Genomic DNA, 72089 nt, shown 5'->3' with positions numbered 1-72089 from the left:
ACCAAACAAACAAACAAACACGCCTCATTTAGTCAGAGTATGAAGGTTATGAAACCCAAAAATGTAAAGTACTTCTCACTATGTTACTTGCATTTGTGAATATGTCATTGGCATTACTGACACTGATGATTGATATGACATTATATTCAACATTAAATACTTATGTTCCATTGTATGACCAGGTCTTCTTGTAAATAAAAGACTCTGAGAAGGAATATAATTAATATTTAGTTATTTGGGGGTTCTACAGCCTTAGTTGAAATTGTTTAACCTGACACTCAGAGGCAGAGGGGTCTGATGTTGGTATTTTTTTTTTCTATTCAGGTAAAAATTATTCAATCAGAAGTGACTGATAATTATTGAATCAGAGCAACAACCAAAAAATGGATGGTAGGCTTCAAAATCTGGGGGACAATTCATGTCTGTTTCAGGCAAATCTCTTGATCCATCTCCAGGTCCTGTGATTCCTGGGGGGCTCTGTCACAGGCCTTTTCCCTCTGAATCTCAGGATCTAGAGTATTTTTATTAAAAAAAAATATTTATTTATGTATGTATCTTTAGTTTTAGGTTGATACATTAGTTTGTTTTTATGTTGTGCTGAGGATTGAACCCAGTTCCTCATGCATGCTAGGTGAGCAGTCTACCACTGAGCCACCCCCAGGCCCTAGATTATTTTTAAAAATGATAAGTCTGCAGGGCTGGGCATTATGAAACAGAAAAAAGGGGCTGAGTAAAAGTAGTAAGAACTGATGGTGAGAAACTAGGCTTTCCTGAGGTCACTTTTATAATCTTTTAGTACTCTAAATATGATAAAGCTCAATATACTGCCAACTCTGGCCCTAAGAATGGGGTTGACAGTCAGGATTCTACTTTTTGTCCTGTTCCAGATTGGTGACCTCTGCCTGGCCTGAAAGTAACTCTGTATTTTCTTGCCTACACCTCTTCAGGGTGGATGTTAAAGACAGGATTAGAACATGAGAATTTTGACTCATGTAAATAATTCGTATTTGGGAGGAGCTGTGGTCCAAGGATTTTTCAGATTCTCTTTCTTTACCAGGTGGCACCCACTTTTTAAAGTGCATTTTCCAAATGTGTGGTAAGCATGATTTTCCTAAATGTGATTTTTTCTCAGCTAATTTGCTATATTATGGAGTATGATTTCCTGGAACATTTCAAATAGCACATAGTTTTAATTCATGTTTTCCTCTTAGTTTTGGATGAAATTTTAAAAAGCAAGTGAGTGTGTGTGTATGCATGTGTCTGTTTCTACTTTCACATGAGAGGAACATGTGGTTATAATATGAAACTGTTTAAAAAGTGTTTGTATCTAATGCTAGGTGTGAAGATGCATTTTCATAATCTCAGCATTTTAGTAAACTGAAGTAAGAGGATCAATATATTGAGAATAAAATATAATAAGGGGAGAGGGATGTTGCTCAGTGTGTAGGCACTGCTGAGTTTAATCCTTAGTATTAGAATTAAAACATATTTGAACCTTTTATTGATTTGTCTTCCATAAGCATAGATAGCAAGTTTAGGACCCCCTTAAGAAACTTTAGAGTGTGATGTCTCTTCAGATCTGCTATGTCTTTGAGTGGCCATGGTGTAAAAATTACATGAAGCTAACCTAAGGTGCCCACAGCTCCCATGTTTGTTGAATTACTTAGATAATACCAACCTATGTGAAATCCTCTCTTCCTATAAAGCAGCTGGTGGTCAGGGAATGGACCTGACCAATAGTACCTTGTTGGACTAGCCAGAGACTCTAGAGTCTCTAGAGATTACAGAAATATCCTTCATATGTTTCATGTAAACAGATCAAATTTTGGAATATTAATATTATTTTCCCCAAATGTCAGGTTCAGCTCCCCAGAAACACATTGCTGCTCAGATCCATTGATTTTGTTACTGAAAAGAAAGGCACATATGATGTTTGCCCTCCCTTTTCTTACTCATCTAGGGAAGATTGATTGTAAGGTGCCAGAATTTGAAAGGAGAACAAACTGTAGCAAGGATTTAGAAAAAAAAAAAAAAATCCTAGTGTGTTTGTGCAGACGTCTTCAAGGAAAAACTCACTATATGCTAATTGGAAGACAGAATGTAGTGCCTCATGTTTGGGGTGGTAACTAAATATTTAAGTTAATAGGACTGTGGATTGAGCAAGTCTCACCTAGTCTTAACATTTTTATTACCTATAAATTGTAATTTATCATTATTAATATCTTTCTGGCCATATTAGGAAATGCCAGTAATCACAAAATCCTGGAGGTTGAGAAAAAAAGATCAAAGTTGAAGTTTAGTGTAGCAATTTAGTGAGACACTGTCTCAAAAAATAAGTAAAATAAAAGGCCTAGAATATATCTTAGTTGTAGAATGCCCTTGTACCAAAAATACATAAATAAATCAAAATTCCAGATGAAGAATCCTTTACCCTGAAACCAATGAATACTTAGTAGTTTTAAGAAAATTGTGTGTATGTTGGTTTGGGCTGACATGAGATGGCTCAATATTCTAAGGATTTCACATAAGGAGAGACTTAAGCTTCACTTTTTTTTAACAAATATTTTGTTCTTACCATTGAATGTAAAAGTATTCAATTAAATATTATTATTGAAAATGATGGGAATATGCAGAATGAGTATCTGAACCAGCATAGATCTTCTAAATCATATTGGGAAGGGAGCACTTCTGTGGCAGAACAGAAAAATTGGAGGTAATATCTTAAACCAGTTATTTCCTAAAATGGCCTATATAGTGTCCTATTTTCCTCTGACATTTTTTTTATGTTCTATTCAATTGTCAACTTCATGATTTATATAATTTATAAGAAGCTGGTATACATAAGTGTGTTCTTTTTATCAGAATAAGTAACTTGAGTGTGTAGATGTAGAGACTCCTAATTTATAGGAAATGAGTCATAAATATAAATATTATTCTATTGTGAGGCTTAACACTGGCACCTCAGTTAGTAAAATTTGATAGGTGTGAACATCAAACTTGTGGAATCTGTACTAGATAGTATCATAATTAAATTACTCTACTACTAGTTGTTGAAATTTTGGTTGTTGTACAAGTTTGCACATTTGGTATCAAAAGTGGTTACAGAGTCAGAAGTGGTGGCACACACCTGTAGTCACAGTGATGTGAAAAAGTGAGGTAGGAAGAAAGTAAATTTGAGTCCATTCTCAGTAATTTAGAGACCCTAAGCAACTTTAACCCTAAGTCCATTTATCACAATTTAAAAAATCAAAACTTCTTGAAATGCATTTCAAGGGTAGTGTGCCCCTGGGTTGAATCTCTAATTGAAAAAAAATGCTGTTGCAGATGAAAGACATCACAGATCAGAATGTTAAACTAACTTCATGTATGTGTTGGTTTGTGGTGAGCCGCTTCTGCCGTTTCTGCAGACTATGGTCGCCATTACGAGATGGCGCTGGCTCCGCTGTGGTATGTGACAAACAACTCCTTATCTGAGAGAGTTGGCACATGATTTTTCACCACCCTGTGAGAAAGTTCCACGCGGCAGCTTTGCATTGGGGCTTGGGATGCTTTATTAAGGCTGGGAGGGCATCCGGGAAGAGGAGAAGAAGAAAGAATAATAAATATCAAGGGACCTGAATAAACTGCTGAGAGAAGATTCCTGAGTGTTGCGTCTTCCTTGCGGGCAAGGGGTCGCGACAAGTGGTGCCGAGACCCGGGAACCAGAACTTTCAGCAGTCAGGGGTGGTGCACCGGTTAGTCCCAGGTAAGTGGGATCCGCGACCAAAGCGGGGTTAATCCCAGGTAAGTGGGATCCGCGACCAAAGCGGGGTTAGTCCCTAGTAAATGGGATCCGCGACCAAAGCGGGGCAGCTCCTCTGTAAACACAGAGAGAGCCTTACATTTTATTGCAGCTGCACTGTGTACTTTTGCTTCTACTTTCGCTTTTGTTTTTTGTGCTTCTTTTGTTGTTGTGTCATGGGTGCCGCATCTTCAAGTCCGCTTCTCCTGGCCCTAGATGGCCTGTTACGTTCCAAGGGCCTGGAAGTGAAACATAGTACTTTACAGAGATTTTTACAGAAGATAGATATCGCTGCACCGTGGTTTGCATTTTCGGGCAGCCTTACTGTACCTAGTTGGGATAAATTAGGCAAAGATCTTGACTTTGCTTCTGAGCAGGGCATATTAGAGGGTGGGGTGATACCCCTTTGGAAAATGGTCCGTAGTTGCCTTACAGATGGTAAATGCCAAGAAGCTGTGAGTGAGGGTCAGGCCGTTCTTGAACAACTACATGAGGAAAAATCTGAAGGATCACATAGTGAAGTGGCAGAGAGTATCAAAAGTAACAGTAGTGAGAAGGCAAAAGAGCCTGAAGATAAAAATAGGAGAAGGCTCTATCCAGACTTGACCGAATTCAAAACATCTGAGGACACAAGCGGCTCAGAGTGTTCTGAGGACCTTGATATATTGTTGCAACAACTAGGCAAGATAAAAGTAAAAAAGAAGAAAAGGGAGACACAAGGCATGCAAGCCTACTGCAAGAAGGGGGAGGGATCTAATATTGGTCAACAGAATTCTGAGGAGGAGGAGGTTGAATATTTAGAAGAAGATATGATGCCTGTTGCCCCACCCCCGTATGTGGGGGGGAGCCAAGGTTCCGGGAGGTCTTTTCATGCGCAAGTTTGGAGGACAGTTAATACAGATATGGGACTTGCGTACCCGGTGTTTCAGGACAATAATAGGGGAAGATATCATGAGCCTTTAGACTTTAAGATAATTAAAACCTTAGCAGAATCCGTCCGCACTTATGGCATAGATGCCGCTTTCACTCTCACTCAGGTGGAGGGACTTACTAGATTTTGCATGACTCCCTCAGATTGGGCTAGTCTGGTGCGCGCTTGTGTCTCCCCAGGCAAATACTTGGACTGGAGAGCATTTATGCTAGAGGGCGCGGTAGAGCAGGCTGCACAAAATCATGCAGCAGGACACCCTGCCTGGGATAAGGATATGCTTTTTATCTAATGCTACTTTGCCCTCCGCAGCAGTCTGTCTCCAATCTCCGTTCCTGTTTCTTTTGGCTAATGATACACCACAGGGGATGCTTAATTGTTCTAATGTTACTTGCTACTTGTCTGAGTGTTGGAATGGCTCCTGGACTATGGCAGTGATTATGAAAATTCCAACCTTTGTCCCGATCCCGGTTACTGCAGATCCAGAATCCTTTCCTATTGTTGAATTGATTAGAACCCGTAGAGATTTTGGAATTACGGCAGCTATAGTGACAGCTGTGGCAGTGTCTGCTGCTGCAGCAGTTACAGCTGGAGTAGCCATGGCCAGCCAGGTACAAACTGCTGCCACTACTAATCAAGTTGTTCAACAAACTTCCACTATACTTGAATCCCAAAATTCAATTAATCAACATATTTTGTCAGGGATTTTAGCTGCCAACCAAAGGATAGATCTGCTTCAAGCTCAAGTTGAGGAATTGTCTGACCTAGTACATTTGGGTTGTATTGATCAACGTGCACATTTATGTATAACCTCTGTCAGATTTTATGATTCCAGAAATGCCTCCCGCATCATCGGAGAGTATCTATCCGGAACCTGGTCCATGGAAGCAGAAAACTTGATCCAGTCTCAACTAACTCAGATTGCTGTTTTGAATAGTACCCGTGTCGAACCAGTGACTTTGGGTCAATTCACCGATTGGATATCTTCTGCCTTTTCCTTCTTCAAAGAGTGGGTGGGAGTAGGCATTTTTGGTGCAATGTGTAGCTTCAGTGTTATACTTTGTTTGTGGTTTCTCTGTCGCCTTAAAACTCGCCATGCACAAGAAAAGGCTATGATCATACAAGCTCTTGCAGCTTTAGAAAATGGCAACTCACTGGCTTGCGCATCTTAAACAGTAAACCTTTGTCATGGTCGTTGCACCCCAAGTTATTATAACATTGCACTGGGATCGACATGACTTTCCTTGTTATTCTCTTAGTGTTGGAAAGCCCTTGCACTCTGCTGGTCTTGCTGCCATTGCACGCAGATGGGTTTCCACACTAGTGCTTTACTATCGCTTTAAAGTCCGTGCCTTTCTTTCAGGGTGCTGTCAACTTGTTTGTCATTAATACAGCCACAGTTCAGCCTCAGCTATCCCCCTTCGTCCACCATCGTCACGATACAGGATGCGAGGCACGGCACTGCACTTGAGTGATCCTTGACGTGGACCTCAAGGAGAGCATGTCCTATTGCATGCGGGTTAGACGCGTCCACGCCCCGCCCCACGAAAAAAGGCGTCGGCTGATATGGCCTCAGATCTGGGGAAGGGCCCTCCTTAGGACTGAGCCATACTATGCAGCCACTTCTGCACAGTGGGATAGGACCTCTACTCTCGCCTGTATTGTTTTAATAAAACAGAAAGGGGGAACTGTGGTGAGCCGCTTCTGCCGTTTCTGCAGACTATGGTCGCCATTACGAGATGGCGCTGGCTCCGCTGTGGTATGTGACAAACAACTCCTTATCTGAGAGAGTTGGCACATGATTTTTCACCACCCTGTGAGAAAGTTCCACGCGGCAGCTTTGCATTGGGGCTTGGGATGCTTTATTAAGGCTGGGAGGGCATCCGGGAAGAGGAGAAGAAGAAAGAATAATAAATATCAAGGGACCTGAATAAACTGCTGAGAGAAGATTCCTGAGTGTTGCGTCTTCCTTGCGGGCAAGGGGTCGCGACATTGGTTCACTAGTGTTAATTGTGACCGTGGAAAAAGGAGTATTTTCTGCGATCAGGGAGGCATTTAGGGTGCCAGAACCTTTCAGATTTTTTTTCTTTACTGCTTAGTATTCTCTCATTTTCTACTTTGAAATGAGCCAGGTGAGGATACAGTTCCACAATGAGAGCGGTATTACAAATCTGGGAATGTTAAACCTGATGTGTCTTCTTCCTTATGACCTGAAATATTAATAATCTATTCACTTAATTTGCTTTTTTATTTTTTTTGTTATAACTTTGTGCCATGTAATTCAAGCTGACCTAAGTACTTAAGTGTTTTTTGATAGTTTGATAGTTAAAAATTTGATTCTATTGCTTTAGAAATTAGTTGTGAGGTTGTGGCCTGCAGAAGTAAAGTAATTTTTTAAATACAGTATATATTTATGGTATGTTTAATTAATGAAAAGATAGACAATTTTGAAGATAACCATGAAATAAATATGTGAGCTGTTGAAAATTTTGGTGTGTCTTTAGTGATCTTTTATGTCTTCTATGCACTGAGGTGACCACTGTCATATGAGTATAGTTATTACTTCTAATTTTGCTCTGCATGTCTCAAGTATCATTGTTTTATTTGGTTGTGCTTCTTTCAAATATTCAATAACTAATTGCAACTATTATTTATTCTTCAAAATTATGCTGGATTTTTTCCACTTTTTTGCTTCAGTGTTTTGCTTCACATGTGCTGATCCCTAGGTTTCATTATACCAAATTTATCCACCAATTTTACTGCTTATAATGAATTATTGGGGCTTGGGATATAGCTCAGTTCGTAGAGTGCTTGTCTTTCATGCACAAGACCCTGGGTTCAATCCCCAGCACCACAAAAAAAAGTATCTTATTAAATGGTTGACCTCCCTATCATATGTGAAAGCCACCTCTTTTTAACTCTCATTACAATATGTATGAAAATAAATACATGTCACTAATCATATGGTTTATGTGATATGCATTTATTCATTTTTACTTCAGGAACAATTGACATTAAGTGATGTGGTCACTGATTTTTCTGAAGAGGAATGGGAATGCCTGGACCCTTCTCAGCAGACTTTATATGGAGATGTGATGTTAGAGATCTGTAGAAACCTACTCTTTATTGGTTAACCTAAATTTCATTCAGAACTTCTAATTCAAAACCAAGTTTAATATTTTAACTTTATAGTGTATCTTATGGCAGCTTCTATTCTGCATGAAAAGGTTTATTTATTTATTTATTTTTTGTTTTTAGGGCAAAGATTTGGCATTTGTTTATGTAGAAAAAAAGTTAAAGATTTTTCTTTATATTTAACTTATCTTTTCTAAGTAGTGCTCACCATGTAGAGAATAAAAATGGTTTCAAATTATTTTATTGTTTATATCTGAAAAAAAAATGATTGGGAAAATAATTGTGTAGAATCTTATTGAGTGTTTTCTCTTTATTTTTTTTTCTACTGAAGACAACATTAAAAAGACTTCTGTCATTATCAAGAAAATAACAAAATGTGACATATTCCATTTTCCATGAAAAACATCTTGCTCTCTATAAGTTATCATTGATCATCTTTCTATCCCCAAAGAAATAACTTTGGGATTTGAAGAGAAAACTGACATATATCAAAGTGGGTAGAAATCAATGAAGCATAGAATACAAATAAGTGGTTCAAATGTCAAAAAGGAATTCACATTTTAAAATGTTAATTGATAAGCTAAAATCTGACAAAATTATTTTTTTCAAATCTAGGTTTGTTTCTCTTGCAATAATTAAAGAGCTTTTCATGCTTTATGTCTACCATGCATATCAATTATTTAAGCTCCTTCTTGTTCTCCAGTGATTTCCCTACATTCAAATTAACAAAGCATTGTAGGAAAAATTAAAAAAAAAAAAGACAAAGAGACAAGAGGCAGGACAGGTGGCATAATGGCAAAGAGGCCAATCTGCCAAGCTTTATTCATATCAATAGGTTAATTTAGGTTATTGTCATCACTACTACATATTGTTCATTACTAGGCAGGTTAGAAACTTAGAAACATTATGCACCTTATTCCTCAGTTATATTCTAAGTTGCAATGTGCAATGTTAGAAGTTTTGTGTAGCTCTCAAGAAAGTCAATTGTATAAACTTACTGTTATGTGGACAGGTTTAGGCTCAGTGAAACACTGTGCTTATCTATAAAGAGAGTTCCTTTATTCCCAGGAGCTGTGTGCAAGAGATCATGTTTGAGACTGATAACACTCCAGTGAAGAGTCTTTTCAAGCAGAGAATTGCCATAGCAGCTTGACATTGCATGTGTATTTTATTATTTTACTAGTTCATGGGGAAATTGCAGGGCATTCTAAGGGTGGCAAACAGAGTGCCTGTTACCCCTGGGAGTTTGCTCACCAGAAGAATGCTTCTCTGTATATTTCCACAGTCAGAATCCCTACAAAGTATTCCACAATGCCTGTGAGGATATTCATAACCTGACATTTATTGGTATTTGGGGGATACCTAGAAAATTGGCTCATTTCCAATATTTCTAGGTAAAATGAGAGTAATATATTAATATTATAGGAGATTTCCTTTAATATAATTTAAATATTTATTCATTAAATTTTTTCTCATAAGAGCTTTATATGAAAGCTTATACTAGATATTCTGTGAAATTTCTCTGCCACATAATGAATAGCAGTATTTCACAATACCTGCTCCTAGTGGTTACATAAGTATAGCTGATCAATGTGGTTTAAAGAAGAATTTTCAGGGCTGGGGCTGTAGTTTAGTGGAAGAGGGCTTTCCTCACATATGTGAGGTACTATATTTGACCTTAGCACTACATAAAAATAAACAGATATAATAAATGAATTTTGTCCACCTATCACTACAAAAAATGTTAAAAGAAATATTTCTATTATAATACAAGTATCCAGAATTTTTTCAGTTACATTTCTCTAATTCTTGTGGGTTTTTTTCCAGTTTCATTCTTTAGAGAGCTTCAGTGTTGTTCATTAGATTTTATCACATCAATGATATTGTTTTATTTTTATATCTTTATATTATAATTGAATTAAATTATCATGATTTGTCACTTTAGAAAAACATTAGTTGAAATTAAACTGTACATGAACCATGTGCCAATTTTCATTCAAGTTTTCTATGATTTTACTTATGTGTATAAATATTACCCTTTTTATATATGATCTTTATATAGTACCTTGATTGTTTATACTCAGTTCTTGTGCTTAGTCATGTAATGTATCTAAGTTTTGCTATATATATAATATATACTGCAGATTAAACTCGGAAGTTCTTACAATATTGAGCTACATTATCATCCTCTTTTTTACTTTTAGTTTAAACTAGACTCTTGCTAAGTGGCTGAAGCTGAAATTCTACTTCCATGCCTCAGCCTTTCTTCCAAGTAGCTAGAATTAAAGGGATATTCATTATCTCTCAACATATGAATCTGTTCTTTTGTCTAGGAGTAAAACTTTAGCATTTTAAAGGTACCAGAAAGATGTTTACAATTCTGTTTATCTTTTATGTATTTGTCAAATTTTTAATTGTGATCAAAACTGTATAACTTTCCTGAACTTATTGTCTTATATATTTTGAATTTACTGGTCAGTAGAGTTCATTTAAACTGTTTGTAAGATTTTTTTCTAGAAAGTATGTATCACATAAAAAGTAAGTTCATTTTTCCTCCTAACAAGTTCACATTTGTCTCACCTTTTCATCCCTGATGCCATTCATTTTGGTCTCTATATTTGGCTCAGTAGATATCTCTCATAAACAGAATTATCTGGTATTTTTATTTTTTGTGAATTACTGTTTTACTTAATACACTATCTTAAAAGTTAATCATTGTAGATATTGTTATCTTTGTAAAGTTTTAAAACTTTTCATAGTTCATTTTAGATTGCCTTCATGTAGTCATATGAAATGTGATTTGATTGGCTTGCCACATTGGTCTCTATTGAATGTTGTTTTAATGAGAATGGATCTGTAAATATATTTTGATTTGACCATCAAGTTTTGGGCTAATTGATGTACTTTCAGTTTTATTACTCATGACTTCCTCATTTAACCTCCAGTTAATATAAATCTATCGAATATGTAACTTTTATTATTTTTATATAAGGAAGCATTTTTTAAAAATTTTAACATGTATAGTTATGTGTGCACCCAGAATATTCCATAGAATTGTTAAAATAACTTACTTTGTACATGCAAAAATAATATTAATTTTTTGATTGGTATTACATGAACTTCATAGATTAGTTTGGGTGCTATAGGCTTTTTTTTTTTTTTTTTTTTTTTTCTGTAGCAGAGGTGTTTAACCACTGAGCCCCATATACACCCTGTTTTGTGGAAGGGTACTGGGGATTGACCTCAGGGGCACTTGCCCACTGAGCTACATCCCAAGCCCCATTTTGTATTTTATTTAGAAACATGGTCTCTTTCAGTTGCTTAGCACTTTGCTTTTGATGAGGTTTGTTTGAACTCACAATCCTGCTGTCTCAGACTACCCATCTGCTTGAATTACAAGTGTGTGTTATCATGCCTGACTGGCAACTGTTTTTATATTTCATTTTGTTACAATGCCTAGATATGTGTCTTATGGCCTTGATTAATTGCTGAATTTGGCTTTAAACTCGTATTCATAAATTTTAAATAACACTTTTGCTTTTGATTTCCCACTTATTATATTATGTTAGAATGCAACTTCAATATTGTAATATCAGTTAATATTTGTTTTCTGCTTTTAATCTGATCTCTTTGGAATAATTTTCTATAGACTATAGAAAATATTGCCTCTGTATACCAAAATGGTTTTTAATGTTTTTTGAAGGTTTTTTTCCCCCCCTAGGTAATAATGCAATGCTATTTTTTATTCTTTGCATTAATTGGCGAGTGATATCTCCTATTATTACTTTGTTACTTTCTATGATGTTGAATTTTGTTTGTGCTTTCTTTCTGTATATGAAAAACATTATTTGAGTTACAAATATATTCATTTTGATTGTATTCCAGGGATTTTCCATAATTATTTTTATGTAATATTTTACTTTGTCTCTTATTTATATAAATATTATCATCAATTTCAAATGTAATATTTGTTTTATAATTTTGTTTTTAGGCTTTTTGTGACCTTATATCTACAGAGAATCTTTTGAAATAATTAACATATTTTTAGTTTTAGTCTTGTTAGTCATATTTTGTTTTGATTAGTTTTTTTTCAAAATATTTTATTGATATTTAAATTACTGATGAGGAAGAACTTATTTCTATAGTTATCAAGTTTTGTTGATTTCTTATAATTTTTTTCTACTATTAAAATCTGTGATTCATTGACTGTGGTGTGGGTGACTCAGAACCTTTAGATGGAGACCTGAATCCAAGACACAAGCATGCACAGAAGGAGGCAAAAAATGACATTTAGGATCATGATATGGATGTTTTAAAGGGCAGTACACAACAAATGGTCAGATAATTGGTGGGACAGAAAGGGTTGGGATGTGGACAGAGAATCAGCAGATCATTACAGTATTCAGAAAACCCCAGAGATTCAGCTACAAGTGTCAGATTTATAATTGTGTGCAGAAGCCCACAGGTATGCCGGGGATCAGTCCATCAATAAAATAGCCATATAAACAGGAGAACAGTAAAGGTACCCTAGGAGTTTAACGAAAGGCAGGACTTTTAGGGAGAGCTTGCTTCATCAGATTTGGTGTTAATTGTCGAATAAAGACAAAGATGACAGGAGCACCCAGACACATAAATCAGTGTTACTTGTGTATTAAGAATAAAATGCTTGAGCCTGGTGTCATATCACATGGAGGTTGTGGCAGAGGATTACAAGTTCAAAACCAGCCTCACCCACAGAGATTTTGAAGATAAAGCTGGGGTCAGGTGGAGTACTGCTGTCTGATGGAGAAGCAGATCTAAAGAGTTATGCCAGTAATCTTTATTTATATATGTCTCATTATCAGGCTAAAGACTATGCAAGCATTATTCCTTATATTTGGAAAGTTTCAGAACTAAAAACCTCTATGCAGATTTTCCACAGTTGCAATTTGAATGTTAGGAGTTTTGCTTAACAACCAGGAAGGTCCAATGTATAAAGTTACTGTTAAGCAGGCAGGCTCAGGATTAGAACTGGTGAAACACTGTGGTTATTTGCATGAGAATTCCTCTATCTCAGGAGATATTTGCCTGAGATCAAGGTCAAAACTGATAAGCACAGAGCCTCCACAGGCAGGGCTTTAGCATAGCAGCTAAGCATCCTATGCCTTTGCACAGAAACATTCCCAGGCACCAGGCAAGCCCCAGCAATGATGTCATCAGAGACCCCAATCTCAGTCACTACTTTCAAATTTTTTTGTCACCACTCTCCACAGAGGTGAAGTCCTGTGTGCATGGGGAAATAAACAGGCTATGGGGCTCCAGATACCCAGCCCCCTTTCTGTCTGATTCAAGGCTGCATCTTTTATACACTGAATGATTATAGACACAGGTGGCATAGTGACAGAAGAATCAAGAGCAGAGGCTGATGTAGGATACAGGGAGGGAGTGGGGGTCCTGCAGGCAGATTCTTGAAGAGGGGCAGAAAGGGTGGGCTCTGGGGGCTGAGACCCACAGAGGCAGTGTCAGGGGATAGCTCCGCAGCGGACAGCCTCTTCCCTCAACACAGCACAAGATCCTCCTTGAGAGGATGGGAGAGGGCAGTGGCTCTAAAAGCAACAGGGCAGCTGCCATCACTGCTCCACAGGTGCTGGTGGGTTTTCCTGGGCTCACCACCAGCCAGGTGCTGTGCCATACCCCTCTGGAATGTTGAGACATTCAATCACAACAGCTCTCAAGCAGACATTCTTAAAGAGTGGAAGGGACATTGAGATGGAGTGAGGCTGATGACTTCCTTAAGCCACACAGCTATTCAAGAGACAGCACAGGGGCTTGATCCAGGAGTCCTGGCTCCAGATACACAACACAGCCATTCCTCCCTGAGGACAAGGGGCCTTTTTTGTTGAGTTGGGTCAGCTGTTAAAATCCTCTCTACATTGAGAGTGGGAAGGTGGAGTGATGAAATGACAGAGGCCAGCTCCTGCCAGAGCAGATAGAATTTGCCCCATGTGGGGAAACTTGTCTGTCTTCAAGTTTCTGCCCCTCTAACACACCCTATGTGTATATCATAGCCCATCCCCTGCATGGGGATCAGACTTCCAAACCTCTTCATGTGAAGCTTAATTCCTGGGTGTCCTGGGTTTTCATTGCCCTGGATTTCAGTTCATAGAGTAGAAAACAAGTCCTATACTGGAACTGAGGCTAGAGAGCCAACTCAGGAGGAGGCCAGTCTGGGAAAGTGAGGGCCCCAAGCTTTATTTCTCCCTAACCCAAGGAACAGACCAGAGAGTCTTTCTGTGGAAGCTTCACCCTGTTTTTGAGGAGTAGGATAGAGGCAAACTTGTGGTTGTGGACAAAGTGACCCAGAGTTACTTGGGCATAGAGTGGGTCTTATCGATAGCTGGAGTGAGATTTGTGATCCCATTAGGTTGGCTAGGGGTCTACTATATGTGTTGGTGGAACCTTACTTTTCTGTATTTTATTGAATTTGTGCAATAGAACACACATCTAGAAAGAGCACAGTATCCCTTTATGATCATTAATAGGCAATTGCAGTGAACACTCAGGTGCCACATTAGGATGCAAGCACTCCCAGAAAGCTTCTGTCCCCTTGATCAACAAACAACAGCCTCCCACATCATCACTTCCTGACTCAGGCAGTGGCTTTCTGTGTTCATCTGTTTTCATACTGCCCAATGCTGCTCACTAACATCATGTCTGAGTTCTACCTGATTTAGACTCCATGTGTATTCTTCCAGTCTGATTTTGTGGATGTGGCTTCATCCTGTCAGCAATGGTGAATAGTGTAACTTTGGGTCGGCATGTCAAGGTACCTATCTGTCTGCTGCTTGGGTCATCTCCAGGCCCAGGGACTCTTTCCCCATGCCATGGTACTGTGGTGGAGACCATGAACATGTGTTACATTGCATTTCTGCTGAGAATACACCAAGAGTGCATTGCTGGGACCCAGAATCTCCATAACATCAAGTCCATTAGACAAACTGCTTTTAACAGGGATGGCAGTTCACACAGGCTCCATGGACATGATGGGTCTCATCACTTCATGTTCTCTCCAATGCTTGTCAGGAGCTTCTGTACTCACTCAGGTTATTGCACTTAGTCGCAGGCTTCCCTATATCTATAGAGGCCAGAACCTGGGATCAGCCTCTCCAGGCAGAAGTGGGGACAGTGCGTCCTGTGTCTACTCAGGCCAGTCCTCAGAATCACATAGAAAAGGAGTCCTGGGACTCCCATCTTGTCTGCCCCCCTTGCTAACTGCATAATCAAGGATGATTTAATTAATCTTCCTGTGCCTCCATGTCCTTGGGGGTGGAGCATGGGTGAGAACTTGTGTCTCCCTGGGCCATCTTGATGAATAATGAGTGAAGTCTGCAGAACAGTTGGAACAAGGCAGGTATGCTGTAGGGGTTCCACATCTGTGAGCCAGAACTGGAGCCTTCCCAGGGCACAGTGATGACTGTATTCTACAGATGGCTTGAGAGACAAAAGTGGAGCTGGTTTCTCATCACTGATATCTGAGTGTGTCACCTCTCAAGGATGGACAGACATGAGCCTTTCCAAGATGAGTCCAGATGAAGGGTTTGGCTCTTTCCAAAGACCTGTGTTCATCTGCTGTTTATCACAGGGACAAAAATGCCCAACAATAACCATTTACAGAAGAAGAAGAAGTTTATTTTGACTCATGTGTTCACAGGTCTTAGTCCATAGTTGGCCCAACTCTATTGCTCTGGGCTTAAGGGTGAGGCAGATTGGCATGCATCATGCAGCAGGGTATAGGAGAAGACAGCTGTTCAGCTCATGGCAACTGGGAAGCAGAGAAAGATGGAAGAGCTTTGGGGGGACAAAATATAATCCCCAAAATCATGTCCCCAATCACCTCCCACCTGCCTTCTTCAGCCATGCCCAATATGCCTATGGTTACCACCCAGTACAGTAGTCTTCAAATCCATCAAATGGATTAATCCAAAGATTAGGGTCATGGTTCTTGTATTGTAATCATTTCAGCTCTGATCACTGCTACCTTGCCTAATATAAGCTTTTGGGGAGACACATCACATCCAAACCATAGCAAGGCTGGTTATGTTGTAGGAAAATAGTTTCTCTTTCAAGAGCAAGAGTGCTTCCTCTCCATGAGATATTCAGGGGGAAGCAGCATGGTGGACAGCAACAAGCTGGGAAAAGAGCACATCTGTTTCTGGTCCACACTTACCTGGCTTTCTGATGAGTGGATGGCCATGGTGGTCAGTGCTGGTCCTTACCTTTGGCAGAAAATGCAGATGAAATGTCTTCAGGATTTCAGGCAGCTGAAGGCCTCAGCCCTTCCAGCACTGATTATTTTCATATTCACTTTAAATCTTCTGATCGCATGGGAAGTAAGTTCCAGAGTAGCTATTAACATCTGTAAATCTTCCTTTGGGTAAAAAGAGAAAGCTGCCCCTGCCCAGAGCCACCATAGCCCCTGTCTGACAGAATGTACCATCAGTGATTGTCTTCCTTGGCTAAGACACCCTTCTTCCTGGCCAGCATCTGAAGGCTGTGTCTGGATATTATCCACGGGGCAGGAGACTGTGCAACTACTCTTAGATGAAATCCAGTAGAGTCACATCAGCCATGAAAACCCATCATAAGCCTGACAAGTGAGGGCCTGCGTACCTAACCCTGTGCATCCATCATTTATGCACCTGCACCAGACACAGTGATGCTCAGCATATGACAAAGGACACACATGCAAACTCAACTACAGTATCTGTTTAAGTCATTGCTTTCTTTCAATTTAACCCACACATCATTAAATCTGCCCTTGTAAAGCAATCCTCTCTCTCTCACCTCAGGATATACATCCTGTGCACAGCCTCAGAGGTCTTAGTAAAAGCACAGAGCTGTGCAGCCCTCTCTACGATCTAGTTTCAGAGCATCTCCATCCCCAGAGCATGCCCTACACCTGTTAGCATCTCTCTCAAGTCCTCCACTCTCCAACCACCATACTGTTCTGTCTTCATGGATGTGCTTAAAGTGGACATTTCATCCAGGTGGGATTGAAGAAAAATGCTGCTTGTGTGTCTTAGAATATATTTTAGAATATTTCTAAGGTTTATCTACACTGAAGTATGGATGACTTAATTCTTTTTTATGATTAATATTGCTCTGGATGGAGAGAGTACATTTTGTTCATTCATTCAGCATATGATGGTATATTTGAAGGAGACAGAGGCAAAGAGATATAGCAGCAGAGAAATAGCAAAGATACTCAGAGAGAGAGACAGAGTTTCCGTACTACCCTGTCACTCTGGACTCCTTCCCTTTTTCCCATTTTCCAGAATCTTTTCTTATATCCTGGGCATGTGTCCAAACTGAGCCCATGTCTGGATGTCTGGAGAGGATCACCCACAGGTCTTTTTCCAATCCCACCAGCCCTATGGTAATGGGATGGGAAGCAGGTACTGATAACCCAAAGGTAGCAGGGAGGGGTAGAGTCACATTCAGGGAGAAGAGTCACTTCCACTACCCATGTTGCTGTTGCATGTTGGGCCATATGCCACTGAAATGAAACTCAAATATTTTGTACCAGAAACCATCAGGAAAGTTTAATAGCAAGGATATTGGAATGATTTGTAATACAAGGTGTTTACTGAATATGTGTTAATTATGCTTGTTTTAAAACAAATATTGCTCTTCAAAAAATGAATCTAAAGTGGAGTGGGGATATAATCACTTCCCCCCTTGTCTACATTTTCTGTAGTTTCAGTTATGCACAGTCAATTTCTGTCAGAATGAATTAAATAAAAAATTTCAGAAATAAACTATTCATAATTTTTAGTTGCATGCAGCTCTGAGCAGTGTGATGATATGTCCTGAAGTTTCACTCCATCCTGCCTGTGATGTGAATCACCCCTTTTCCAGTGTATCCATACTGTATGTACCACATACCATTAGTTGCTTAGTAACTATCTTTGTGATCAGATTCACTGTCAGATTATTGTAGTCTTTGTGTTTAAATAGCCCTATTTTTCTTAATAAGGTTCCCAAAGATGCAAGAATAGTAATGTTGATAATTTTATTATTATGTGTTATTATACTTGGTCTATTTTAATGTTAGTTATTGGTGTTTATCTCTTATAATGCCTAATGTATAAATAACACCTTCAGAATATAGAGCCCTCCCATTTCTGGTGACTGTGAATATTGTAAGCCTTCAGACCCCAACCTCAAGTATTTCTCACGCTTACCTGGTTGGGTTTCACTGTGTGTGCATTTGGTGTGTATGTGTACGGTGAGTTTTTCTTCCCTGATGGAGAGGGTAGGTGGTGAAACTTGGAACTGAGTCTTTGACACTGATAAGGATGCTGCCTGCTATTGGTGCAGATCTTTGTTTGGGTAGAAAAATATTTTTCCCCATGGGAATTTTAGGCCTAGCATTGGAAAACAGCTTGTAATGTTGTAATTCCATCTTCTGGAAAAATTTCCTGCCTTGACTTTCATTATATTTATGCCCTTCCTTTCACTCCTCAGAATGTCTGTGAGCTCTTCTGGGGTACCAGGTATCTTGCATTACAGATACTGCCCAATGTTTGGACTAGCATCCTGAGAACGGTCCCAAAGAATTTACTCAAAGTTTCCTAATATTTTTTGAGCAGACAGAACAAAACCCATAGAAAAATCCATAGATTTATAGCATCTATCTACCCTGTCACTTTCTCATTTTTTCTTCTTCTTTTCTCCCTGTATTTAGAAATTGGAGTATTTGGAATTTCTTGCCATAATGAATAGATTGTGTGTACTTAGTTCTGTATGGTTTCTGTAATTTGCTTGTTAAATGCACTGAATATTGTTATCGTTGAACTTTCTTTTTGAGACAACTATACTTTTATTGAAATCCTGAGGATAATTCTTTGGGTCTCTTTTCATTGCATCTTCTACGTGTTAAATTTTAACTTGCCCTTGGCACAGTTTAGTTGTAAGTATGTGAGTTTGGGCATTATACTGAAAATGAATTGGAAGTTAAATTTTGGTCCATAAAACATGCAGAAAAAATTGTTTTGTGATGCTTATTTCACATCAGAGAAGAAAGTTTGTGCAGAAAACAGGGAAAAAAAGAGTGTGCAGATACTGCTCAATTTATTTGGTAGAACAGTAGGTTTACATTTACTGTCAGTATTTTACTTCCTGACATCTGTAAATACCTGGTTGCAAGTTAAAACATGATTAGGTATAATACTAGGTCCTCTTATCACGGTAAACGTTAAATGGCCCCTTTTGGAAGGTCTGTCTACATCCTTGTGTTTGTTTAATGTGTACTGTATTTACATAATAAGATGTACTCAAATTCTAAAGCCCTATTTGTCATTATTTTCTGAATACTTTAATTAACATTCCATTTATTTTATATTTGCAAGGACTAATATCTATTTATTTATTTATTTTTATTTTATTTGTGTGTGTGTGTGTGTGATTTAAGAGATGCCTCAAACCAAGAATTCAGACACAGAGTAGTTAGTTGCAAACTTGGCTTTTCTTAACAGTGACAGTTGTGTACTTTTCTAAGAGCTGTGAAATTTGTTTTCATTTTGCCCTTACTTCTGGCTTGGCTCTATTGTTTCTAATATGAGAAAGAAGAAAGAGTAGAAACAGTACTTTAATTTGATATTAAGCTGTAATATTATTTGGATTTTTAAAGACTAGGTAGATATTTTGCTGAGATTCTTGTGGAAACAGAAAATAAACCTCTGGGAACTTGAAAAAACCCTTCAAGTCTCCCCCAGCAGGGGTGTGGCACCTTTCTGGGTCTGAAGAAGTCAGGCTCACTAAAGTGTCTGTAGACAGCCATAGCTAAGGTGATTTTTAATGGGCACATTTCTTTCCAATGCCTATGAACATGCATAATCTGAGGAAGGGGAGGCAATGAGAGCTTTAGAGCTGCTATTGCCAAGTCTTATGATAAATCTGCCATAGATGATGATGATGGCATGAAGACATGTAAGTTTATAATGGCTAAAGAATAACAGTTACAACTGGCTCTCAAGAGCTCTGGATCTTAAAGTGTGCTTCAGGTAACTCTTAGAGGTTCCTAACATTCTTCAAGGTGAGCTCTGAGATCTGAGCAATTTTCATAATAAAATGTTATCATTTGCCCCTTTATTCTTTCACAAGTATAGAGTTGGGTTTTCTAGGGATGCATGTCATTTGATATTGAATTAGACTGAATGTAGTGTCAGATAATAGAATTTCTGTTCAGTTGGAGTTAAAATAATATTATTGAAGATAAAATATAGAACAGCAATTGTTCTTAGACTCCTTTTAGATAATGTAGTTATTTTTGTGAAATTTGATGGTTTTTTTTTATATTTTTATTTACTATTTTTAAGGATTGAACCAGAGGCACTTTATTATTAAGTTACAGTCCCTGTTTGTTTTATGTATTAATGTTGAGGAGGATCTCACTAAGTTGCCAAGGCTGGCCTAAACCTTTATGATCCTCCTGCCTCAGCTTCCCAAGAAGCTGGGATTACAGGTTTGCCCCAGTGTGCACAAATTTATAAAAATTTGTATTCCGAAGCTGACTCAGTTTTAAATCAATACACATTGATCGGTATAATTCACATCCAGAAAAAAAGTATTTGTCATTCTGAATCATTTTTAAGGGTGTGAAGTTATCCTGAGACCAAAATGTTTAACAATCACTGCTGTATAATATCTATATGCTTATAGTATAAGTGAATATGTATAATAATTTATGATATTGGAGGCACATTTTTGTTACTCTTGCTTCACTTGAACTACACTAGTAAAATTTATTTGTGTATGTATTTCCAAATTACAAGATAGTTTTTAAGCCAAGTTGATTTAAATGGTTTTATATTGAGGAAAAAAAAAAATGCTTATATTTAAAAAAAATGCTTTATGCAAATTATCCTTATCATTTAACATTTATTTTACAAAAATAACCATTCCATTTAAAGTAGTGGAATAACTCTACTAATGTATGTACTTAGAAGAGAAAGATCTTAACGATTTTTAATGGTAAAAGCTATTGATTAATTGATTTCATTCATTAATAATAATTTACATCTTGCTTTTTTAAAAATTAAACATGATTTTATCTATCTAACTTTTTCTTATAGAGAAGTTGGAGGCCCTGAAACCTAAAATTATTATATAAACTGAGATAATTTTATGGATTGTGAATCACTTCATTTTTAACATTTGAGTAAATCATTTTTTATCACACATGCCTAAGTAAGATTGTAGTGGGAAAAATATTTAAAAAAAAAAAAAATTCTGAGATTTAAAGTGAAATCATATACTTTTGCCTGTTAACATATAATGTGTTTTGGAAGATTAATATTTCAAATAAAAATGAGGGAATGAATTGCTGCATTTCCCCCTACCCCTACCTAATTCTTCATCTGAATCTGGACATTTTTTTTCACTATAATCAACCAATGGTTTCACATATATACTGCCTATTCTTGCCAGATGAAGAAGATATTTCCTATTTTAGCTGCCAAATCTGGTCTGAAAGATCCTGAGTCATAGGACTTTTTGAACCTGTTGAGTTTTCTCCTTTTGTGATGATTTCTTGCCATACTAACCTGTGTTACCTTATTACTTGTGATAATTTGTATTACACTGAAACTTTTACTTGTCTTTCCTGGGTTGACACTTAATAAAAAATACAGTACTATGCCTCCTTCACACACACACACACACACACACACACGTGTGTGTGTGTGTGTGTGTGTGTGTGTGTGTTTGTATGTGTGTATTTGGCATCTATAGTCTATGGGGTTTTGAACTTTTTTTTGTTCTGACTAAAATGTTATTTAAGTTCTTTTATAAAGTTCAGTTTTCTTATAAGTCACTCATTTCAAATAGAATGGGAGATGAAATACATAGTACATTTTTGTGTTAGCCAGCTTTGTGTTACTATGATGATACACCTGATATATTTAACTTATACAAAGAAAAGGGTCATTTAGCTCTCGGTTTTGGAGGTTTCAATGTGAGAGTAGGTAGCCCTAGTGCTTTGAGCCTCTGGTGAGGATACTGCTTGGCAGTGGTGGGGAGTGTGTAGTGGAGCAAACTGCTCACATCATGATTGTAGAATCAGAAAGATATCAACACATTCATTCACAATTGCACTTGAGGGCACACCCTCAGAAAGTCCTATATCACAAAGGTTCTACTACCTCCCAGTAGCACCACTTTGGGGACCATGCCACTAATACCTGAATTTTGGGGAGATGTAATCACAGCTGATCTTAATTCTATAGGTACAGTTACCACAATTTTCCTCTAAACTGGACATCTGCTTTTTTCAGCATATACAGTTTCTTTTAAAATGCTAAATAGGGATTTTTTAAATGCTGAGGATTGAATCCAGGGTTACCTAACTACCCAGCCACATGTACAGCCCCTTTTAAAATTTTGTTCTGAGACAGGGCCTCAGTAGTTGTGTAGGGCCCTATGAGGTTGCTGAGGTTGGCCTTAAACTTGTGATTCTCCTGCCTCAGGCTTCTGAGTTGCCAAAATTACAGATGTGCTCCACCACACCTGGATTAAATAACAGATTCTAATGGAAATAACAGTATACAAAATTATTTATTTAGGTATCTCCAAATGAAAAACAAAAGAGGAAATAGACAAACATGCCCTTCTGGATAAGAACTTGAAAAAAACCTTTGGCAGGTGCTTTGGCATGCCACAGAATGTTATATTTTTCACAAGCCTTATCAATATTAATTCTTAGATCAGTCTGCTGATCTTTAGATTTGGCAAGCAAAAAGCAACTATTATAAATTTTGAATGTTTACAGCTAGAAATTCTGAGATAATAATAGATACAATGAGGAATTTGAAGGAGGAATCCTATGCTAGTCTACAGTCTCCTAACAATGTTGGGATTTGGGTCAAGCCACTTAAACCCTTGAGCTTTTTCTTCCTCACTTGTAAAACTGAAGATTTGGACAACAAAATCACTGATTTACAATCTGTGTGCTGTGACCTCTGTGCAGGAAAGGTACTTCCTAGTTTGGGGGCCTGGAGGAGCCTGTGAGTTTTATCCCACTACCTGCTGTTACTCTTCTCTTCCTTAAGAGTTACTTGTGATTTGCTTGTATGCAACAGAGTTTTTTTTTTTATAAATTTTAGATTTTTAAAATCCATGATTAGCATTTTTTTGGGAAAAGTTGGACAAGTTCTGGCTTAAGAATGCTTGTGATGTTCCTCTTGTACAAGGCTGCACATCAAGGGTGCCTGAGGGTAGGAACTGTGCAGTGTACCTGTCAATGAACATTGTTTTAAAGCAGAGGTAATCTCATTGGAGAAATCCCTAACTTGGAGATGGCCAAATTTGTTTCATCATTTTATAAGGCTGAGGTATGGAATCTGTAATAATTATAGGAAAATTATATGTTTGTGTACTCAATGGTAATATGTCTGACCATGTCTCAGCTTTTGGAAATGAGCAATTATCTATCTTAAAATCTAATGTTACATTTACACAGTCAAATTTAGCACAGTATGGGAGGTTAAGAAAATCTATGACACAAAATACTGTGGTGTTTTTCTTATAATTCCATGGAATGAAGTTTCATACATCCTCAGGATATGTGAACATAAATGCTGAATGATGGTAAATGATGGAATTTTACCTCAAAATAAAATGGTTTGATTATGTCACCGGTTTTTGTAGGAAGTTCTTAGGTATTTTCCTCATTGAAGTATGTGTATGTTAAAATTCATTGATTATTAGTGATGTCTATGCATGAAGTTTCTGGGAACATGGGTGAAAAAAAATGATAGGAATTTTAATTCTGTAACATCCTTGTATTTTAATTCTGTAAGTTTTTCCCCCCAGGTTCCAGGGTGCCAGGCCTAAGCTCTCCTAGGAGAAAAGCTGGTTCTGTCTCAGGGTCTGCTCCGTCAATTTCTTAGCTGCCTCTTTGCTGCCCCTGTCCATATGTCTTCAAAAAAAAGAGTCATACGACTGCCAACAGGACTTCTTGGGTGGCTATACTGTGCTATGTGTGGCAGAAATTGGTGGTGGCACAACCCTAGTGGCCCTTGTCCCCTTGGCAATGGAGAATAAACCACCTCCATACTTCAGCAAGAGATTGGGAATGGCAGGGGGCACAAGGATGGTTGTGTTCTGGGCCAGACTGAACTCAGCTGGGTGCCAATGTGTGTTTTCACTTCCTTGGAGTGAACCAGACCTCTGTGTAATGCTGAAAGTGGTGGGAGGTGGGCAGCAGGAGGTGAGCCCCAGGCCTGAATGGACCCAGGGATCCTGGGAGCTCAGGACAGGGGTCTTCAAGGCTGGGTTGCTTGCCATTGTATGGCAGCAGAGGGGCTGTGGGATACCTGAGAAGGCCAGGGCCATGGCCAATTCCTAGGCCACAGGATGAGGTGGGGGTGGGGTGTGGGGCAGGAGAGTAGATATTATGGTGCCCAGAAGAATTATGTCTGGTAGGAGGGCTTAACATAGTCTTCAATTATGTAAATGCACATCAAAATTTTATTAGGATTTTATCTCACCCACATAAAAATTTTGTTATGCAAACTAGTGAAAATTTGGAAAAAAAATGAAATGCTTATATATTGTTGGTGGATATATAAATTATTTTAGTCACTATGGAATACATATATTCCACTATTCCACTCTTGGGTATAGATCTTTTGGAAAAAATGTTAGAATAAAAATGAGATACCTTCATAACCATGTTTATTTTGGTACTACACACAATAAGATATGGGATAAACATAGGTGCCTTTCAAAAGATGAATGTAGAAAAAATTGTGGCATATACACAGGATGAACCTATATCTTTTCATAAATAAGAATGAAACATCTCATTAGCAGGACAATGGATGAAACTGGATATTACCATTTCACATAAAATTAGTTATGGAAACATTTGTACCATACAAATTCTCTCACTTGTGGAAACCAAAGGAAAAGCAATGAGGAGAAGAAAGATAAGACATATTATTTGTAAAACATAAAGGGATCTGAGAGAGAGAGAGAGAGAGAGAGAGAGAGAGAGAGAGAGAGAGAGATCAGAATAAGTGTATTTAATCAAAGCCTGATATATGCAAGTATATAAATAAATTAGTCAAACACTAATCTAGAATTGATGCAATTGAAACAATAATGTAGAAATGTAAATAAAATGAAAATTCAGTAACTTTTAAGGAAAAAACTGATGTGCAATAATTGAAACTAAAACTGGTACAAAAAATACTTGAATATTTTAATAGCAATTATATTGGCAATGATTTCTGGGAAGTGACACACATTAGTCAGTTGCACATTCTACCACAAAATACCTGAAGAAACCAAATTATAAAGAAAAAGGACTCATGTACCACAGTTTTTGTTGTTGAATTGCATATTGCCTTCTTTGCTCAATTCTGGAGAGGGCCCTGAATTATGTCACACCATGGCAGGATCTTTTGTGCAAGAAAATGGTTACACCTCAAACCAGGATGCAAATAGAGAGCACATTTGGGCTACACTATCTAATGGGCATTCCCACTGACCTATGGACCTATACCTGCACCCTTACAAAGGGTCTCACCACCATCAAGTTGCACCACTAGGAGACTGGACATTTAATATATAGGCTTTTATGGGACATTCAATATTTGGCATTTAACACGATACCAAAAGCATGAGCCACAATACAGAAAGAGACAAGCAGGACTATTTCATAATTCAAAGGTCCTGCTTAGCAAAGAATACAAGAATGAAAAGGCAACAGAGTGGGAGGATAGATTCCCAATCCAGATATACGACAAGGAGTTAATATCCAAAGTATATGATAGGCAATTCCAACTCAAGAACAGGTAATAAAAACACAATTGAAAATGGTCAAATAATCTTAATAGATATTCCCCAAAAATGGAAAAATTGTATAAAATGATGTTCAGTGTTAAGCATCATCATGATAATGACTATCAAAAAGATAATGATAGTAAGTAAAACCTGGTAAAAAGGCTATCATTGTAAAACATGTGGTCCAGGCTTTAGGGAAGTTTGGAAACTTCTTTACAGGACTTTCAGTTTTGACCAGGCAGGTATTTACATATTTATTTCATATATATTTGTTAAAAGGACAGATATCATTAAAATAGTTTTACCATGATAAAAAATTATCAATAATGTAAAATTTAAGTGTATATCTTCATGTGATAGATCAGATTGGATCAGATTGTGATTGTTGCACAATTTTGAATACTTACAAAAAATAAATAATTTTTTAGATTGTCTAAATATTTGTGTGAATTTCAACTCAAAAAAATTTAAAATATTTAAAATAACTTATTCAATATTTCTAATTCCAGTGGAAATAAAAACATGTTTGTGAAAGAATATATATATATATATATATATATATATATATATATATATATATATATATATATATACAACTACTCATAGCCTTTTATATAATTTAATTAACACACATGCATTTTTTTAAGTTTACTTTTTTAGTTGTAGATAAATGCAATACCTTTATTTTATTTGATGCTGAGTATCATACACAGTATATCACAAATGCAAGGCAGGTGCTCCACCACTGAGCCACCACCCCAGGTGGACACATGTACATCTTTTTGATACAATATAATAACTTGATACATATAGTGATAAAATGGTGTAATTAGTATCTTGCCTTATAATTTCTAATTTTTTACCACATTTTCTTTCTTTTAGTAAATATGAATCATAGCATAAATTGTTGTAGGTATACAATAGAACATCAGAACTAGTCACACCTACCTGTGTTTGTGCACATTTTAAAATTTACCTACAACTGTAGTTTCCAAATGTTCAGCACATTTTTTTACATATTCAAAAAAATGTCAAATTATTCCAGACATAAAGAAAGTGTTGCCTGTAATCTCAGCAGCTTGGGAGGCTAAGGCAGGAGAATCTCAATTCAAATCCAGCCTCAGCAACTTAGCAAGGTCCTAAGCAAATTAGAGAGACCCTGTCTCAAAGTAAAAATGAATGAATAAATAAAAGGGCTAGGGTGGTTTTGATTTGCATTTCTCTGACTGCTAGAGATGGTGAGCATTTTTTCATGTACTTGTTGATTGATTGTATGTCCTCCTCTGAGAAGTGTCTGTTCAGGTCTTTGGCCCATTTGTTGATTGGGTTATTTGTTTTCTTATTGTTTAATTTTTTGAGTTTTTTGTATACTCTGGATATTAGGGCTCTATCTGAAGTGTGAGGAGTAAAAATTTGTTCCCATGATGTAGGCTCCCTATTTACCTCTTTTATTGTTTCTCTTGCTGAGAGAAAACTTTTCAGTTTAAGTAAGTCCCATTTGTTGATTTTTGTTATCAACTTTTGTGCTATGGGTGTCCTATTAAGGAATTTGGAGCCCGACCCTACAATATGTAGATCGGAGCCAACTTTTTCTTCTATCAGACGCAGAGTCTCTGATTTGATATCTAGCTCCTTGATCCACTTTGAGTTAACTTTTGTGCATGGCGAGAGGAGGGGATTCAGTTTCATTTTGTTGCATATGGATTTCCAGTTTTCCCAGCACCATTTGTTGAAGATGCTATCCTCCCTCCATTGCATGCTTTTAGCTCCTTTATCAAATATAAGATAGTTGTAGCTTTGTGGATTAGTCTCTGTGTCCTCTATTCTGTACCATTGGTCCACCCTCCTGTTTTGGTACCAGTACCATGCTGTTTTTGTTACTATTGCTCTGTAATATAGTTTTAAGTCTGGTATCGCTATACCGCCTGATTCGCACTTCCTACTTAGAATTGCTTTTGCTATTCTGGGTCTTTTATTCTTCCATATGAATTTCATGATTGCTTTATCCATTTCTACAAGAAATGTCGTTGGGATTTTGATTGGCATTGCATTAAACCTATAGAGAACTTTTGGTAATATCTCCATTTTGATGATGTTAGTTCTGCCTATCCATGAACAGGGTATATTTTTCCATCTTCTAAGATCTTCTTCTACTTCTCTTTTTAGGGTTTTGTAATTTTCATTATATAAATCTTTCACCTCTTTTGTTAGGTTGATTCCCAAGTATTTTATTTTTTTTGAGGATATTGTGAATGGAGTGTTTTTCCTCATTTCCGTTTCAGAAGTTTTGTCGCTGATATACAGAAATGCTTTTGATTTATGCGTGTTGATTTTATATCCTGCCACTTTGCTGAATTCATTTATTAGTTCTAGTAGTTTTTTTTGTAGACCCTTTTGGGTCTTCTAGGTATAGAATCATGTCATCTGCAAATAGTGATAATTTAAGTTCTTCCTTTCCTATTTTTATGCCTTTAATTTCTTTCGTCTGTCTAATTGCTCTGGCCAGTGTTTCGAGAACTATATTGAATAGAAGTGGTGATAGAGGGCATCCCTGTCTTGTTCAAGATACCATCTCACTCCAGTAAGATTGGCAGCCATTATGAAGTCAAACAACAACAAGTGCTGGAGAGGATGTGGGGAAAAGGGTACTCTTGTACATTGCTGGTGGGACTGCAAACTGGTGCGGCCAATCTGGAAAGCAGTATGGAGATTCCTGGGAAAGCTGGGAATGGAACCACCATTTGACCCAGCTATTGCCCTTCTTGGACTTTTCCCTGAAGACCTTAAAAGAGCGTACTACAGGGATACTGCTACATCAATGTTCATAGCAGCACAATTCACAATTGCTAGACTGTGGAACCAACCCAGATGCCCTTCAATAGATGAATGGATAAAAAAAATGTGGCATTTATACACCATGGAGTATTACACAGCACTAAAAAAATGACAAAATCATAGAATTTGCAGGGAAATGGATGGCACTAGAGCAGATTATGCTTAGTGAAGCTAGCCAATCCCTAAAAAACAAATACCAAATGTCTTCATTGATATAATGAGAGCAACTAAGAACAGAGCAGGGAGGAAGAGCAGGAAGAAAAGATTAACATTAAACAGATAGATGAGGTGGGATGGAAAGGGAGAGAAAAGGGAAATTGCATGGTAATGGAGGGAGACCCTCATTGTTATACAAAATTACATATAAGAGGTTGTGAGGGGAATGGGAAAATAAACAAGGAGAGGTATGAATTACAGTGGATGGGGTAGAGAGAGAAGATGGGAGGGGAGGGAGGGGGGATGGTAGAGGATAGGAAAGGTAGCAGAATACAACAGTTACTAATAGGGCATTATGTAAAAATGTGGATGTGTAACCGATGTGATTCTGCAATCTGTATTTGGGGTAAAATTGGGAGTTCATAACCAACTTGAATCTAATGTATGAAATATGATGTCAAGAGCTTTATAATGTTTTTAACAACCAATAAAAAAAAATAAAAAAAAAAGGGCTAGGGATGTGTCTTAGTTATCAAGCACCCCTTGCTTCCATCCCTGGTGCAAAGATAATGGATAAATTAATTAAATAAATGAAATATGTAAACTGTTTATCTACAGAAAAATATGGATCAATATCAAAACACTTTGTTTAACAAAAAAAGTAGACATCATGGTGTATACCATGAGGGGCTGGGATTGTGCCTCAGTGGAAGGGTGTTCACCCAGCACATGCGAGGCACTGGGTTAAAACCTCACTGCCACATGTAAATGAAATAAATATAATGTGTCCACCTGCAACTAGAAAATTAATATTTTAAAAAGTGTTCATCATGTGTTTTTAGTCCAAAATGTTTGATAAGTGATTAAATTAATATGTTGATCAAAATCAAACAAACCTCCAGATGGTCAAGGCAGTTGAGAATTATACAAGATTTTTTTTTTTCATTAGTGAATATGACTCTCATGCTGAGAGTGTTGAATCCTTCAGAAGAGGAAAAGTTGCTGGTTGGGTTTGGTTCCAGGTAAAATGTTGGAATGCTCACCTGGTTTGATACTGTTGCTAGTGGATCCATGGTTACTTTGCAGAGTACTGTGGTGAATAGATTTCGGCCTTGGAGGAGCTGACATTCCCTGTGGATATTGAATTTAGACTAAAAAATGACATGCTTAGTGAGGTGGGGCTGTGGAGTTATTTTTTACCAAAAACCACAACTCAGTTTTTATAACATCCATAGAAGATGTAGATAGGCCTACCCATCATTACTTTATTTTTGAGTTTCTTATTTTCACTCAGAATTGCTCCAACAGTTAGAAGTTGACTTGTAGGTAAGATGTGAAAAGCAATGTGAATAAAAGTAAAAACCCCTGTATAGATAAAGAAAAATGCAAACTCATCAACAAGCTGAATGCTGCTTAAAAGAGTGTGAAGGGACTGTCATTCCTAGAGAATGGCAGGATGGAGAAAGTGCTTTTCATTATTCCCAACCTTATAAGTTCTTACAGAAAAAACGAAGATCACCAAGTCAATGCTAATGGAGGAATAACACTCCCTGCTACATGGACTAAGTGAGCAAATATCCAAATATCAAAGATGTGGTGATGGATATGTTAAACATACTGACACTTATTAGGGGTCAGAAAAGTTACATTACAAAGAGGTTGTTTCAAACCTTCAAAAAAGACAAGTTCTATGCACTGGTGGTTGTTTGGGCTCTCTCTCATCCAGTGAGAAGGTCCACAGTACAGTGTAGAAGAGACTGTGGCTGTGAAGTCACTAATCAAGACCTCCAGAGACCATGCAGAAAGCAGGTCTCATTTTATTGTGCATATACCATGTATATATACTCAGGCATTAGCTAAGCAGATTGCAGGCAACCACCAATACGATTTCTGGCCAACTCTTCATGCAGTGACCAATCAAGAAGTGGGCCATTTAGCAAGAGCAAGGAATGCAAAACACCGCCTCATGTCCAGGGCTGTGCCTATGGGTAAGCGGTTTGCCACTCACACACCTAGCATGGGGGAGTTGTTCACCAATCAAACACCTTTAACATATGCCATGTATGCAGCACTCCATGCACTTGTCTTCACAGATGGACATCACTGTGGCCTTGCCTCTTCTATGTTTATTGAGGTGCAAAGTTATGCCCATACCTGTGGTCTCTTTCAGAAGAAATAATTGTGGTCAGGTGATGCAGGGGTGTATCAATCTCATGAACAGAAGTTTTGCTACTTTCACATGGGGACACAGCATCAAGTAGGTTTATAAATAATTGATGCTTGAATTATCCTTTGACTTGTATTCTTTATCAGAGAGCATTGAGTTATCATGCTCTGGTAGTAAAATCTCATCTATCTGGCAGTAAGATAAATAGTATGGAGTTAAAATTTTTCATTGAAAATTAAATTTAATCACACTATGTTCAAGACAGCATTTTGCAATTATTAGTTGTATTAGATTTATAAATTAGTAATTTATGGTATATGTTCTCCTGTGACAGAACAGCTGGTCCAACGATCTCATGGGCCTTCTTTGCCTCAGGAGGATCCAAGTTGGGTACAACTCTGACTTGAGAACATGTTTGGCAGGAGGAAATCTCCTGTCTGTTCTTGAAATCTGTGGAGGGTCTTTGCTACAGCTTCATTAGAAGTTTATCTTAATATTCTAGCAAAAAAATGTGCTCACATTCTGGACTGTTCCCAAGTGTGTTGCTCTTTACTTCCTCACAAAATATTTCAGAAAAACTTCTTTTGTAAAGGTATTTATCCTTGAGGGGTTTATTGAGTAAAAGCCATATGGTGATGTGATAATTTTTACAAATTCAAGGTCATTTTTAGGGAGAAATCCCCACATAGATGCATAGAGTAAAACACATAAAATATGGAACAATGTACTAATAAAATGATTGTTAGTTAGATGAACTGGGAACAGACCAGTGCTACTTGACCCATGTTGGAGGTTAATATTAATGGCAAAAATATAAATATTTTGAAAATAATATGCTATTAATTTTAAATGAATGATTTGTAATTTATTTTCTCTATATATTACAATTATAAAATGCATTATTTCCTCAGTAGTTTTAGTAGCCAATGACATTATTGTTTTTCTAGAGTTGTTATCCCAATGTTCATAACTCCTAAGTTAAAGCAACACTTTCCTCTAAGATTATATGATTGAAGAAAAGGGGGGCAACAGATGTCCTTTAAGATACAGTTTAATATTTCTTAGGGGCCAGTCATTTCTCTCTTAATATAATAGTGGATAATACTAAGATATAACAATATGTGCATTCATTGGTGGTGGATTTTTTTTTACTACATGATTACTGCAGGGAGATATTTCAGCTCAAAAGAAACTGGGGAACATCCACATCACTTTGCCTCATTCCAGTGTCTCAGCACCTGATACCTCTCACTGTTGGTGAATGGTCTCTGAAAGTTTCTCTCACATGCTCATGATGTTATTCCCAGAATTGATATGTTTAGGCCTGAATGGTGACTCCTATTTGGGGAATGAGCACACAGTGGTTATTATCATGGTGAAATGGAACAGCAATTGTGAGTGCCTGCATGACAGGTGGCACAGTGATGGAAGAGGAGTGTATTTGAATGGGGAAGTTTAATGCAATTTTAGGGGAGGAGATTTGAGAGAGCAACATTTAACTGGAGTTTAAACAACAAGGGCAGTGGAAGTCATAAAGATCTGCAGTTGAGGGCAAGCAGGGCTTTAGCTATAAATGGGATGGGTCTTCCAGGGGGAAGGTTATTGTCACAGAGCTTTCCAGCAAGTTGTTAATTTCACAGAATAATACACTTGGACCAATAATGGAAAGTTCATTCAAGATTCATTTTTCATACCAAAAAACTCTTCCATGGTGACATACCTAATTTTGTCCTCTCACATATCGGGCAGAATCTCCATGCTACTGTTTTTACAAACATAGACCTTTTGAGAAGTGTCTGTTCATATCCTTGGCTCATTTATTAATTGGACTATTTTGTTTGTTTGTTTTTTGTTTTTAGCTTTTTTCAGTTTTTTATATACCCAAGTGATTGTGTTCTATCTGATGTGTGAAGGGTAAAACTTTGCTCCCAATATGTAAGCTCTCTATTCACCTCACAGATTGTTTCTTTTGCTAAAAAAAAAAAAAAAAAAAAAAAAAAAATTGGTTTGAATCCACCCCATGTATTAATTTTTCATTACAATTCTTGTGGTACAGGATTCTTATTAAGAAATTTAAGGCCTAATCCTACATGATGAAGATTACAAGCTACTTTTTTTCTATTAGATACAGGGTCTCTGGTTTTATTCCTAAGTCCATGATCCATTTTGAATGGATCATGGTGAGATATAGGGATTTAATTTCATTTTATATATGAATTTTGAGCTTTCCCAGCACCATTTATTGAAGAGGCTATCTTTTCTTCAATGCATGTTTTGGCACCTTTGTCTAACATAATTGTAATTTTGTAGGTTATTCTGTGTCCTGTATTCTGTACCCTTTTTCTACCTGTCTTTTTTGGTGTCAATAACATGCTGGTTTTGTTTCTATTGCTCTATAGTATAGTTTAATGTCAGGTATAGTAATGCCACCTTTTCCAATCTTCCTGTTAAGGATTGCTTTAGCTATTCTCGGTCTCTTATATTTTCAGATGAATTTCATGACTGCTCTTTCTATTTCTATGAGTAATGTCATTGGGATTTTGATCAGAATTTCATTAAATCTTTACAGTGCTTTTGGTAGTATTGTCATTTTGATAATATTTATTCTGCCTATCCAAGAGAAAGCTAGATCTTTCTATCTTATAAGGTCTTCTTTAATTTCTTTCTTTAGGGTTCTGTAGTTTTCATTGTATAGATTTTTCACCTCTCTCATTAAGTTGATTCCCAAGTATTTTATTTATTTATTTGTTTTTAGGCTATTGTAAATTGAATAGTTTTTCTTATTTCCCTTTCTGAATATATGTCACAGATATATAGAAATGCCTTTGGATTATGGGTGTTGATTTCATATCATGCTACTTAGCTGAATTCATTAACTAGTTCTAAAAGTTTGCTGGTGGAATATTTTGGGTCTTCTAGGTAAAGAATTATATTATCAGCAAATAGTGTCAATGTGAGTTCTTACTTTCTCATGTGTCTCCCTTTAATTTCTTTTGTCTAATTGCTCTGGCCAGTATTTCAAAAACTATGTTGAATATAAGTGTTTAAAGAGGGCATCCCTGTCTTGTTCTAGTTTTTAGAGGGAATGCCTTTAATTTACCTTACTTAGAATGATTGTGGCTGGGGGCTAAGAATAGATAGCCTTTATGATGTTGAGATATGTTTCTGTTATTCCTAATTTTTCTAGTGTTTTGAACATGAAGAGGTGCTTGTATTTTGTCAAAAGCTTTTTCTGAATCTATTTAGATGACAATATGATTCTTATCTTTAAGTCAATTGATATGATGAATTACATTTATTGCTTTCTTTATGTTGAATCCTGTTTTCATTCCTGAGATGAATACCACTTGATCATGGTGCACAATCTTTTCAATATGTTTTTTGTTTTTTGATTTGCAATGATTTTATTGAGAATTTTTGCATCTGCATTCATTGGACATATAGGTTGAAGTTTTCCCTTCTTTGATATCTCTTTGCCTAGTTTTAGAATCAGGATGATATTGTCTTCATACAATGTGTTTGGAAGTGTTCTCTCTTTTTCTATTTCAAAAAAATTGTTTGAGAAGTATTGGGGTTAATTCTTCTTTAAAGATCTACTAGAATTCAGTTGTGTAGCCATCCAGTCCTGGGCTTTCTTGGTTAATAGGCTTCTAATGGTTTCTTTTATTTCATTTTTTGAAACCAATTTGTTTAAATTGTGTGTATCATCTTGATTCCAATTGGGCAAATCATATGACTATAGAAATTTGTTGATGCCTTTGATAGTTTCTATTTTATTGGAGGACAAATTTTTAAATAATCTCTAATTATCTTCTGAGTTTCTATAGTGTCTGTTGAGATATTTCTTTTTAAATTACATATGTTAGTAATTTGAGTTTTTTCTCTTCTTCTCTTTATTAGCATGGTTAAGAGTCTGTGAATATTATTTATTTTTTAAAATAACCATCTTTTGTTCTGTCAACTTTTCAATCATTACTTTTGTTCAATTCCATTGACTTCAGCTCTAATATTAATTATTTCCTGTCTTCTACTTCTTTGGGTGTAAACTTGTTCTTCTTTTCCTAGGGATTTGAGATATAAAGTTAAATCATTTTTTAGCTTTATCTTTTTTAAGGAATAAACTATATGCAATGAACTTTCTTCTTAGAACTGCCTTCATAGTGTCCCGGATAATTCAATATGTTGTATCTATGTTCTCATTCATCTCTAATTTTTTGTATTCTCCTTCTAATATCTTCTGCAACTTATTGTTCAAGAAGCAGCATATTATTTTTTCTCCAGGTGTTGGATTAGCTTTTATATGTTATTTGATGATTGATTTTTAATTTCATTACATTATGTCTCAGGAGAAGCCAGGAGTCTGGATTCTTAAAATGTAAAATACTCTGATTTTAACCAAGATAGAATGTTCTGAGTGGGCCAACCCTCAGGGAGCTCAGATGGTCTTGGAACATTAGTTTATCCTGGGTCCAGAATCTGCAGAATGCCATCTCCAGAAGGACCCCCTACCCTCTCTCTGCCAGGCTCTTTCTCAGTTCTGTCTGTCTTTGGGGAACCTGCCTCTCCAGGTCCTCTCTAGATTCTGCTGTTGTTTTGAGGAAATCTAGCTTCTCCTCTAGGTGACAGTCCTGTAGAAAAACACCCATGATCCTCACATCTCCTGCTCAAGACTCCTTGAGAAGAAATCAAACCACAGACTCCTTCCTCAGGCAAACCCAGTATGTCCCCTCCTGCCTGATTCTGAACCTCTCTCCCACCTGATCACTCCAGCCTTACTTCTTTTCCTCAATGCACCAGGCTAAGGTTCTCTTCTTCTTAAAACTCCTTTATTTTGAAGAAATGTTGGATGTGGGAAGAAATCACAGAAAGAGTGCAGAGAGCCCCGCACACCTTCCTCTGCCTCCATGAGGCTGATTCCTAAAGGGAAATGGGCAAAGGCCTCCTGGAGTAGGTGGCCCTTCAGCTGGGAGCCGAGTGATGAGAAGGAGCCAACTACTGTATGTAAAGACCCATGGAGAGATCAGGCAGTGAAAAGGACTTATGGCTTCCTCCTTGTTCCTGGTTTGACTGGCAGAGGGCTGGTGACATGAGGACTGTTCAATAGGAGCAGCAGAGCAGGCTTCTCATCAGAGGTCAGAGCCAGCATCTCCACCCAGGACAATATTTGAGAAGATCAAATTAATGGAAAAAGATTTTACATGAAAAGCTAGATTTATGATTTTGAAAATCTACTGAAGGGGCGGAGTGGTGTCAGCCAGTCCTTTTGGCCAAAGCAGGCACCTGTGTCTTGTACAGAGGGGAACAGCTCCCAGGCCACTCGACTCTTTTGAACTCATCCAGCCTGCTGATGCCCTCAGCTGTGCCTGTGATACCTGCTGCTCAGTGACTCTGAGTTCCTCTTTCCAGGGTGAGCCCCATGGGGTGGTGGGAAACCATACCACAGAGGCCACTGGAGTGTAGGGGAGGGGCCAGGCTCCTGCCAGACTGCCTGAGCTCAAGTCCAGGCCCCACTCCACCCAGTTGTGTGACACTGAAGATTGCTTACCCTCTCTGAGCCTCAGCTTCCACATCAAATGGAGCAAGTAATAGTACCAGTTTTTGTTGGGAGGATTCCTTGGGTCTGGTACTGCACAGGGTGTGCCATGTGAATGGGGAGGAATCTGAAGCATCGCCCCCTGGGGCATCCACAGTAGGAGGCTCCCTGCTAGGCTTGGGTATGTAAACATAACACAGTGCACCTGCATTCACTGCACTTTCCAGAGAGGCACAAGCAAGAAGCACATGTGGGGAAGGGGATGCGTTATCTCCCAACCCTTGCCCACATGACTTTCCCTGGCCTGAATGAGAGGCTTTGGATCTGGTCCTACCATCTCTATGTTGGTGGCATTTGGCAAGTATTTCATTGCTGGGCCCCCACCATTGGCCCCAGGATCCACCAGAAGGGGGGTAGGCATGGCTTCTAGTACTGGACCCCTCCATGTCCAGGGAAAGCGGGGATGGCGATGTAAGCAAGGTTCGGGTCTAAGAGGATTGCTTCCTGAGGCACAGACAGGCAGTTAAACCTGGAACGATTTGAGTACCCTGCAGAAGGACAGCCCCCTCCTGCATTTCCACCAGTGGGGCGGTGTTAGGCAGGGAGTGGGCAGGTCCAGCGATGGCTCCATGGATGTGATTTGACAGACAAAATGTTGAGCACAAAGTGCCATCACACACAGCCACAGGGCAATGCTGTTTATATGAAGCACAAAAGTCTAAAAACAAACATTTGACAACACCAGGAGACATTACCATGTAACAAAAATTAAATCAGAAGTCCCCTGGGGTCAGCAGGGAGCACATTTATGAGGACAGTTTCCCAGGTCAGTGGTTGGAATCTGTGTCACCATTGTGTCCCACACAACTCCTGTTAATCTTAGGTATTGTGCAATAGATTTTAAAATGTTTTGTTTGAATGAAAATATGCATAGCTAAAAAATTGCCCTCTAAGTCACTGGGCTGGATGTTCTACAATTTTCTTGCTGGACCTGAGCCTCTAGGATGCCCTGGTTTTCCTCAGGCCATCAAGGTGACCTTAGGTTCAGGTTGGCCAGGGGGTACTGTGGTAAGGGAATCAGTCAGAAGAAGCTGAGGTCCTGCTTGGGTCCTGGTGGTTTCAGACAAGAGCTATGTTCCCTTGAGTGTCAGTTTCCTCTACTGTGAAATGGGGAGAAATTAGTCATTGATCTTCCAGAGCTGGCATGAGGGTATTTAGAGATGATGATGCATGGAGTGAGTTCAGCTTTGATTCGGGGTATATGCCATACATCAAAGACTGTTGAGAACAGCACAGTGAGGGCCCAGGTAGAGGGCATGAAGAGGTGGGGTAAGAAGGAAATGGTCCTTCAAGAGAGGCCCTGCTTTGGTGACTCCTAAGGCTCTACACCAAGGAGCCTGCCATCTCAAATTCAAGCCCACAAGGACCAGCTGGTCTTGAAGCACTTGCGCTCAGAGCCTTGTCCTGTTCTGGTCATGTGCACAGCTGTCCTCCTTGGCCACAGACTCACACTGACCCATCAGGAGCCCAGGGTTTGCTTTGACTTCCAGCTCACCTCCTCCCTTTTCCAGATGGCAAGGCTTGGGACACTCCTACTCACATGGGGTGATGGTGCAGCCTGTCCCCCTGGGATCCATGCATTCCTCCCTCTGCTGATGGAGGTCTAAACCCATAAGGTAGGGCCCCACTCATTGCAAGAGCAAGCCCAGGAGGCATTTGCTGTGCTGCTGCAGTCAGGGCCCAAGAGTAAAGCTGTTTTAGGGGTCACTTATGTTCCTCTTTGTCACGTAGTAGGGTCTGTCTCCTGTTGTGCTCTGGGTGCAGGGTGAATCCTGTGAGTCACAGGTGTGCACTTTGCAGAGTGTAGTGCCAGGTTTGCCTGCAACTGGATGGAGTGAGAGACAGGAAGCAGCCTACTGGCTGGGATTTCTCAGCCTGCTGGCACCAGGCAGGGTGGATTTAGCACAATGTCTGAGGAAGCCAGCAGCCCACATCTGGGACCTTGGAGCTCAGGAAGCTGAGGCAGGGCTGTTTGTCCAGCTAGAGAGTGTATTTTATTACCCTGCTGCTAGCTCTTGTGACAAATTGTCAGAAAGCTGGTGTCTTTAGAAAACAGAAACTGGTTTTCACATATTCTGGAGGCTGGAAATTCAGAACTATGGTGTTAGGGAATTTCTCCCTCCAAGGCTCAGGGAGAGGCCTGGGACAGGCTCTGGTGCTACCAGCAGCCCTTGCAGTCCCTCTGGGTCTCTCCATCTTCACTTGGTGCTCTCTTGTGTCTATGTGTGCCTCAAGTATCCTGTCATTTCTCTTATGAGGACACTGCCATTGGCATTATGATGACTCATCTCAAGACCCTTAACATCATCACATTGGCAAAACCCTATTTCCAAATCAGGTCACATTTGCAGAAACTGGGGTTGGGACTTGGAAACAGCTCTTTTGGGAACTGCTGGGGCTTGAATGTATCTGCAGCATTCATGGGTTTGAAACTTGGTCTCCAGTGTGACTTGTTGAGGGAAGGAATCTTTGGGGTTAGGTGGCCACAGGGGCTCTTCCCTGAGGAATAAATTCATGTGGTCTCACCGGGGTTGGCTCCTGATAAAAGGGAAGATTTTGGCCTTGTCCCCCTGTCCCCATGAATGGGAGTACATGCTTGTCCTTCCACATTCCCTATGAGGGACAGAGAAAGTAGGACCTTGCCATTTGTTAGCATCTTCATTATGAACTTCCAGCCTCCATAACCATAGGAAATAAAACTCTCTTTTTATAAGTCATCCACGCTTAAGTATTCTGTTACAGCAGCACAGACCAGATGAGACAGAGACATGCTTCCCCCCATTGCATGAGGAAAATCAAGTTAATACCTTTGTGAATCACAGGTGTCTGAGTCCAGCCACCATTCATGCAGGTCTTGGGATTCTGCATTCATCCCCCTGTCTGCTGTCCTCAGTGCTGTTCTCATCTTTAAGGCAGGAGGGAAAGGCCTGGTACACATGTGAGTGAGAGAGTTGGGGTGAGTGGCAGGGAGGGATGGGGCCTATGGCAAACTTCATGGTGCAGGCACTAGCTAAAGAGTAGTGACCAAGGCTGTCAAGCTGTAGCTGCTGTTCAGGGAATTTATCCAGCTGGCTCAAAGCTTATTTTATTTTTACAGAAAAGCCAGAAATATGAATATTGTGTGACCAATTTAATTTTTAGAAAGCCATTGAGTAGGTTAAGAAAAAAAACTATGTGACTCTGATGGAGTCCCCAGAGACAGCTTTTTAATCTTCTGGAAAAAGTGTCCAGAAAAAAGTGGGGATGGTGGCCTGAATGTATGCCTGGGGTTATTCCCATGCACTCAGAGCCCAAGGAAAATGCAGTATTGTGTTTAACAATGACAAAAATGCCTTTAAAAGGAGAGAGTATAAATCCTTTCCCTTCCTTCTGGGTCTCTCTCATCTGTCATAAAATTTCTATTTGCTCTTTAATGATATTCTAAACAAGAAAAATTAAAACCTGAAATAATAGCATAAATTTTCCCATTCATTTTTAAGTGTGAAATATCAACTTTCAATACAAATGTGAAAGCAGTTAACTCTCATGCAGATGCCTCAGATTTACACCATTCCTGCTCTGAAGCTCATGCCTGTGTAGGTATTTTGTCCCCACTGGAGCAACAGAAGTGCTTTCCTGAGCCCATTTGGCAATTTTATTTGACTTCTCAAAATGTTCTCATCTCACCAGCCCCATATCCATAGCTGGCCAATCAGTTGGGAAGGAGTGGGAACAAAGGGCTCTGGGTTTCCCTGACTCTGTTCTCCTCATGTGTGACCATGTTCAGCAAAAGTGCTTGGCTGATGCAGGAAGAAACACCGGTGGTAAAGGATGTGATGAGTTCCTTAGTTGTTGCAATTTTGTAGAACATCTTTTGCCTTTTGTATGCACTTGGAGCAAGCTCTGGTTTGAACGAACAGCAGTGAATTCCCCACTTTCTCATTATAGATGCAGCACATTGTCTTATAGTCACTTTGAGACCAGCAAGCAAGCATGTGGCCCACTGCTCTTCTGCTGGTAGGCATGCTCCATTGTTCTACCAGATGCCACTCCCAAAGAGCATGTTCAAAGTCAAAGTCTTCAGAATTCAGAAGTGGCAAGCCTAGGAGCAGAGTTTAGGCCCAGCACTTTCCCTTCTGGGCAGGAAGCCCTATGGGAATGATCAGGTCACCGGCACTGAGCTGGTGCTTCTACTGCCCCTGAGATCACTCTTGAAGCATCAAAGGAGTCCTTCAGTGGGGATTAGCTTGCTTTGGATCCTGTGTTCGAAATCTCCAACTTGTCTTTCAAATATGGTGCATCATCAAACTGTAAAGGCACTCTTTTCCCACAGGGAAGCTGCTAAAATGCTTTTTGGACACAGCAATTCTCATTTCTCTTTGCAGCCCCAGTGGTTTTGAGAGCAGCACTGGCTGGAAAACAGGCCTGGACTTAGGATGAACAGGAGCAGTCAGAGCCAGTGGACTTTGTGTTGTTTTGTACCTTGAACCTCCTTGTTCTTCTTGTCAAAATAGCACCTTGGTGATGCCTTGGAGGCCCCTCCCAAAGTTTTAGCTAAGGGCAACTCCATCTCCAGGCTAATGAGGATGGACCATGACTGCAGTTGAGCCAAACTGAAGAGACAATTTCCTGATCATAGTGATTGACTCAGGGATGGGCATATGATCCAGGCTGAGCCAATAAGAAGAGGCCATTCTTGGCCATAGTGATGGTTCAAAGATGGGCAGATAATCAAGGCTGAACCAATCAAAAGAAGTCATTTCCTGACCATAGGGATTAGCCAAGGGATTGGGCACATGACCCTCAGAGCCAATGAGAAACCCTGATAGTGAAAGACCCCAGCCCAATAACTTTAGGCCCAATAATAAATCACCAGGGCTTGCTTTCGCACCTGCACAGACGTCAGATGTATTTTTCAGAAAATCAGTTAAGTGTAACCAATTAAGAAAGGACAGGATGGTTGGGAAAGGAACCGGCACGGTTGGGCAAACGGGATCATACAATGAAAAACCATACAATGAATAACAAATGGTTTTTATATGGTTTTTCCAGGAACCTATAGTGAAAAACAAGTTTACCCTTTAAGTGACCTATATGCTGGATTCAAAAGAGCCAATGAGATACCTGTTACTGTGCTAGGAGGGAAACTGACCACTGTACCCTATAAAAGATCTGTACCCCAAAGCCCGGTGTGCCAGTTCACCGAAGCTCCGGCTGAGGTTTCGCTGGGCACCCGCAGGCGCCTGTGTATCAATAAATCACCTCTTGCTTTTGCAGCCAGTGCCTCGTGCGTCTTTCTTGGACAGGGAATCGGTGGGTCTTTCATTTGGCGAGCCAGCCAGGAGAACTCCTGTAACCCCGTCTGGATCCCTGCCCGAGGAACACCCGATAACCACTGGGAGGTAAGCTGGCCAGTTCGTGTCATTTTGTGTCTCTGTCTGTCTGGTTGTTATCTTGTTATCTGTTCATGCGCAGCGTCTGTACGATTATGCGTAATCGCTCTGTATTCTGGGCAGCTTGAGAAGGAGTTGACGAACTCAGACTTCTCCCCTGCCACCCTGGGAGACGTCCCAGGGGCTCAGGGAGGCCCATCTTGGGGGGCCTCCAATGTTCTGTAGAGTACACTGTACTCGTGGGTGATGGAGGTGACGGTATCCCTCCTCTCCCTAATCCGTCAGGTACGTTCGGTTTGTGCTCCAGCCGCGCAGCGTTCTCTGTGTCCAGTCTGATATTTGTGTCTGTCTTCTTGCCTTTGCACTTTCTCACTCCATCTAAGACTAACATGGGACAATCTATAACAACTTTAACATCTCGCTTTGACTTTTCTCAAAGCCCTGTCCTCATTATTAAATTAGTGTTAATTGGCTTTAGAGATGGGAACCAAATTTTCAGTCACAAATTTTAACACTCTCAAGGGGACTTTTAAGGAGTCCCCACTCTGCTCTCTTGGGGAAGCCTAGCACTCGAAACAACTGCAAGCAGAGGATGGACTTTTTGGGAGCTGGCTACTAAAAAGTTAGGAAAAAAAAAAAAAAGCCTAATGCCTAAGGTCAAACCAAACTGGAGGAACTGATCCTATGGGTGAAAGATAGGATTAAGGGACTCCCAGCAGCTGCCAGAGCCATTTAGCTCTGGGGAGTTCCCTGGGTCCTTGTCTACATCTTAAGGATTATGCCACCTCTGTTTACTTAAAAAGAAGGGACACTGAATGCAGTAAAGCCAGTCACACTGGGACCCTTGATTTTACACCTATAGTTGCCTCTACGTGAAAACATCTGGTCCACTCATGGGAAAGTCTATGGTGCCACTGATGGGAGTCATAATTAAATGAAAGTTCAAAACCTGGAGAGATATTTTCTTATCTGGTTGTCTGATTGTTTCTTAGGGATAATCTAGGTTAAATGTGTGTCTAAAAAAAAAATAATAATAATAATTTTTATTGTAACAATCTGGTATCTGAATGGGTTTCTAAAGCATTGCACTATCTTGCAGTTAAAAGTTGGGTTTAAGCAATTGTTTAGTTTGATTTCAGATAGTTCATGCTAGAAAACTTAAATACTTGGGATAAAAAAAAAAAATTTAAAGAGTTTCAATTTTGAACTGGGTAGCCTGAAAAAAAATTAAAACGTTGGTCTGGCTCATAAAAATGACATTAGATAAAATACCAATAGTCTTAGAAATTTTCAAAGCTTAATTTCAGATATATATGGTAATGTGTGGGCAAATTTAATGTAACTCAATGCTACTTTAGAAACTTCAGAACAAGCAAAGTGGCTTAGAGGTACTAAAGAAATTTCTTCTGATGGTAGAGATCCTATTTCCAGTTTTATGTGAACAAGTTTTTCTAGTGTAAAAAGATATAAAATTTTAAATTTTGGAAATTGCTTCTTAAATTTGTATCATAATTTTCAACATCTAAACCTGGAAATATAACTTAAGGTTAAAATGTCTTAGGCCTAAAGTGTCTGCTCAAAATAGCAGTTTTTTTTTTCCCTGCTCCTTCCAGACCTTGGTCAGGGCTTAAACTGATATGCAAACAGAAGCAGCTTGGAGCTCAGGCCCAAGGGAAAAAAAAAAAAAAAAGGGGGGGGGGGGGAATAAAAGTGTCTTTTTACCTGAACTCAAACTAGACCAAACCAAGAAATAAATTGTATGGTATTTACTAACTACTGGCCAGTCATCTTTTTTTAGGATTCTTGTTTTTTTCTTAGATTCTGTATTTTTTTGAGCTCGTGATTCTGATCCTGCAGACCTAGGTTAATGTTTTTCTGATCAGTAAAGTTTTTTTTTTAAAAAAACATTGCAATGGAGATTTCATCTGCGAAAAGCTACGAGGCCTTTATTATTGTTATGTGTGCACACTCTTGTTATGTGTTGTATGTCGGTATGTCTGTATGTGTGTATGTCCATATATCCTGCAGTGATATAACAATTGACAGATGAGGAGCGCTCATAAAAAAAAAAAAATTAATTAAAAATAGATCCAAATATCTTTAATTCAAGTGATTCAAACGGTTCAATTTAGATTGGGTAAACAGATAAAAGTAAAAATGTCCTCAAAATTAAGCTTATAAGTTTCTCTAGGTGTTCAAAAAGGCCCTAATAAAATGTTAACTCTGCTTAAATTTAAAAGTTTACAAGTATTGTTTCAAAATGTGAACAAAAGGAGGTTTATGTAATTATGGTGTTATTAATGTGTTCATATCTTCCAGGTATACAAGTCTGTAAGGTAGAAGCTTCAAAAGAACATTATATCGAGCTGGTGTTCTAAAGTTGTATGGTAATTTTAGGCTTCAAAAAAACATGTTAGAGATTCAATTATATCATTTGTGTTCTAAACTGAACTTGTTATCAATAAGATATGTACGGTTCCATGTTACTTTCTACTCTGAGGGTCTGAGAGCCTAATCTGTGTAAAGATTTTATTGCAAAACACAAAAGTACATTACTACTTTTCTACAAGAGGTTAAAAGCTTTCAGCCTTTAATTCATGTTTTAGGTGTGATATTAAACTTGAACAACAATTTATGTAAACTTTGTAAAATGATCAGCTTCAGAACTATAGTACTTGAGATTTATAAAGAGCCCTGCCTTACTTGAGATAAGGCTCTGTCCCATCTCACTACATGTGAAAGTGGCTATGAAAAAAGTAAGCCAGATTTCAGTACAGTTAAAGTTGTGTCCAAAAGTAGGTTTTTGCCAAGATTACTAGGATCTCAAACAGGAAATTATGATGTATAACCCGGCCAGAATTCAAGGTAGCTATTATATAAGCTAAATATGTTTTTACCCTAGTTTTTGTTTTGTAGTTTACTTATAGATGGTTTAAGGATTGCCTGTTAATGTTTTAAAGAGGTATTGCTTTAAGAACACAACCTGGGTCAACATAAGATAAGGAGTTATCACCTACAGGATAGAGAGATAGACATTAAAGCCCAGTGCTCTTAATATAAGGCTGTTAACTTATTTGCTGGATGTTTAAGATCAAGTTTTTAAAATTAGTTAAATTAAAAGGGCCAAGAAAACCAATATTCGGCTCTTGCCCTCTGAGTCAGTCTGAATCAGGGAATAGGGGACTTCTCCAAAGGGCTCAGCAACTCTAGGCCACATAACCTCCTGAGCAGTGAGATTAATGAGACCAGTGGAGGACAGAAAGCCAATCGGTGCATTTGCTGTAAAGAGGAGGGTCATTAGAAAAGGGAGACATCCCTGATGCTTCTGAGGGAAGCCATATGGTCAAGCAAGGCCTGGACCCATCCTAGCGCAAATGGCACTAGCAGAACTGAAAAGCTGCTATGAAGTTCCCGAGGACTCCCAGGATAACTCAGCTGACTGTAAACAATAGGTAGAAACAAAAGTCAGTTTTGACTTGCTTCATCTTAAACACTTAGCAAAGACAGTCAAAGCCAAAGCACAGCTGTTCCTGGACATCTTAAATGATAATAATAGTTAAATGTAACTTCCATAAATAAGTAGACTGAAGGCTACAAAAAAGATTCTTAGACAGACATGCCTGATAACTGTCAAAGGGACTGCTAGAGTAGTTTTAGTCTAAGGCCTTTATTTCTAGCCAACGCAGGTAGGCTTGATGTTTGCTAATATGGTTATCCAGCCCTAAGTAACAGAATTAAAGATTTCTCTATTAGACACAGAGGTTATACTAGTAAAAGGATTTTGCAGGATCAGATGGCATTAAATTATTAAACTATATCTTAAAGAAAAAGACATCTGTAACCCTACATGTTAGTTGTTGTGTTGACATCCCTGACATTTCTGACAATGTGACAAATATCTTTAAAGATTTACCTGCTCAGATGGAAGCCATGTCCTCAGCAACTTTTTTGTGGAAACAATATCCTAGCTCCTAGTTCCTGGTACTGCCTGATGGAAAACATTGTTAATCTTTGTCTTGGCCATTATACTCATTGGCATATTCCTGTGCTGTGGCATTTATTACTGCATCAATATGGTTCCAGTACTAATAAGTTCTTGTTTCTCTTATAGACCACCCATCACTCAAATAGCCCTCCAGCCTATTACTTCTCAATTAGACTTTCATCATGAACCACTCGATAGACCCGATATTTTTAAGGGGGACTCCAAACTGCTTGCCCCACGCCGTCCCTTTTCAGCCTGAAGAAGCCAGAAAGATTCTCTTCGTCCCCCTTCCTCACAGCAGTAAGGAGTTCCCAAATTAAAATAAATAAATAAATAAATAAAGCCAGATTTAAAGTTAGGTAGTCAGTGTGGTTAGATAAATCGGGGGTCTAATATCAAGTGACCAAGTCTATCACTGCCTTAGAGAAATCTCTCTCTTCCCTCGCAGAAGTCGTGCTACAAAATAGGAGGGGATTAGATCTGTGATTCCTTAAGAAAGATGGTCTCTGTGTGGTTTTAAAGGAACAATGTTGTTTTTATGCTGACCATACGGGGGTGGTCCGGGAAACTATGAAAAAAGTCACTGAAAGGTTGGCAAAAAGGCAAAAAAAAAAAAAAAATTTTTTTGAAGCACAACAAGGATGGTTTAAACATTGGTTTAACAAATCCCCATGGTTAACTACTTTGCTATCCACCATAGCGGGACCTTTAGTTATTCTGCTAATAATCCTAACGTTTGGACCCTGCATACTCAATAGATTGGTGCAATTCATGAGAGAGAGACTTTCTATAATCCAAACTATGGTTCTAACTCAACAGTACCAGTTGCTTAAACAACAAACAGGGTCACACACAAGCTTAATCCAAGAACCTGAGCAAGCAGAACAATGGATATAAGATTCTATCCATGATAAAGAAAAAGGGGGGAATGAAAGACCCCAGCCCAATAACTTTAGGCCCAATAATAAATCACCAGGGCTTGCTTCCGCACCTGCACAGACGTCAGATGTATTTTTCAGAAAATCAGTTAAGTGTAACCAATTAAGAAAGGACAGGATGGTTGGGAAAGGAACCGGCACGGTTGGGCAAACGGGATCATACAATGAAAAACCATACAATGAATAACAAATGGTTTTTATATGGTTTTTCCAGGAACCTATAGTGAAAAACAAGTTTACCCTTTAAGTGACCTATATGCTGGATTCAAAAGAGCCAATGAGATACCTGTTACTGTGCTAGGAGGGAAACTGACCACTGTACCCTATAAAAGATCTGTACCCCAAAGCCCGGTGTGCCAGTTCACCGAAGCTCCGGCTGAGGTTTCGCTGGGCACCCGCAGGCGCCTGTGTATCAATAAATCACCTCTTGCTTTTGCAGCCAGTGCCTCGTGCGTCTTTCTTGGACAGGGAATCGGTGGGTCTTTCAATAGTAGTTTTCCCTGAGACTTTGGGGAACAGAAAGTTTTCCCTTGACTTCCACTTAGATTTCAAAGAAGCAAAATGTGAGCCTGGAGTTGCTGGTTCCACCCTCATGTGGAATTTGAGAATCAACTCAGCTTCATAGATGATAATGAAGAGCGATGATGATGATGCATCTTAAAAATCACTGTATTCTTCACTTAAATCCACTTTCTGGTGTATAGCTCTATCAGGACACACAGCAGCTCCATTCCTACACCCCTGTTTGGTGCTCTGACTTTTTGTAGCCAGAGCCTCCCCAGCCCTGCTCTCCTGAAACAGCCAATTCATTCTCCACCCATACCATTTTGAGTTTTCAAGAGCAGTACTAAGGGGAATATACATTAGGCAGCTTTTTGAGGTCACCCTCTTCTGCTAAGCACAATATATTTGAGATTTATCTTTGTCATCTTTGGTATCCATCTTTCATTCTACTTTATTGCCAGACAACCCACTCCATGGATGCACACAGTTTCTTTTGAATGCATCCACCGGAAGGACATTTGTGAACATGCACCTTGTTTAAATGCTGAATCCAGATAGGCCTAAAGCTTAGCCAACCTGGAAACTCACCAACAAATAGATCTGCCCTTCAATTCCAGGTTTGTGTAGACTTACATGGTTTGAGTGTTCTTCCTGTTGAAGGAATCCTCTTTTATTTCCATAGTGAACTGATGAAGAAAGTCTCATCTGAATTAGTGAGAGGCCCAAAGGCAAGGGCCTTCCCGAGTAACATTCCTGTACATTCATTTGCATACTAATGAGCCACATTGCTGGGTTGCCTCATGGAGTGGCCTCAGCAGGTGACAGGAAGTGACACCCCACTTGACACACAGTGTCTTTGATTCTCAGGGGGTGGGGGATGAAGTGACTCATCTTGAGAAATAACCTGGCAGTTTGGCTGCAGCCCAGGTGTCTCCCTGCTTCCCCTGAGCTCAGCTGCCTCCCCATCAGATGGCAGCAGAGCTGGCAGGATTACTTAGTAAATTTCCCTCTCTTATATAAACAAACTCCCAGGTGTCCAATTTAGGATAAATATAAATAGAAATTAGAACAAGGTCATCAAAATTGCCTGCTGTTTAACAGCTGACAGTGCCTATAGCAGCTCAAAATTACTGTCACTAAGAGGTCCATATAATCCATTTAATAATGCACATTCTACATCTGGGGTGCACCGGAAATCCTTCACATTGGCTCAGCAGTTCTTCACTGGTGTTTTTCTGTCATTGTTTCCTCCTTAATAACAAAGAAATTTACATTGAAAAGGAAGTGTGCAGAGGGTTTTGCTGAACCACTTCCCTGACTCAGGCAAAGGCAAGGCCCTACTGATGTGCAGTATGTTTCTGGGAATGGGCTGGTTTGTTTTTGTATTCCTGTTGATAAGTATAGTTGCGACTTCTCATATGACCATTAAGTATGAAGGAAAAAACATGACTTTTCCAATTAATGCAACTATTTCTAAAGAATAAATCTGTTTGCTCTAAATACAATGATTCAGCTGTGGAACATAAATTATTAATGTTTAATGAAAAAACTCCTGTAGAAAAAACAGTCAAGGAAGTTTTGAGAAATGAAATTAAAATCTAGAGAAGAAAAATTAATGTTAAAAAGACAGATTAGTGCTTGGTACTGGGTAACTTTTTTTTTTTTTTTTTTTTTTTCCTGTGTACAATGATTTGTGCTATTATTCTTGTTTAATTAAAATTAGTAGCCTCTCTTTCAAGTTAACCACTTGCCATAACCACAGTGCCGGTTCTAGTCAGTAGGTCAAGAAAGAATTGTGAAGTTATAGGCCAATAGTCTGTGATATTTCTAACTATTATTAAAAGCTAACTAAGCAGAAACAGCTCAAAGCAAAATGTGAACTGAAAGTAAAAATCCTTGCTTATGCATAAGCCAAGATACATTCTTCTTATCTAATTGTAGCTGTGTAATATTTTGTTTCTTTGAATAATGATTCCTGTCTTGTAACCACAAAATACTGTGAGCCTGCCAAAATGAAAAGTATATATGATTAACTTCACAAGTAAAGATTGGGATTCAGTACCTTCACTTTTGTTTCTGTATTGTTTCTCCACCACCTTTCACTGACTCTTCACCATCTGTTCATCTCCTGAGACCCCCTGCTGGAGCTGGACTCCCACAGGTTTAGTCTTTTTAGTAGGGGCCTGATTATGAGTGTCAACATGCGACCAGACCACGTGATGGCATGCGGTGGTTTCTCACTGATGGCTGTGACTGATCCACTTGTGGCTCAGCAGCACATAAGAGGACCTCTCTTGCTCAGATCCCATGTGAGTGTGCATGTCTGGCAGGCAGGATCTTCCATGTGGGGATCAGAGACCCAGGCTGCTTCCAGCTAGTGGATCTTCCATACTCTAGGGACTCTGTGTCTGCAATTTATCCCCAGTAGAATGTGACCGCTATTGATTCTGGCTTTCAAGTGATGTGTGACACTTGGGCTCAAAGTTTATTGGCCAGAAGTAATCCTATGGCCACACCTGGGAACAGGAGAGGCTGGCAAGGTCCCTAGCTGTGGAGCTGTGGGCAGTGCTCTGCAGAGCAGGGGTTATGTGTTTATAAATCCTGACAGGTAGCCAACTCCCTCACCGATGGGACACCTCACTCTCCTTGTTCTACATCAGCATCCGGTATTTTTCACAAGACTGTCTGTGCCTTGGGGTTGCTGCAGAACCCGCCTACTCACCCTCAGCCAAATCTGGAGAAAGTGGTTCAGGAAAATGTTGAAAGACAGATAAGAGCCTCCTATTGCACCATGGCCTCGACCTCACTCCCCAAAGCATTCAGTTTTCTGTGATTACCTCTAGAACATGTGCTACTCTCCTACCTCAAGCATTTGATATAAAACTGTAGCTATAAATTAAAAATGAATATGAGGATTAGCTTATTTACCTGCCTTATGTTTTTTTTTTTTTTTTCTTTTTCAGATAGTATTTATCTGTAAGTAACAGAATCTTAGGCCACAATAGCTCAACCAAGCAGGATTTTTTTTTTCTCATGCTGTGGCTAGCTCCTGTGACTTCCTGCATTGTGTTCTTATCATGTAATTCTGGTCCTCATGGTCACACCTTGGCTGCTTTGTCTCCATCTCTCTCAGGATGGAGCACAAGCATCCACAGTTGGACATCTCATATTTTTCTAGTGGGTTATTTCAAATGTCCTTAGGGAATATTTTTTTTTTAATTTCTACTGGAGATAAATATAAAATATCTTGCCTTTTGGTTATGGTGGGAATTGGGATGGGTTCTTCCTGGAGAGAGGGCTCTCATCTACAGGACATAGACAGTGTCCTTGCTGTCAGCCTCATGTCCCACTCCTCACCTCATGGTATTTTCCCATAGTGAGTCAGGAGTCCTTCTGGAGGCTGGCGGCAGCACAGCCCCTGGACTCTGCAGAAACTCCATGTTCCAGCTTGAGGTGGCCTTTGCTGCCTGCCCCCCAACATTCATCCGCCTGCTTCCTCTCTTTCACATGTTTGATGAAATACTTATGGGGATGCACCCAACTTCTGAGCTTTTGCTCCTGGGTCTCCCGCTTGCCGTGTCTCTGTGCTTTCATGGGGACACCTGTGGTCAGTCTGCAGCTTATGCTGAGCTCCAAGCCTTTCTTTATAGAGGAGACATGTAGCTATGTAGTTGGATGGAAAGAGAAACATCTGCTCCTTTTAGGAAACTAGAAGATACTTGATGGGGGTTCTGTGGCAGGGAGTTGAGGGGCAACACCACCCCAATGTGCAGGCCTCACCTCCAGCAGGCTGCATGGGGGTTTTGCCCTGGCAACTGGACACGTGATTCTAAAGTTGATTTGGAAGACAGAAGACAGGCTAGTCCAGCTGATGGGAATGTGGTAAAGAACATCAGTCCTTCCATTAGCTTGCAAAGGCTGCTGTCCCCAAGGTCACAGACTGGAGGACTTCCACAACATAAATTTGTTCCCCTGAGTTTGTAGGCTGGAAGTCCAAGATTGGGATGTTGGCAAGCTGGTACTTTTGTGGCTCCCACTTGGTTTCTGGGGGCTGCAGTTCCTGGGTCCTCACATGGTCTTTTTTCATGTGTGGGTGTACTCATAGTCCCACTGTTTATAAGGACACCAAGTATTAACTTGGTTTTCTCTACAGAGTCCCTGTTCCCCCCCCCATACAGCTAGGCTCTGCAGGGCTGTGGGTGATAACTTCTTGGGAGAGGGAACCCAACATGGTCCCCAGCACTTTTTTGGTAGCTGTATCCTCAGTGCTGCTCTCAGCCCTAGTGCATCCATGTGAGCATTTACCTGCAGAGGAAGGGAGCTTGATGACTGACCAGCAGGTAGGCCCCTTGGGCTCCAGGACCCAGGACAAAATCAAAGCCCCAGGAATCAGCTAAAAGGGGAATGTAAAGCCACAGACACAGTTGGCTAGCCACATGGGACAACAACCTCATGATCAAGTCAAGACATGCCTCAGAAATGACTGAGGAGAGCCATGGACATTCATTTTGGTGATCGGGAGAAGGTGGAGACTGGGCACTTGATGCAAAGTGTTCAAGTTCCCTGAGCCACAGCCTAGCTGAGGAATCCATCTACAGGATACTCAGCTCCCAGGCCCCAGCTAACATCAGGGAGCACAAGAAGCCCCTGTGGGCTCCAGAATGAATGTAAAGCTGTGGGAGACCCCCAACCACAGAGGCAGAGGCCATGTGTCGTGTGGGTGTGGGGTGGATGGTTCGGGCACATAGCAGTGGTGGCCATCACACTAGGGCACAGACCTGCTCTTGGTTCTCTTTTAAACTGTGCCTTTTCCTGTGGTTGATGGAGGAGCACCTGAGACTTGGGCTGTGGCCTGGCTCCTCCAATCCTCAGTGCCATCAGGGGCCAGAGTTTGTGGGGTGGTCTGTGGTCAGTCAAGATGTCATTTGTCCATCAGGCCAGGCCACACAGAAGCCCTCAGCTGCCTGACTGCATCCTGCTGCTGCCCTCTGCCTTCTGGTCCTTCCTGCTACAGCCTGGCCAGGCATCAGCCCAACTGGATAATTGCACTCTGTGGTGAGGCTGCCCTGGCACCCAGGGACTGCTGAGAGCACCCCATCCTGGAGCCAGAAAAAGCTCTGTTTCCTGCTTCATCACAGGACAGTGTCCAGCCAATGACCCACATGTGGCCCTTGAAAGCCACACTCACAACTCACTGCCATACTTACTGGGCTCCTCCAGGGTAGAACCTGCAGAACAAGTGGCCTCTGTCAGCAGAGCACAGTGGCTACCTGGAGCTGGGCCATTTGGATCAACTACCACCTCTGGCTACTGTTGTGAATGAGGGCAAGTCACTTAACCTCTCTGACTCTGTCTCCTAATTTATGAATGGGATGGTAATCAATTCCTCACAACTGAAAGACTGTTGAGATTGACAACATTAATGCCTGTAAAGTGCTCACAACAGTGTTTGGTCTGTAATAAGGATTATGCAAATAATGATTATAATCATGATAATGATTTCAGTGCCTATCAAATGTTCAGACCAATACTGGGTTGATGATGGTGATGGTTTTATTCTTGCTTTCCCTTCACTCTAAAAAAGTGCTGGACTGTGGTGTGGCCCTGCCTTCTCTCTGTCCAGCTTGTGTTACATGAGGCTGGAAAAAGCAGAAACTTATCTGACTTTTTCCATTTTATCTTTTAAACTGGCAGCATTTAAATTCAGTAGTTGAGTATTTGAAGTTTTTCTCTTTTTCCTTCTGTAATGAGTGTTTCCAATGCTGAGATGTGGAAGGACCTGGCCTTGGGTGCCATGGGACAGTGACACTTTCTCACACAGCTGGCTATTCACAAATGCAGGGTGGCCTGCATTTGGCCTCCTTAATCCAAGGTCCATGTTGCTGCACTGATGTTCCTCCTGAGGCCCTGGGATTTGCAGGCTGGTTCCAGGTGGCAGTGTTTTCCCACACCCATTTTTGCCTTGAAGTTCTTGTCACTGGCTCTTCTGCCAGCAGCTGTGCTGAGATGCCCTGAGACAGATGCACCTATTTTTCTAAATGACCTGGAGATCCAGGCTGACAGTGGGCACCTTGGATAGGGGACAGAGTCACCTGTGATTTTAGAGTAGTGAAACCTTTTGGGTAGTGCAGGGTTTATGAACTTGGCCTTGGTCACTGAGCTCCAGCTCTTTCTCTGTAGACCAACCAGGCCAGGAGGAACTCAGGGAGTTGATAGAACTGGAAAAGTTTGGAGGTGGAAAGAACAAGTGTGAATCCTGACTTTGACCATGTTCAGATTGGAGAACTTCTCTGTGGCTCAGTTTTACCATTTTTTAAAGTAGTTTTGAGACTACACATCTCAAAACTATTGTAATGGTCTCCTGATACAGCAGTTATGTGGAGCAAGGTGGGCTGGCACCTCAATGGTGTATTTCTCCTATTAATTGATATTATCTCTTTTTATATGAAAATTGCAGCACCTTGCTTGGGCAAAACTGGCTGCCAGCCTAGCAACCCAGTGACATGATGTCGCAGAAGGAAATGAATGTCATGAGAATGTGAGGGGCAAATGCTATGTTAGTGAAAATGGTGTCTTTTTACAACAATGAGAGGAAGCCAGAGAGACTCAGAAGGAACACAGGAGATTTATTCTCTCAAACACGGAATCCATGTAATCATAATTGGTGGACATTCATTCTATGAGCATTTGTTTAACTTCTTCTACTAGGAAGAACCAGAGACACAGCAGTAAGCTGGACACCAGTGTCACTGCTAGGGAAATCCGGGACCATGGTGGAGCACTGTGGGGTCAGAAGCCATAAAACAATCAGGGAGGGGAAAGGGAGACATGCTGTGGCTCTCATGGCCTCCTCCCTTCAATACTCCTACCAGAGCTTTCCTTTGGCTGGATATGGACTACAGAGTGGAGAGTTGTGTAGTCAGTTCTCTGCCAAGTAGAGAAGCTCAGAGAAGGGCTAGAGTCCCCGCCTCCAGGCTGAGGAAGAAACCTGTTCTGCCCTGTGTTGGGAGGAGCTTCTCATCAAGTGGAGAGGATGGGAGGAGGGCAAGATGACAGTGCTAAGGGGGCTGTGGAGAAGGGGAACCTGGGGTTGGAGAGTGTGGGGATGTTCTAGTCCAGACCATCACTTCCACAATTCTGGTATCACCTGCCAAGACTTCCTTCCAGACTTGGGCCTCTGAACCCTGAACCATGGAGGGTTGCAGCTCTACCTGTGCTCCACAGGAGGCAGTAGATTGCCACCAGCTAGTCAGAGCCACCCTTGGAGAGATCAGTGGTCTTCAAAAACCTGCCCTCTGGCTTCATGGAGGGTGCTGTGTGCCTTGTTCTCTGGGTCCAAGTTGTGTGAATTGGAGAAAGAATCTCAGTTGCAGCTGCCATTCCTTTGGGCAGGAACCAGTGGCCTCAGGACTGGTGAATTCATTTCCAGGTGGGGTTGTTGATACCAATGAAAGGGACTGAGTTCCAATTCTGAGGGTTTTAGCAAGTCCATGCCATGCTATCTTATGTTGAGTCCTGTGGTTCTCCCAGTCTGGAGCCAGGGGAGTATGCTGTTTTCCCACAAGGACAACAGTCCACTCACTGGGGGTCACCCAGTCCCTTCCCACCCTTGCTCTCTGGGGCTCCCTGGTGCCATCTGTCACTGCTGTTCAGAGCCAGCCCCATCTACATTCAGAGTCTCTGCCTGGTCTCTTATGCACTCCCTGAACGGGATCCCCATTCTGCCTCCAGCTACCCAAGGGAAGCAGTGAGAGTCCTTTTTGGTAGGGCTTCATTTCCTTCCTTCCTCTGGGCTCCTGGCCCCCTCCCTCCATCAGTGTTGACAGCCCACAGGGGTCAGCAGATTGTTTCACTTCACTCTGCAAACAGGCCTCCGGTGTGCCTCCAACATGAAGGAGGATGTGCTTTTAGATGACACTTAGGGATTAGTGAAGGCCATCAGGGTCTTAGGCTGGGGGTTGAGCCTGTCTCAGGACAGATCAGGGCTTCATCAATGGCCCCAAATTAAGGTATCATGTTCTGCTGCAGCCTGGCTTGAGGACAAAACAAGACCCCTACAGCCATCATTTATGGCTTTCCATAGAAGCTTTCAGATGAAATTTGTGTTGCCTTTAGCTTGAGTTATAGGGAAACAGGAGCTTAAAGTCAGCCTGTTATTGCAGGTGGAATGTAAGTTTTGGTGACAGTAAAGAGAAAAGGTGCAGTCTTCAACTTCTTATAAATCAATTTTCAAGAGGTATCAAACTCCAACATATAAGATAAAGAAGAAGCCAGTCCCTGAGGAAAACAGAGCATGGTGAGGTTTGCAGTTACTTTAATTTCTTTCCCACATTTGTAAGTAAATCAGAGTTTAAGTCTGGCCTTGGACTTTCCTTAAGTTATTGAGAAGGTAAAATGGGAACCTCAAGTCCAGCTCTGCTGGTCTGAAGATGACATGGTTACACATTGAAAGAAGAAACACGTGTGACCAGTAGCAAAAATTTTTCCCTTTTTTGTTTCATAGGTACCCTAATATGAGTATATATGCATTTAAATACATACACATATACATTACTTAAAAAATTTCCCCAAGTGAAATCATACATGATTGTCTTAGTCTGTTTTGTGTTACTTTAGTAGAGTACTTGAGACTGGGTGATATATAAAGAATGGACATTATTCTGGCCCATTGTTCTGAGAGCATAGCATGGTTCTGACACCTGTTCACCTTCTGGTGCAGGCCTCCTGCTGCTGTAATTCATGGCAGACTGTGGAAGGGGAAGTAGGTGCACCCAGAGAAGGAAAGGAAACTCAGCTCCTCCTTCTCTTAGGGAAGGAGGGAATCATCTGTGAGGCTCCCCCACAACCTAAGAACCTCCCACGAGGCTCCACTGCTCAATGTTGCCTTCTGGGAAAGGCTAGGTTCCACATAGGAACTTCTGGGGGACACACTCAAGCTGTCATGATGACCAGTTTTAACTTGGTTTTTATATTTCATGACACATTGTGGACATCCCTCATGAGTATTAGTGTTTTATATTTAAGTATATTCACATATATTCACAAATATATTCACATATATTCACATAACTACTTCCTGTGCTCATAGCTATCTGTACACTCCTATAACAATATCAGGCCTCTTCTTGGTGAGGATTTAGTTTGGGTACAGTGATGTATAGTGATAATAGTGGGTACATATTGATGTGTCATTTAAATAGGTCAGTACTCTTATCAGCTCTTCATATTTATTAACTCACAGATCCTTACTGCAACCAGGGAGGTAAGAACTGCATTTATATCTTACTTTTTGTGAGGACATCTGAGGCACAGCTAGGTTAAGTGTCTTTGGCAGGCTGATCGGTCAGGATATGGCTGAGCTGGGGTTCGAGTCCCAGCATGGGGTCCGGCACACAGGTAGTTTGCTCACAGTTCTAGCTGAAGCAGCAAATGGCCTTATAGAGAAAACTTTACACACCCCATCCCACCCCGATATTCAGAAGGAGAGATTTCTAGTAGTGGAAGTGTCAAGACAAAGATTTGCCCTCCTTTTAATGATTCTGGATGTGTCTCGGCATCTGAGTTGTGTCACCTATGGAAAGGAGAGAAGCAAGAGCTGCCAAGTCCAAAAGCTAGGTGGGACCCATGTGGATGATGAGCATGGTGGGTTCTGTCTGGTCTGCAGGGTAATGAGCCATGAAGATGATTCCATGTTTGGATATGAGGCTCTCTCTGTGAGGTTGAGATCTGCAGGAGTAATGTTTGCCCTTTGAGGAGGCAGCTGTGTGTGTCAGGGCCATGGGATCAGTGGCTATCTGGGCTCCTTCCCATTTCACATGGTTTTGGGGATGGTCCTGAAGAACACATTTTTATGGAATTATAAGACTTTCTCTGTGGCCAGAAGGTAGCTCACTGGATGGCAGACAGGGACTCCATTGGGTCGTCTTCTCACAGAGCATAACAGGGTCTCACTCTTGGTTTGCTGTCCTCCTCACAGAGGTCGAGGGTCCAGTTACCATGAATGGCCTGCAGAGGTTCTCCTCACTGCCTGCCTTCCTCCCCTCTAGCTTGCACATCACCAATGCTGAGGTGTTCTCCTTCCTTGAGGAGGCCAATTAGGACCTCAGGTACAACTCCAGCCTACAGGCTGTGGGGAGTCCTTCTTGATCCACAGACCCTGGAGCCCCCTTCAGTCAGCACCATCTATGGCCTGTTCTCCATGGAGCTCCTGCTGATGCCCACACCCTTCAGTAACTTGGAGAAGTTTCCCTTCTACTGGGAGCTGAAGTCCCACATCCTCCACAGCTCCATCCAATGCAACAGACCCAAAGTGCAGTTCTATGCTACTTGCATGGGCTGGGATGACAGTGACCCAGGTGAGGATCTTCCCTGCACCAAGATGTTTGCCTTTCCTGAGGCCAGGGATGTGGTGGCCAGCTGCTGGCTGCAGGGGGGCCCCAGACTGCATGGCGGAGCTGGAGCTGCTGCATGAGTGGTTCAGCTCCAACCTTGACCTGGAGCCCAAGGAGGAGATCCTGGCCCTGCTGGGGTAATGGCCATGGAGCTCTTCTTCTGCTTCTACCTGGCCAATGAGTCAGTCCAGCATCCCCTAGATGAGGAGGGCAAGAGGGAAGACAAGATCCACTTGGGCCAGGAGAGCCACACACAGGTGTCTTCTGCCTGGGAGTGCATCATCGGCAGTGTGGCAGTCTACCTGACCCAGGGCAACCTGTAAAGGTCCCTTTTGAGCCTGGATGAGTACATCACCTTCTCTTTCCTGCTCTACCTCATCTGTGAAGGGGATACAACCACCCTTCAGGTCTCTGACCAGTGGCAACATGGCAGACCAGTTCATGATTTTGACAAATCCTTTTAGAAATTTTTAAAAGTTTCAGCCACATGGAATCATGATGGGTCATTTACCTATCCCCACCCCACAATTTTTTTTATAAAAGTTTGAGTTAGAATTCATGTAACATAAAATTAACAATTTCAAAGCCATCAATTCACTGGCACTTAGCACATCACCCCAAAAAGAAATGTGTTACCCGCTAGCTAAGCAGTACCTCCTCATTCCCCTGCTGTTCTTAGACCCTGGAGACCACTGATCTGCATTTCTGTCTCTATGGCTCACCTTCTGTATGAATTATACTACTCAATATGTTCACTCTCCCACACTTCATAGAATAGTGTTTTGATGGGCAAAGTTGGAGCATGCATCTTTCTTCAGCCATTTGTACAGCTCAGTAATACTCCAATGTCATGAGTACACCATGCTTTAATTTTTCCTCAACAGTCGATGGACATTTGAGTTCTTGCCACCTGTGCCCATTATAAACAGCACTGGCCATGTGGTGATGAACAGCTTTAATCTGGGGGGCTTGGGAGGCTGGGGAGGAGGATTGCAAGTTCAAAGCCAGCCTTAGCAACTTAGCAAGTCCCCAAGCAATTTAGCAACCCCTGTCTCTAAACAAAATTTAAGAAGGGCTGGGGATGTGGCTCAGTGACTAAGTGCCCCGAGGTTCAAAACAAAACAAATCAAAAACCTCAAACAAACAAGCAAACAGTGCTGTTGTGAACATGTTTGTATGTGTATTTTACTGAGTTCCTGTTTTCAATTCTTTGGAGTCTAATCCTAGGAGTGGGATTTCTGCATCCTGTAGTCTTTTTATAAGAAATTTCACTGTTATACATATTAGGGGATTTCTTGCATCTATAAGTATAGAAACCAATTTGGTCAACTTCATTCCCCAGTGCCTGCCCTTACACTCCCTCCTCCCTGCTACCACTCCCTCCTCTTCTGGTTTCTCATCTGTTTTCATGAGTCCCTCCCCAGATTTTTTTTTTTCCTTTTTGCTTTCTAGTTTTTCTCATGAGGAAAAGCATATATGGGTCCTACAGTAGTTCTAGGTTAACGTTTTGAGAATTTGGCCAACCATTTCCAGAGCAGCTGTGCCTTTTACATCCCCACCAGCAACATGTGAGGATTTGATCTCTCCAGGACCTCACCACCTCCTTTATGTCATATTTTAACCAGTGAGTGAGTGATGAGTGGTGTCTCACTGTGGTCTTGATTTGCATTTTCCCAGTGACTGACCATGCTGAGCATCTTCTCATGCACCTGTTGGCCATCTGTATGTCTGCTTTGGAAAATTGTGTAGTCAAGACCTTTGCCTATTTTTTTAATTGCAAGATTTGTCTTTTTGTTATTGATTTGAAAGAATTCTTTGCATATTCTGGATATTAGACCTTATCAGATAGATGATCTATAGATCATTCCTCCTATGTCACTGTCTACTCTATCTTCACTTTTGCTCATCTTGTTTTAACCAGCAGCACCTTGGACCATGTGTGGTCTAATGATTAATCTTGAGGGGGTCTTGGCTCCCCAGGTTTCAGCAGTGCTGAGCATGGCCTCCCTATGCCATCTTTACTCTCTGACTACTGCACATGGGCCTTGTCTGACTTTGGCATTTCTTTTGTGTGATCCTTGCTGAGCATTCCCTGTCACTGTGTGCTCAGTGCAGTGGCCTCCTGGGTCCCTGACATGGCAGCACCTGGCCTTCCTCATCCCATGGTGACTCTTCCCCACTTGCAGGTGAGGGGCAGAGTCCATCTACTTCCCCACATGCCCATCACACCCCATGAGTCCCAGTGGCAGGAAATGACCTGTCCAAACTCAGGACTAAACTGAAAATTATTAAAAATAGCCAACGCTTTGGGCTCCGATTTTCAGGCACTTGTAAAAATAACAGGACACTTTGTTTTCAGAGGAAAGCCACTCATGGTGTTCTTCCTGTCTCCTGGGGGGAGGACAGTATGCACACATTGCCCATTATGTGGTCGCATTGGCCTGCAGAGTCAACCTGGGATGTTTTCTTATATATGTTGTTTTCTACCTCACAGAATTAAGGTGGCAGCAGGTGTGAAGATCACAGCCTTGAGAACCAGCAATGGAGACCAGTGTGCAGTGGACCAGAGCAGCACCTAGATGATGGCCACCCTGGCCTGCATGGGCCACCAGACACCCAGGGCAGGTGAATGCTGAGAGGCCCAAGGCCCAAGGCAGTCGAGGGACTGGGGACTGTGTGGGAACCCAGGGCTGGATGTGGCATCTAGACCAATGCAGCTTCACTGAGGAGACATGCTCTTCCCAGCCCAGTAGCCCAGCTTCTGAAAGGCTGTGGTGCAGGACACATGGGGCAGAGCTTAGTCCTTCTGCTCTTCATTCACAAAGGCCTAATGAGGTTGACAGTGTCCAGAGCCACTGAGTTCACATTTATCATGGTGCAGGGTTTAATATATAGTTTCAGATCATCTTTATTATTGATGTTGTTATTGTTTTTAACTAAGGGTAGATGAATGTAGTGGGAAAAGCAGAACTGACATAAGAGGTGAGAGGAAAGTGGACATTTTATGGCAGACAGAGGGAAGCTCCGGCTTTGGGTCTTTGTTCCTTACCACCTAAATAGTCATTGTTCTGATGGCACACCAGGGGACTGGTGCATGTCTTTGTTCTTAAGCTAGGTCCCTGATGCTGCTGGGCAGTAGCCTCCCTTCTCCAGCTGGGGCTCGAGCCTCAATGTGGGCTATGCTCAGCTGTGCGCAGGGAGAGGTCCTCACTGATGATGTTGCATCCAGACACCTGGTGGGTGTCAGGATCCCTTGCCTGAAGACTCAGCCCCTGCCCCTCCCATGTGTGGAGAAAGCATCTTCAGGGATTATTCTGGTTAATGGCCATGACAGCTGTGTAGCCACCATTGCAGCTCAGGCCTCACCCTGGGTTAGGCACCAGCTCCTCATCTGGGCACACAAGCCCCTTGGGCAACTGCTCTTTCACCCTGCATTGTCATAGTCTTTTCTCTTTCCTTTCTTCTCTGTTAGAGTTTTTGAGGACCACAGGCACAGGAGATTTGGTGGGTGTGTGGGTGGTGTGGACAGCCTGTTCCCAGGAGTGGCATGGTATGGCTGCCTCTTCCTGGTGACCCAGGCAGCATCAGCTGGAGTTTCCCTCTGCCTACTCTTTCAGGGGCAAGAAGGGCTAAGATGAGTGCTGGTCAGAAGCCTGTTAGGAACCACTGTCTGGGTGATCTGAACACCTCTCCCTTCAAACTCATTCCAGCATCCTCAGGGAACCATAATGTCTGGAAATCTATGTCTGTCTGATGGGCACCCCAAATCCAGGGCATCCACAAATCCTGCACATACCCAAATACTGAGCACCCCAAGTCTTGAGCACACCAAGTTCCTGAGTTGTTAATATTAGCTCAGGGGATTTAGCTGCAAGTAATAGATCATCTGCCCACAGATAGCTGCTACAAAAGAATTTGGTCATCTCACATCACAAGCAATTAATAGCTGGTTTGTCCTGTTATCTGTGACACAGTGGTACCACATGTCTGCTCACTGTTTCTGTCCTTCTACTCCATTCCAGCCAGCAAACTTACCACCATCCTCTACCTTATCTCCTCATGGTCACTAGATGACTGCAGCTCTTCTAGGCATTGAAAACTCACCCAGACATATTCAGGGGTTGAAAAGGAGTGGGACTTGTCCTAAGTGTCTCCTTCTACAATCAGTCTCCAGGGGCGTCTTCCCTTCAGAGCTCATCAGTAAGCTGTGGGGTCTCAGCCTTTGCCCCAAAAGCAGTTGCTTTTGGGAAGTACCTGTTGGGTAGTATTTTGGGCTTTGTAGTGGGAGATGGTCTCTGCCATCAGGGAATGAAGAGGGAAGAGTGGCAGATAGTACTCTTCAGAGATGGTATCTGTCAAGTGCTGTGGCTTTATTCTGTTTTGCACAGTGTGTGATGCAACTTTTCATTACAGTGACCAAGATACCTGACCCCTACAGCTCTGAGGTAAGGTTTACTTTGTCTGACCATTTCAGAGTCTTCAGTTAATGGTTGGTCAAATAGATTGCTCTGGGCCTGAGGTGAGACAGAACATCATGGCTGGAGGGTATGGTGGGGTATGCTGCTCAGCCCCAGGCCTTGGGAGTGGAGAAGCCAGGAGCTGGGGATTAGATGAACCTTCTCAGGCCACATCCCAAGTGATAACCTTCCTCCAATGGGTTCCCACTCCTAATAATCCATTCCCATCTTCAATCCATCTGGTACATTATTCCACTCAGGAGGTCAGCACCTGGGGATGTAGTCATTTCCTATGAGCCATACCTCTGGACATTGCTGCACTGGGGACTAAGCCTTTAGGTGCATGAGACTTTGTGGGACTTTCCAGACCCAAACCATAACACACAGAACTTCTGTATATATTCCTGGTGGAAAAGTCCCCCTCAGGTGCTCAGTTTATCAGGTGGTTTTGTCCATTTGGACCTGTAACAATGAAGGTCTTTAGGCAGGTTGACTTCATGGTGGACAGGCACCAGGAGTATTGGCTTGGGGCTCCAACCTTCTCCTCAGAGCCTGTCCCCATCTTCTCATGGTTGTATTCCTCTCAGGTGTTCCCCATCCTGGAGGAGGATGCTGGACACTGACTACATCTGCATCCATCTGCTGATGTGGTCACTAAGATAGAAGCTTTTCTTCCCAGACAGGCCCAGCAGATGTCCTAGTCATTTCTGGCCCTGTGGATATAACTATAATCATGTGATCCCCTAAGCAACTGCCATGCCATCCCTGAAGTCAGGGGTTTCCATCAACCTCAGCTGAAGGCCTGGGATGGAAGGTGGGAGGGGATCTGGGGGCCATGGACTCTGATGGGGACTTGAGTGAGAGTGAGCCAGACAGTCACCACAGTGTCAGCGGTCCTGATACCCACAGAGCATGCTGTGGGTGTCATCTGTCCCTGCATCCTAAGACACTGGGTAGGTGATGGTGTCCAGATTCTATGCAGAGGAATTTTGTTGAAATATTTGGTCAAATGGTAATGTTTCAAATGCAGAGAACCACACAAGTTCTTGGAGGTCGTTGTCACTGTTGTTTTCTGAGAGCAGAGTCTGCAGTTCTTAGAAGTGACTGAGAAAGTGCTGTGTGATTGACAGCTCCTGGCCCCACCCTCCTCCCCAGGGCTGAAGAAGGGCAGGGATTTTGGCTGTGGTGTGATAATTTATGCTTATCTAGTATTCCTCTAGAATCCATTCCAAAATGTGAATAAATAGCTGCTTCTTTTTATGCCTTCTGTTGCATTATGATATCAAATGAGGTGTGAAATGCAGGTCTGTGGAGGGAGCTTTCTGCTAACAGGAATGTGTGAATATATCTCAGCACATCATCTGGCAGGAAGCTGTGATCCCTGGGTTGTGACAACCTTGAGTGGAACTGAGTTTTTAATAGAATATAATTTACAAACTGCCTGAAATCCTGTCCTGCAGAGGACAGGCCCTCCTATTCTGTTGCCCTGGTCCAACGTACACTGGGAAATGTGACCATGTTTGGAAATCTGGAATCCATCCCCAGCTCCCTTCTGAGATTTTTCTTTGCTGCAGTAGTCCAGACAACATGGTGACAGTTCCATGGCATCCATTACTGGAGAAAACACTTGAGACATCAACTTGCAGAGAAAAGAGGTTTGTTGGTGTATAGTTTTTGAGGATTCAAACTGTGGTCAGGTTTGGGGGCTTGTGGTGAGTCCTGTGGCAGGGAGCGTGGGGTAGAGAAAATGTCCACTCACTCTTGCCCTGAACAAAGGACAAAGAGGAGGGAGCTGGCTTCAGGCAGCATCCCTCAAGGCCCATGATTTAGAGCCTTCTGCAAAGTCCCCAAAGGTTTCCCACCCCATCAACACCAGACTAGGAACCCCATCAACACTTGACCACCCAGATCCAAACAGAAGCAATCACTAATGGAACAGGGGAGGGCCACTCTCTCAATCAATTTTACAAAACCAGTTGCTTTTTGATGATATTTAACCATTCACCATGGAACCAAAACAAAGTGCTGATAAAGACAGCCAGCACATCATGGGGCATGGGGCATGAATCAGGTGTGTCTCCCAGTGGGCTGACACTTCACACCTGAGCTTAGAAGAAAAAGGCAGCTGTTGGCCAGTCCTCAGCAGGCCACATAGCACCTCTGCAACTAACCAGTGCAGCTGCCCCTCCTCGCTGCCATTTGGTGTTAGCTTCTCCTCTCCTTCTGTTAAACGGTTCACTGAAAAATGAAAGAACACAGGGAAAGTTTAGTCTGTCTCTCAAGAAAATCTTGTGGGATTCGGTCATCTATACCTTATTTTCTGTAAAGATTTTGTTAAAATCACACACACAAAAACCCATATATAGACAGACTTATAAAATCATATATATATATACACACACATATACAGGTATATATTTATAAAAATATAAATATATACCTGTATATGTGTGTATATATATATACCTGTATATGTGTGTGTATGTGTGTGTATGTATGTGTATATATGTATATATATGTATATATATATATATATATATATATATATATATATATATATATATATATATATATATCAGGAACCAGGAATCATGTTTAAAGTCTTTCAGGAGAACAGCATTTCAAAAACTAGAAACCTGAGTCCTTGAAGTGGACACATGTCATTATTCCCACTTGACAGCTGTTTGAGTGGAGGCCCAATTCAGCACCTCTCATGGTCCCACAGCCAGTTTGAGGTCAAAGCCATTGACTCCAAAGCCTGTGCTTGGACCACTGCCTGAGGCTCTGAAGATGCTTGTCAAGGGGTCCCTCCATGTGTCCCCATCCTGCAGCTCTCTGTCCCACTAGATAAAATGCTCAGTAGCAGCAGCGCCTACAGTGCCAGTGGCCGTCTAGCACATGGACCTAGGCAACAGAGGCCCCTCCAAAGACAGGCTCACGTTCTCATCTCCAAAACTTGTTATCCTGATCTTTGGTCATTGGGCCTTTGTAGAGGTGGTTGATGTGGGCTATAACGTGGCCTTCACTGAGGAACTGGCACCTCCATTTTTAACTGGACAGGGGAGGGAACTGGCACCATGTTCTGGAAAGGAATCCATTGCAACTTCTCCTTCAGTGAGGAGCAGCCTTCTGTCTGCAGAGGATCCTGAAAGCTCATCATGAGATGGGGCCACAGACAAGCAGCTGTGGGCCAGGTTCTGTGAACACTGCCATGTGTGGATAGAAGGTGGCAATTGTTTCCTTGGTTGACAAAGGGGAATGGGCCATTCACTGTGTTCTTGACATTATGCTGAGTTATGTGCTTCAAACTGAACTTTAATATGTGTTTGTTTCCCAGAGCAAATGTCTCAGTCTACGAGATCCTACAAGTGGAGTTTGGCATCCACAACAGCAGTGGTCTGGCTGGACCCGCAAATCAGCTGGCAAGTGGTGTACCCAATCAAGGATGTCATGAGCGAGCTGGTCATTTCTGAGATCTTTATCAGCCAAACAACACTTGTAGGCATTGTCCCTCTTGCAATGGTGCACAATTATGGCTTTAGGAGAAGAGGTACAGAGAAGTTTTCTTTGAATTCTTTGATTACTCCAATGTCATGAAGCAGAATGTCATCTCTTCTCTTCCATGCACTTAGTATATGTTGTTTAAACAAGAAAAATATTCTTAAATTGCATTTCCTTTACCTGCCTTCCATAGTGCCTCCTGGAACCTATGTAGGTCTACTGTGTAAATCCCTTTTCAGTTTTGGAGACTGTGGAATGGTTTCTTGGGGAGCCCTCATCCTTTATTTTCACATCTTTGCACATGTCAGGACCAAGTGCTGTGCTGAGGGACATTTTATTGAAATGTATGGTAGGGTGTGTTTTGGGACAGAGTTCTGTGTGCCCAGTTACCAGCCCCTCATCAATTGGCTTTGCTTTGAGAGTCCACAGGTGGCCTAGGTTTGGCAAACTTTGAAGTGCAGGTGGACCAAAAGAATTTTGTTGGCAACTGCCCAGATGAACTTAGGATCCCAGACCCACTAAACTGCCTGAGGTTTTGCTTCATGGGTCAGAAGGCTGCTGGGTTTCTTTACCTGTGTTTGGCTGAAACTCTGTCCACAACTAAGGCCCAGGGTCCACACTTGAGGATGGAGTCATGGATGATACTCCAGTTCATAAAAAAAAGGGTGCTGTGGGACTGTGGGAGGGCCATGCCCTCCATGCTCTTCTGTCCTGGAAATGATCAGGGACATTCTGCACTGAGTTGAACTTCCTGCCTGGACCTCACACACAGGTGTTCTGGGGAAATCTGCGGCTGCTTTGGATCATTTGTCACTCAAGTTGGATACCAGATTTGAGCCAATTGCAGATGAAAACCCTATTCCTTAATTAATCTACTGTTACTCTCCCCATCTTGAGATCCTAGCATGTGCCGTTTCCCTGAAACACATGTTCCCTGCCTCTCCTTGTGTTGGTTCCTTTCCTGCATCTTGGCTATTAGAGAGGCACCTTCCCTGACCACACTGGGGTTTGGGTAACCCTCAGCCCCCTCCCTGCTCTTCTGTTTCTGTCCTTGTATTTCTATTTCATGATCCTCACAGATGTCACCGCTGGCCATTGCTGGAGTCATCTACTGACTCTCTCCCCGGAAGATGAGATCCTGGTCAGTTTCATCCACCCCTGTTTCCTTGGCACCCATAGCAAGGCCTGGCACTGTTGATGGGTGTTGAATGAATGAATGGACCCTGTGCTTGAATCTAAGTTCCAGGGCATTTAGATTTTGAAAATTATGTTATCCTGTCATCATTGATCCACATTTTGGTGTGGTGGAGGCATGACTTTATAGGAAAACAGCTGCTAAGGAACAGAGGAGGCTGGTGTGTGTTTCAGGGAGAGATGAGGTGTCCTTGCAGTCCCTCTTCCTGGGAGCTCTCCTGCAGATTCTCCAGCTCAACCTAGCTTGGGCCACAGTTGGGAAATATCTTCACTCAAGTCCTTGCTCTTTGTCCCATGCTTCTTCTCCAGCCCTCAATTCCCTATTGGTGCCAAAGCCTCCTGAAACTTATGAGGGTGGAATTCAGCAGAGAGTTTCATGCTCACTTCTTGCAAATGCACCAGTTTCTAGAGTTGCTGGGAAGAAAGATGTGTTTACCTGTCAGGGCCTGAGACCAAAGCAGGAGTGAAGAACAGGGCTGGGCAAGTGCAGAGCACAGGCTGAATCCAGCCTGGTGCCTGGTTTGTACATAAAGTTGTATTGAACTTTGATCATTGCCATGATCATTGTCAGTCTATGGCTGCTTGGATGGTGATGCTGGTGCATTTGAGTATTTACAACTGAGAGTATCTTTGGCTGAACTTTAATTTTAGCACCTTGTAATAATGTGTGAGGAGGCGGGTGAGGAGAGAGCTGTTGTCCTGTTATGTTAGGGAACATTATTCTTGACTCTCAGCATTTCTCATCAGGAAACGAGACTTTGGAAAAAGCACTCCAGCCCTCTTTGACCAATGGTGACATTGTCTTTCATTGGGCAACATGACTCAGGTGCTGGGCTAATTGAGATGTCACTCACAAGGTCAGGTCCCAGTGTGGGGACAGAGCAGAATTGGGGGGAAGAGCTGCCAACAACTTCATGGCTGTGAATGAAGGGCTGGGTGACAGTATGTGGCCTGTGGTCAAGATGCAGGTCAGCTGGACAGTCTTTTACAAACATTGCCACTATCCTCAGGAGAATATCAGTTTCTTGGTGACTGGAGCAGAGGCCAGTGGATATACCTGGGTGCTGCTTCCATGGGTGGCTGCCTGCAGCTTGGGTGAGGTGCACTCTCTGTCATTGAAATCATCGTCCTGTTTCCTCCCTGCTGGTGCAAGCTGAGCATCTTGAGGCCACACAAGTCCACGATCCTGCTGTATGTCTGCATCTAGTGGCCATGAGCACCCCCACCTGGCTGTTCTTCACTCAAGGGCACCCATGGTGTAGCCATCTGCAGTTTGACAGTGCTGTGGAGGGAGGGCAGTTGTGTCAGGAGTGATCAGGCTCAGGCCCCCATTTAGTGGAGTTTCCTGAGGATTAAGTGAGACATTACAGGCAGTCTTTGTACACTGGCTTGCATATTGCATGCAGTTAATAATATTTAGTTTTTATTATTTTCATCCAATATGGTCATCACACTCACACCCACTCACAGGTAAAAGTAGCCATTTCAAACTGTCAAGGACAATGTGCGTTCAGTGAGCTCACATTACACATGGCCAGAAATAACCACTCTTGTTGGTGGAATCACAAGCTTGTGCAGCTGGTGTTCACACTTGCAGCAGAGAGGGGGCCAAATGGGTGCCACACCGTTGCCCAGCTGAGCATCTTTCCAGCACATGGCTGTAGTGGGTCATAAATATTACTGTGCACAGATGTGAGGACATGTTCCTCAGGGCTGTGTCAATAGCAGTAATATTTATGACCCACCCACAAAACAGCCATCGTGCAGCACATCCATCAAGGGCTTCTAACCTGGGAGCGTTCAGTTTTGTGGGCGATGAGCCCTAGTGACAACTTTAGGAGTGATTATACGAGAGACTCCAGGTTCTGTTTGACACCACCTTTCAGGTGGTGAATCATCAGGAGAGCCTGTCTGGAAACAATGGTTTTCTTAAAATCCAAAAGACCCATTTGACTGTTGGCAGGTGAACTAGGCTATTTATCCCAGCATGGAGCCATGGCTGTGGGAGCTGTCCATGGGCATCATGGCTTCCAGAAGCCTTCCAGAAGCCTTCCTCAAGCCTTCTATTCCTGTTTGCAAATGACAGAGAGTTCTTGCCAACAAATGGCCTTGCCAGTCTCTGTGGTGGCCCTGGGGGGAGAGCCCTTCTCCACAGCTGGGGACCAGGGAAATGTCTGTGCTCACACTAAGAGAAGCTGATCAGTTTCTGTCTGACTCATTTTCTGCTGAAACTGTGCCTTCAGCAGGTCTGTATGGGTTGTCACATCTGCAAAAGGGTCACATGGACTCTGAAGAGTTGAGTTACCAGTTACTGCGAAGGTGAGACACAGGAACACACCCACACGAATGCCACATAATGCACGTATGGGAAATGCTAATGATATGTTTCCTTTTAATTTTTCCTTAAAGAGAAAATACACAAGAACAGCGGTGCTATTCAGAATGCTTCCTAATGGGTGGCACAGGTTCGGACCAGTTATAATAGGTGCAACTTGTAAATAATCACAATGGCTCTGTCTTTCCTGGGCCCACCAGCTGCACGCCAGCTTCAAAGCACACAGCAAGTGCCCTCATGCCCCATGCTTGACTGTCTCACAGCATAGCCCAGAGAACTCATTTCTAAATTCCAGTGGTCAAGATGGCATTTTTTAAAATCTGCTTTTTTTTTCTTTTCCCAGAAGGGAATCATAGGTGACTGTCCCTAATATACCCAGTAGATGGTGCTGAAATGCCAGGTTGTGGCCACAGATGTGCCCTTCTCCCCTCCCCCAGAGGGCTCCAGAACACCTAGGGCCAACTGGCTTTGCCTAGTCTAACCTGAGAGTGAGCAGAGAGGCTCCCTTCTGTCACCCACCTAGTCAAGCCAGCACCTAACACCTGGCTGGTTGAAAAGGCAGTATCTCCCTTCTCCACACTACTGCAGGCCCCACAGCTAGATGAATGCTTAGTGGACTTTTCCCCTCAAAAGTCTTTAATATTTTTATTTCTAAGGATTGGTGCTCATTAAAAAAATTCTAAGCTACATATAGAGAAATCAAAATCCCAGCACCCCCAATATGACTCCCATTCCAAAAGAATCATCTAAGTCAATGCTGTGCAGAGACAGCTGGGTGGACAGATAGTTGGAGAGAACATCACACCCTGTAGCCATGAGCTCCTGCTCAGCATGCTATGATTCCAAGAGATGTCAAGTCCCTCATTCCCTTCTACTTAAGAGGAGCCAAGAAATCTAATGTGAGATCCTTTCACTTCAAAAAGCATCAACCACAACAAGGTACTGATCTTTGATTAAACAAAAACCATCTATATTTTGACTAGAAGAATCTCAGTTCACCTCCCAAAGAAACACATAGGACAAAAGTGAAGAATAAGAGAAAGTTATCTCAAGCAAATGGAAACAAAAACTAAACAGAAGCAGCTATTCTTATATCACAAAAATTACACCTTAATACCAAGTGTTTCTCCTGCCTTAGCCACCTGAAGTGCTGGGATTAGAGGTGTGCACCACCACACCCAGATGACTTTAGTTTTTAATGCAGTTGAAATTAATCAAATTATGAAAAAATTCTTTAAACTGTTCAATCATATCCAGTTACCCCAATAACCAAAACGTTCATTTCTGCTGATTTTAATGTTATTGTTTTGATATATAAAGCTTTAAAATCAAATTTTTTCTTATTTCAACTGATTTATAGGTTAGTGTTATGATCCCTAAATAACCACTGTTATTTACTTATAATATATTTTTAAATAAATGCATATTTCTTTAAAGCATAGTATTAAGATGTATAAAGATTAATAAAATAATAATAATAATAATAATAATAATAATTAAAAAACAAAGAAAAAAGCAAACATAAAAGAGTAAATAGTATTTGTCAGGAGGGTAGATACTGTCACAGGTAAGAAATCAAAGCCTCTTCAGACCTTTTAATTATTTGATTCTGCACATGCTGTATCAATTAGATTTACATATTCATTTCATTTTCAACTCTCAAAGAGTTGTGGTACAAATCTATGTAGAACAAGATAACAAAAATAGAAGACAGGAAGAGAGGAAGAAAGGTCAGACAGCACAAGTAGTAAACAATAAACAAAATGACACTAGAAAATATTCACCTGTCAAGAACTGTGGTGAGCCGCTTCTGCCGTTTCTGCAGACTATGGTCGCCATTACGAGATGGCGCTGGCTCCGCTGTGGTATGTGACAAACAACTCCTTATCTGAGAGAGTTGGCACATGATTTTTCACCACCCTGTGAGAGAGTTCCACGCGGCAGCTTTGCATTGGGGCTTGGGATGCTTTATTAAGGCTGGGAGGGCATCCGAGAGAAAAGAAGAAGAAGAAAGAATAATAAATATCAAGGGACCTGAATAAAACTACTGAGAGAAGATTTCGGAGTTGCGTCTTCCTTGCGGGCAAGGGGTCGCGACAAAGAACCACCTTAATGGGGTAAATTCTCCAGTAAAAAGACATAAAGTTCTATAACAAATAGAACAAAAAAATCAATTTCCCCCTTCAGATGACCCAGTTTGTTTTTCTGATTACTTACATCCTTCTTGCTTCTGAATTTTGACCATTGCAAATAAGGCTTCTATAAACACTCATGGGCAGAAAATTGTGTGCATGTAACTTACCAATATTTTACGAAAATAACCAGTGATCACTAGATCATGTGGTAAGCACGTCTTGGCTTTGTGATCCCTTGGCTGCCTCTTCCCAGCAGCTGTTCACTTTCAGCAATAGCAAGCGAGCCCTCCTGTCATGCTGCCTTCTACCTGACAGTTGATCTTACTGGTGTTCTGGATTTGGTCCACTTTGGCAACCATACAGTGGTAGTCATTGTTTCAACTTGAATTTTCCTGATGATACAGGATGTGGAATAGCTTTTCTGGGGCTTTTTTGCTGTCTATATATCTTTCTGTTGAGGCATCTGTCAAGGTCTTTTGCCCAACTTGTAACTGGGTTGTTTGTTTCTTTGTGGAAAAGTTTGAAGTGTTCTTTGTATATTTTGAATTCCATTCTTTTATCATATGAATTTTGTAAAAAATTTTTTTTGAGGCTGTAGCTTGTATTTTCATTCTCTTCATAGTGTCTTTCACAGTTTAAGTTTTAATTTTAATAAAGTTTACCTGTGAATCTTATATTTCATGGGCTTGATTTTGGACCATGGATTTGGAACACAAAGCAAGCTAATTATGTTATCTCATTTATGTGAAAAGAACTGAAATAGACCTCTGAAATTTCCCCACATCAATCTGTCAAGCAGGAGTGTTCTCAGTGACCTAAGCTGAAACCTGCCTTATATGGAGTTCTATAGTGC

The 72089-nt window shown here is 41.1% G+C and overlaps 1 long non-coding RNA gene and 1 pseudogene across 1 annotated transcript; both read left to right on the top strand.

The window, feature by feature from the left end:
• Positions 1–43477: 43477 nt before the first annotated feature.
• LOC139703587 (uncharacterized) lies at positions 43478–47157 on the top strand. Its single transcript, XR_011705785.1, has 2 exons — positions 43478–46081; positions 46934–47157. It is a non-coding gene; the product is annotated as an uncharacterized lncRNA (long non-coding RNA).
• A 9416-nt stretch (positions 47158–56573) lies between these two features.
• Positions 56574–68965, top strand: LOC139703568 (transmembrane protein 132B-like; annotated as a pseudogene).
• Positions 68966–72089: the final 3124 nt, after the last annotated feature.

The sequence above is a fragment of the Marmota flaviventris genome, chromosome Y, assembly GCF_047511675.1.
Source record: "Marmota flaviventris isolate mMarFla1 chromosome Y, mMarFla1.hap1, whole genome shotgun sequence".
NCBI classification, from domain to species: domain Eukaryota; kingdom Metazoa; phylum Chordata; class Mammalia; order Rodentia; family Sciuridae; genus Marmota; species Marmota flaviventris.
This window is presented reverse-complemented; position numbering and strand designations above follow the sequence as displayed.